The sequence below is a fragment of the Pistacia vera genome, unplaced genomic scaffold (genome assembly GCF_008641045.1).
Source record: "Pistacia vera cultivar Batoury unplaced genomic scaffold, PisVer_v2 Contig180, whole genome shotgun sequence".
Lineage (NCBI taxonomy): Eukaryota > Viridiplantae > Streptophyta > Magnoliopsida > Sapindales > Anacardiaceae > Pistacia > Pistacia vera.
The window spans coordinates 402221-468258 of record NW_022195899.1 but is presented as its reverse complement, the minus strand read 5'-3'; the positions used below and the strand labels follow the sequence as shown (position 1 = coordinate 468258).

Below are 66038 nucleotides of genomic sequence, written 5' to 3'. Positions count from 1 at the left end.
CAAGTTTTGACGCAATAACATTTTGACCTAGTTTCTACAAATTTTCCTTGCCAATCATCTCCCATAGCACACCACCACCACTACTTCCTTAAACTCATGGGTTTAGCTTCTGTACCTTGCTCTATTTATAAATTTACTCAAGTCGATTTCTTCAGGCCCAACCCATTCACATTTCGACTCAATTCCTACAATGAAAAGGGTTTTTGCAACAACATTTCATTAATTTGAAACAATAAATCTATCCTTACAAAGAAGTCTACAAAAAGTTATAAAGTGAAGGAAAAAACAAAGAAAAAACGAAAAAAGAGAAAAAGAGAGAGAGAGAAATGATGAGTGGAGGTTAACTTTGTATGCCTCCTTTGTGGCTTCTTTATAAGACTAGCAATGCTGAATTTGAAAATATGGTCAAGGTTTTCACATTCCAGCCGGCTATTCTAATAAGATCAGTGTAAAACATTAGACATATGAAAATTGTTACGTTTACAAACCAGTCTCACAATTTTCTCTTAAGGCATCTCCAACCCAACACCATTTTGGTTAATTGTGTAGAAATTTTGCTCCAACGCAATACCAAAAACCACACTAAATTGGTGTGAATGATAGTATCAGACCAAATTTAGTGCAACCTTTATCCACACCAATTTGGTGTGACACTATTTATTTACTACAAAACATATTTTATTTTCTATTTTTATTATTTAATTTTTTAATTATATTTATGTTAATTTATTATATTATATCAATATTTATAATAATAAATTCATAATAATTATAAATTGAAAAAATGGTGAAAAATAAAAACAAAACTTCGTTCCATGCAAATATTAAACTTAATAACTCAAAATAAATTAACACTAATTTAAAAACACTAAGATTAAAAGAAAATACAACATAAACTAAATAACAATGTGAAATTTACTTTTGTGTTGTTGTTGTTTTTTTTTTTTTTTTTTTGTGGCATTTTATATTAGATGTAATTTTTTTATATTAAATATAATGTTTATTTATTAAATAAATGTGTTATTTTATTAAATTAGTATAATTTTCAAAGTTATTATTATTTAATAAAAATATCATTCTTAATATTTAATTAATATATAAAAAATAATTAGTAAAATAAATTAATTGTTAATTATTAATAAAAAAAAGAAAGAGAATATTTTTTTTTTTTGTGTGTAATATTTTGTGCAATGGGTTAGAGATACAATGGTGAAACACACCAAAAGTCACACCAATTTGGTGTTTGTGGTTGGAGATGGTCTTATTGTTGAGAATGAAAGGTTAACGATATCTGGTCATTCATTGACAAATATATTGTATTAATTGTATATTTGTTTATTACCTTTATATTAAAATGAGTGTGTCTTTGAATAGACTAGCGTGATTGTAGGAAAACTTTTGTATAAAGCTATGCCTCCTAATTCAATGAAAAATAATTCAAAAGGCAAATATTTTTCTCTTCTTTTCATGGTATCAGAGCAGGGCACGATACCCTAGCTCTGTGCATCTGTCTCCTTTCTTTTGCCTTCCTTTTATCGCTGTTTGTCTGCATCTGCTCCCTTTCTTTTGCCTTCCTTTTATCATTGTTTCTCTTTATCATGACAGAACAGCAACCTTCGAATGGAGGCAAGCTTGATGCTGCAAATCCATATTTTCTTCACCATTTCGATCATCTAGGAATGGTACTTGTTTCCAAGCCCCTCAATGAGGATAATTATTCGACATGGTGTAGAGCCATGACAATTTCTTTGAATGCCAAATCCAAGTTGGGTTTCGTAGACGGGACCACCACAATGCCATCTGCCACAGCCAAACCAGACGACTATGCTTCGTGGAAAAAATGCAATGATATGATACTCTCTTGGATTCTCAATTCACTCACATAGGACCTTGCAGATAGTGTTATTTTTTCTACCACTGCCCAGGAGGTATGAGAAGACCTTCGGGATCGTTTTCCTCAAAGCAATGCCCCTCGTATTTTTCAGATTGAGAGGGACATTGCTTGTCTTGCTCAAGATCAGATGACTGTTGCAGCTTATTACACAAGACTTAAAAAATTATGGGATGAACTGGGATCCTATAATGACACTATTTGCTCTTGTGGGGCAGACCATAAGAGACGCAGATTGATGCAATTTCTCATGGGACTCAATGAGTCCTACAGTGTAATCCGAGGGAAATTTTTTTTTTGATGAATCCACCACTTGATGCTGCCAAGGCTTATTCTTCCATTGTAAAAGAGGAGAAGCAGCGGAGCCCAGGGGCTACACGTGAGACAGCAGAGAACTCAACCATGGTTGTTCGAAGGGCTGAACCAGTGGCTCTAGCTGTTCGACATGGACAAGGTTTTTCTTCTCATTCCAGCTCAACTAATCGAAAACCTCTGCATTGCTCTTATTGTGATCGTGACCATCATGTACGAGAAAAATGTTGGAAGCTGAATGGGTACCCACCAGAACACCCTAAACATGCATCAAATAAGTCTAATCAAAGACACACTCATTTCAAGCGCAACCATAGCCATCGATCCTCAGTCAACAATGTCAAGGAAAGTCCAATAATGCAAGAAGTGCCATCAGTGACAAATGGGCTCTCTGATTTGCAAATCCAGCAAATCTTATCTATCATGCAGGGTAAAAGAACAACACAATCTGCCAATCCTAAAGCTAATGCTGCTTCCTCAGGTTTGTTACAAACATTGTTGCACCTCCATCAATTAATTATCGACAGTGGTGCCACAGATCACATTACTTCATCTCCAACTTTGCTTGTCAACGGCAGTAAGAATACCTTTTTGCCACCAGTTGCTATGCCAAGTGGAGAACAAGCTCCGATTACATCCATTGGGAATTTACCTTTGAATTCTACTATTACTTTAAAAAATGTGCTTGGTGTGCCATCTTTTAAGGTGGATTTAATGTCTGTGAGTCGAGTTACCAGAGATCTCAATTGTTCAGTAACCTTTTTCCCTTATTGGTGTATTTTGCAAGACTTGACGACGAGGACGACGATTGGTTTGGGTGAACAACGAGATGGACTTTATTACTTGGTTGCGTTAGTGTCAGAGAAGCCAAAACCTCAAACTCCATCTGTAGCAGCCACTTCTTGCCGTTCACCCAGTTCTCAGGTCACCTCCTCCACCTCTTTATGGAAACGCCAATTGGGGCATTTGTCTTCCTCTAGATTAGATTTTATGGCAAAACATTTGTTAAATTTCCCTTTTTAGTCTAATAATGCTTGTGATGTTTGTGCACTTGCAAAACAAAATCGACTTCCGTTCTCTGTTACTTCAATTTCGTCTGTTAGACCTTTTGAATTAATTCATTGTGACATTTGGGGCCCCTATAAAATTGCCTCTCTTTCTGGTGTAAAATATTTTTTGACTATTGTGGATGACTATTCTAGATTCGCATGGGTATTTTTTATGCATCACAAAAGTGAAACACAATATTTACTTGTCAATTTTTTCTCATTTGTCCAAACACAATTCCATGTTTCTATAGCCAACATTCGGGTTGATAATGGTGGAGAATTCTACTATATGCGGGAATTTTTTAAACAAAAAGGGACCACTTACCAACATTCTTGTGTTTGTACTCCTAAAAAAAATGGGGTTGTAGAGCGCAAGCATCGCCATATACTTGAGTCCGCTAGAGCTTTTCGTTTTCAAGCCCACCTTCCTTTACATTTTTGGGCAAAATGTGTTTCTACTACTATTCATATAATCAATCGTTTGCCCACACCACTCCTTTCTCGCCAAGCACCTTTTGAATGACTTTATGGTAGACTTCATTCTTATTCACATATTCAAGTTTTTGGGTGCCTTGCCTATGCTACTGATGTGCACGTTCCCCATAAATTCGCTCCTCAAGCCAAACGATGTATTTTTTCTTGGCTATCCAGTTGGTCAGAAAGCTTACAAGCTTTATGACCTTGCCACCCAGCAAATATTCACTAGCCGTGATGTTGTTTTTCATGAAACTATTTTTCCTTATGAGTTCATTCCATCCACTTACTCAAATTCAGCCCAAGTGATTCCTCTTTCTGTACCTGATGCTTCCCCACCAGTCCAACAACCCTCACCACTGGAACCAATTTCTCCTGCCTAACAACCCTCACCGCCAAATGCACCTGCTAGTCCTCCTCCCGAACCTATTTTATGCCGCTCTCAAAGACCTCATCACCCTCTCACAGCTTTACGTGATTATGTTTGCAACCAAGTAACGTCTCCCAACCATTTGCCGTCTTTGTCATCAAGTCCACAAAAAGGTACACGATATCCCATTTGCAATTTTGTCTCTTATCATCGTTACTCACCATAGCATTGCTCTTTTACTGCTACTGTCAGTCAAGATATTGAGCCTACATCTTATACCGAAGCAGCTTCTCATTCACATTGGCAAGAAGCAATGCAATCTGAATTGGCTGCTTTAGAAGCTAATCACACTTGGTCTCTCACTTCTCTTCCTCCTGGTAAGAAGCCTATTGGTTGTCGTTGGGTTTATAAAATCAAACGACACTCGGATGGTACTATTGAGCATTTCAAAGCTCGTTTGGTTGCAAAAGGTTACACACAGTTGGAAGGTATAGATTACCATGACACTTTTTCTCCCACTGCTAAAATGATTACTATTCGTTGTTTATTGGCTTTAGCAGCTGCCCAGAATTGGTCTCTTCACCAACTTGATGTCAACAACGCTTTTCTTCATGACGATCTCCATGAAGAAATTTATATGTCTCCACCTCATGGTCTTCGGCGACAAGGGGAGAATCTAGTGTGTCACCTTCACAAGTTGTTATATGGCTTAAAGCAAGCTTCCCGACAATGGTTTGCCAAGTTCTCTACAGCTATCCAAGCTGCTGGCTTTATTCAATCCAAAGCAGATTACTCATTATTCACATGTCGGAAAGGCAAAACTTTTACAGCTTTGTTGATATATGTTGACGACATTCTTATTACAGGTAATGATGTCAAAGCCATACTAGCTCTCAAGCAATTTCTACATAGTCATTTTCGGATTAAAGATTTGGGTGATTTGAAATATTTTCTGGGCATCGAAGTTTCTTAGTCGAGGAAAGGTATTTCCATCTCGCAACGAAAATATACTTTGGAAATTTTAAAAGATGGAGGATTTTTGGGTGCCAAACTTATGAACTTTCCCATGGAACAAAACATAAAGCTTTCAGATTTAGGTGAATTGCTTAAAGATCCGTCTCAGTATAGGCGACTTGTTGGACACCTAATTTATTTGACAATTACCTGGCCAGATATCACATATTCGGTCCATGTGTTAAGTAGATTCATGCATGCACCACGGAGACCACACATGGAAACTGCCTTGCATGTATTGTGTTATTTGAAAAGCAGTCCAAGGCAAGGTTTGTTTTTCCTTTCTCAAAATGATTTATCTTTGCGAGCTTTTTCTGATTTAGATTGGGCTGGTTGTCCAATATCTCGTAGATCCACTACGGGTTATTGTGTTTTTCTAGGATCTTCTCTTATTTCCTGGCGGACAAAGAGGCAGAAAACTGTATCTCTTACCTCAGTAGAAGCTGAATATAGAATCATGACAGGTACATGTTGTGAATTATCTTGGCTACGCTCATTATTGAAAGATTTGAGAATATTGCATCTGAAGCCAGCATTGTTATATTGTGATAACACAGTCGCCTCACATATAGCTGCCAATCCCATTTTCCATGAAAGAACCAGACATATAGAGATGGATTGCCATTTTATTCGTGACAAAATACAAGATGGTTCAGTTGTAACCAAACATATTGCCTAAACAAATAAACTTGCAAATGTGTTCACCAAGCCATTGGGAAAGGAAGCTTTCTCAACTATGATACGCAAGTTGGGAGTTCTTGACATTCACTCTCCAACTTGAGGGGGAGTGTTGAGAAGGAAAGGTCAATGGTATCTGGTCATTCATTGACAAATATATTGTATTAATTGTATATTTGTTTATTACCTTTTATATTTAGACTACCTAGAATAGACTAGCATGATTGTAAGAAAACTTTTGTATAAAGTTATGCCTCCTAATTCAATAAAAAATAATTCAAAAGGCAAATATTTTTCTTTTCTTTTCACTTATAACCTTAACGTGTTAGCAGATTGACACTGTCACATTAGTTCCCACTACATTCAAGACACCCAAGGCATTATGAGAAACAACAGTCGTTCCCTATGAAAGAACAAACGTTGGTTGTTCCTTAAGGAAAAACCAAGGAAATGAGGAATGACCATTCCTTTCATAAGAAGTGGTTATTCCTAGAACAATCATTCCTTATGAAAGGAATGCCTGTTCTTTCATAAATAATGATCATTCCTTTTTTTCATAAGGAATATTTGTTCCTTTATAAGAAATAATCATTCATTTCTTTTATAAGAATTGACTGTTTCTTCATAAAAAATAGTCATTCATTTTGTAGGGAACGGTCATTCCTTCATAAGGAACTGTCGTTCCCTATGAAAGAACAACTGTTTCTTTGATCTAATCAAAATTATTTTGTACTTTATGTATAGTAAAATTGATGTAATAATACCGATTCAGTTATCATATCGAGATTATAAGAGAAGTTTGTGAGAATACGTTGTGGGCGTATGTTAATCTTATATCATTATTAATTGTCATTTGATTCAGAGTGTATAAAGACAAACGCATACAGCTTTTGTCTTTCTTCATGCTAGACTTTTCAAAACTGAAAGTGCATGCTTTTTACTTTTTAGCAGTCCAAAATTTTGCGTAATTGACGGAACTGCAGCTTGTACTATTTCACTTTACAACTAATTGCATAAATTTAGAAGATTTTCATTGTTTTATTTCCACGAAGGCCGCCATCACAAAAGTCAATTACCCATATTCACTGTCAGAATTTCTGTACTTACACTTGTAAGAGTGGGGACGATTTGTGGTGCCCAGAGAAAATCCATAATTATTTTTATCTAATATTCAAAACACTCAGCTGTGCTCAATCCTCAACATACCAAAACAATTAAGAAGTGCCAACTTAATATAAAAACTAAATGGTTTCCCTTCCCATAGGGAAAAAAAAGAGTCAAAAGTACAGAGAAATGCAACAAATAAAAGCCAAGATAATAAGCTTATACACATGCATTTCTATATTTGAAAGAATCAACAAATATTCTTTTATTATTCTTCCAGTGGTGAGATAACTATTGACCAAAACTGACTGAGATTAAAGAATGAAGAAATGAGATTAAAAGCCAGGAATTTACATTTTTAGAAGCTTGAGCAGAAAAATTAAAAAAAAAAAAAACAAAAATTTAAGCTTGATGGAGGTGGTCTTTTAAGTGAATCTGCTTCAAAACCTCTAGATATATTTTTCTTTAAAACGTGTAGGTTATCTTACCGTATGTATATATCAAAGAGTATTCGCCTCTTCTTCGTATTATTTTATGTAATAATACGTCATAGAGCACTTGACTGCTTCCAATACACAAATGACTTGAGAAACTCCATCACCTGGAAGAAAAAAATAACAAATTATATTCACTTTGTCAATGGCAAACACAACAAAAGCAAATAGCAACATCATAAACCAGCTAAATTCAAAGGTAAACGCGGCATATTATCAAGATACATTAGGTAAAGAATGGAAAAACAAAAAGAAAAAATAAGAAGCCTAACTCTGATTAAGTCTCAAATAAATTCATTCAAACAACAATCTTGGCAACATGACTATTCTATAACTTCTTCAAATGAAACAAAGTATTTCATGATTATAAATGGGTTTAACATAAAAATGCTTCAGAAGGAGAATATTATGTACCTCTAATGGATCCCTTAGAGAGTAAAATGCTTTGCTTTCCTTGGGCACAGCTGAAACCAATATGCCATAACCACGATTTCCCTCTCTTAAAACCTGTTACACGCCATTAAGTTGACTTGTTAGATAATCAGGAAACCTATATGGAGTTTTTTCGGAAATTAACACGACGGTGAGTCGTATATTACCGCAAATGCATCTTCATCTGTGCGGTCATCTCCAACATAAATCGGAAGCACATCATCACAATTACTTAACCCTGAAATATTTTTTCCATTAATATAAAATACAGCTTTTCTAGTGATACTAGAAATGATCAGAGCACATGTAAGAATAAGAAGGAAATATATGTACTCACCAAGAGATTTAAGTAGAAACATGACGGCTTTCCCTTTGTCCCAGTTGATCACAGGTCGGACCTCTAAAACCTAAACATGGTGCCCATGGAACACACAAATTAGAGAAGTAATAGCCTAAGAAGAACAAGCAGTAAATAGTGAAATTCATGAAAAACAATGTGGTCACCACACGTTGGCTTAAAAAAAATTACCTTCCGCCCATGAGTCAATCGCAGACGTGGATAGTGTTTTATGATTTCATGGACACAATTTGCAACTGTATCCCAACTCTACAAAAAGTCCACAACGTTTCAAAAAAAATTAACAACATAAGGCAAAAAATATTGCCACTGTTAGCATCAAGTTGTCAAAACTTCAGTGCTTAGCAGAAACCTTTACCTTCTCTTCTACATTACGGTAATGAACAGAGATGCAGAATTTGTTGTTCTCAATTTTTACTCCCTTAATCTCCTTGGTATTCTCCATAAGGGAACTAAAAATCTGTTCATACACAATTAATATGAAATTGTATATTACATCAAAGAGAAAAACAAAGCAAAACTTCTGATCTGACCGTAGAGGAAAGATGTTTACACACCTCATCAATCATAGGCAAAAATTCCCTAGCAGGCTGAAAAATATTAACTTCCTTCCCCTATATCCAAAAGGAAAGCATATCAAAAATCAGTTCACAAAAAGAATTAACATGATGGGGAACATAAGTAGTAGAGGAACATTAGCATCACACTACCTGCTTGCTGGTGGACATTATATTGTTTGGGTGATCACCAGATGTAAATTGTTCAACAGGACCCATGATGTCCATTCCATGACTTCCAGCGTAATACAGCTCTTTCAGTCCTACAAACTCGTAAACCTGAATAAGTGGGAACAAACAATTGTCAATACTATAAGGACAGTGGAATTATAAACAAACAGAAAACTGCCATGGAAGAATTTAGACTGATATCAATGTCATTTTAAAGAAGAAGATCAGCAAGTAACCTTGTCACGGCTTCTTCCACTGATTATTGCAGTAGGGATATGTTTTGCCACCTTTTTAACAACAGCACGCATCTGAAATTTACAGAGTGTCAATGTGAATATGGAGGAAATAAAATATAATTAAGTTTTAGCTGGAAATTTCACATGTTGTTCATCTGAGAATCTGTACTTACAGCATCAGACATGAAGGCACAGTCAGGGTTGTCCACAATTGGTGAAAGAGTTCCATCATAATCTAGAAACAAAGCTATCCTCTTGCCTTTTGCACAATTCGTTATTTGTTCAAAAGACGTAAGTGCTGATGGATAATGGAGCTGCAAAAATCAAAGAAAGGTACAAGAACAAAGAACCACATTATATAACTTATCAAAAGTTTGTCAGACAAAATCCCATATAAACTTAAACGCGACAACATACCAGCCAAGTACGGTAAGCAACATCAGCATCAGTTGATGCAAGGTCATTGTTAGAATCCTTGATTATCTTCCTATGAGGAGGAGATGAAGCTTTCATGGCATCCAGCCAAGAATTAGCACGAACATCATCAAGTATTCCAGTTTTCTTCCGAGGAATGTTTAGGAATAAATCTGAGGAAAAGGCTGCTGAAGAGTATGGCAACATACTGGAATGCACACCCATTCTTGACTTGTTTAGGGGCACAGGATCAGCGAGAACAGGAGCAGTATGATTAGATTTCAGGTCCATTCAATCAAGATTTGTAGCACAATCTATAACGTGGAAACTTTGTAAAACTTAATCCCCCACAAAAATGCAAAGCAATATGCTTCAATCTTCAACTCAAATATCCTTCTTACCCAACCCTTTTATCAATGAAGAACCACCTCTTCAATGTTTTCTTGTCACAGCTATTTAGCGAGCAGTCCATCAAGCAGCAGGCTCCTGAACACTAAATCATCAAAGAATGTGTTAAGTGAAGAACCCATAGAGTCTAATGCCCAGAAGTTTTTTTAAAATAGAGAGAGAAAAAATTTGTAACTATACCTTCTCATCTCCATAGCCACGGTGTCTGTGAGTGTGGTGACAGAAGCTTATCTGTAGAAGATTAATTTATAAGAGTAAAAAATGATTAGCTTTCTGAACCAGATGAAAAATTCCTGCCTCCCACTTGATGTCAAGAAACAAGAGGCAAAAAAAGAAACTGATGTTGTAGTATACTGAATAACAGAATAGAATTAGAATTAGGTAATTTGGATGAACAAAGATAACATATTCAGAAATATTCTAATAAAACTAACTCTTAAAATAAAACAATCCCATTCCAAAAATGAAAAAAAAAATACAATTTAATATCACTGCATCACCAATAACTACTTATATACTTTGTAAATAGAACTTGTAGGTTAAAAAAAGGATTTTGGCAGAGTTGGTAAAGGAGGAAAACATATTTTTCCACTGTCAATAAACTTACACACTCCACTTTTCTTTTTCCATTACAATGTAATTCTTCACCAGAACAATTTCTTTTACAATGAGAACGAGGGCTTAGGTATAACAGTCTCCTGTTTCAATTTAAATAATAACTTATATTACACATAAAGTGCTTCCTTGGCCATCTTCACTTTAGGATATTTCATCAAAGTAGAGACAATGAAATGTTTTCTTGTTTAGTCCTTTCCCATGATAACATTAATGCAAAAGTTACTAATACATTTTTTTATTTAACCCGCTAAACTCCCAACTTTTTATGCCTTAAAATGGCAGAAAGATGGGCGACCTAAAATTTTATCATTCCTACATCAATGTCAAACACAGAGATTGCAAACAGAACAATAAAATATGTAACATACTAAAAAGACAAACCAAAGAATCTGCAAAAATCATGGACAAAATTAGAATTGAAGGGAGAGTTTTATCGAGATTAGACAACAAATTACAGAAAAGTAGCTGTTTTGACAACAATAAAGATAAATTGCAAACAGTCCACAGAATCTGTTTTGTGTTTAACGTGGAAGGCCCCCCATGTGATTTCAAGCAAGTTCAAACATTGTTGGGTTACCTGAATCCTAAGCTCCTATATGAAATATGTAAGGTATCACATATAAAAATAAAATATATAAAAAATCTCACTCAGCTGACAGAAACCTGGTAACTTATGTCCTCCTTGTGGTTAAATAATTTCACACAGCAATGACAGAAAGACAAGTTAAACATAAAAAATACGGTCTTAAAAATCATCATTGAACCAGCTACATCACACTCAAATTTAAAAGCATAAGCAGAAAACAAACCACAAACAATAAACATGTACACAAGATAATGACAAATTATAAACAGTGTTGGACATTAAAAAGTGGCCCACAGAAATAATATCTGGTAGAGAAAATACCAGCCATAGGTGGTTGTATACAATAAAAAGCTCTGTTACCCCACATAGTGGAAAGCAAACAATACCATATGCAACCACACGGGATGGTCCTACAGCTACACAAGCAGCATTAAACATGAAGGACCCAATTCACAATCAATGATGTTAATTCATTATATTTATGCAAAGAAAATCAAAGTTTCATTTCATGTATCACTGTTACTTGGGTTGTTGCTATCAAACATTCCACCAAAAATAAAAAACCCCTCTTGTGGAATTGTCAAATGTAAGGTGAAGATTCAACCTTGGCAAAATTGGCATTTGACCATTCATTTATGATTTGTAGTGAACAGACGCCAACAAAACACATCAAAACTTGAGAAATCGAAGACCAAAACAAAAACAAAATCGCATCAAACGTTTTCAAGCACAGCTTCAAGATACACAAATCTTGTTCAATCTCAAACAGTATTGCGGTTGGAAAACATTGGAAAAACTGAATTAACCAACCATCTGAATGAAAATACCATATTTACCCTCCTAAAAAAGAAACAAGTGCGTGCATTTCTCTGTATTCTTTCCAAGAAATGAACGACTAAAACGTGTAAACGCATTGCGTACGGATACGAGAACTGTAAAAGATTAAAATAAACCGCGGAGTACCTGTCGTACGAGGTCGAACGAAATGGAGAAATGAAACACGAAACAATCTTCAAATGCCGAAAACCGGTATTAGCTAATGTTATTATTCTCTCTACAAGAACAGAACAAAGAAACAATACGTCATTGCTTACACAAGCGAAACAAAAGATTGAGTGTTCGATAAAACGTTATTCATTGAGCCGAACCTTTCGTCCGATTCTAAAGCTCTGCCGAAATATGAAGGAGCGAGAGAGAGGGATTAAGAAATGAAAATAATATGATAATAAGTAATGAACAAATTTAGCAAAGAAATCGCAGAGAACAAGAACGAGAATCAAGCCAGATATCGTATACGAAACCCGAGAGATAAAGAAAAAATATAAAAGAGAAGGGCTCTAGCACAGCGTTCCGATATTTATAGAGTTTCGGGTTTGACGAAACGTGGTTTACAGGGTAAACTCTCGGTTGTTGAATCGGGAACACACCACCTAAATTAATTTATTCGCGTTTACTCACGCCTTCTGTGACAGCGTATAAGTTACCAGCCACGGGATGGGCGAGTGGAAGGGTGAAAATGGAGGGAGCGCGTGATGATGTGGGTTTTGTGAATTTAATTTGTCAATAACAGAAAGAACCGGAAAGGGAGAAGCTTCTGATTAGTTTAATAAAAACGGTCTAACGTCGAAGGGGTCCACAGGAATCTTGGGGAGGAAGGACACGTGGCTTAAAGACTTTGCGGCCAAAGCGCGTGACGACACCTGTGACTGAGTAGGAGCTGATGTGGCCACGTTTGGAGCGGGGCCCGCCACGTAAGTGCTGGACATGTTTAGAGACGTGTCGTCGCTTTCAATCACAGCTGGGTGGTCGTCGGTCGGTGACGGACCTTGTGTTTAAATTATAGCAGCCAAATACGTGGACCCACGTGCCAGGTTATGGGACCGTAGGGACCTACTTGTTTTAAGAAATAACAGCCACAATGGTTCCCACGTGTGATTGACATTGTTATTCTACCCACATCACAGAACAAAAATACTTTATAAAATTGTTTGAAAAATATACAATAAAATAATAAATAATTTTTATTTCATTTCTAAGTATCACTTGGTCGAGGCATTATCAAAAACATTTATTGGTGATGTAATGTTGCCTCTTGGACCCTTGGTGAAATCTTAAAGCCAATTTCATTTATAAATAATTAGCATCATATTATTTACAATACTTCCCATGTGCATATAATATTTTTCAATTACATTATGAATTTAAATCTTATATTATTAGGAATATTAATATTTTGATTAAAGGGCCAAAAATAAAATTGTAGGGTTAGGTCGGGGCGGGGTGATATGCACTTTGCAGGACAGCAGGAGTAAGTAAACTCGTGTGGGTTGGCGGGAGGGAGGGGCCCAGTCCGAGCTGGCGACAGAAGCTTTATAAATATATAATTTTACTTGGTCAAAGATGGATTCCGACAAGAGAAGTAAGAAATTAAACTGAGATTTGATTGAATGGGGCTGGGGGTTAGGTGAAGTTATGTAGTAGTGTAAGTGTGTATATTTTGGAACTCAAAATGGAATCTTCTAATTCAACGCCGCGGTTTTTGGTATACTGATTTTGAATACAAGGAGAAAAGTAACCATATATATATATATTTTTTTTTGATAATCACAGGTATACAAATAGATCTCTTTTAAGTCTATTAAATACCCTATAAGCTCAAATGACTAAGTAAATTACAATATCATTGTGGTAGATGACCATAAAGTTTGAATTCAATAACTCAAGGTAGGGAGCAAACCTCCTTAACCACCAAATTGACCCCTTGGAGTTTGTTTTTTAATTTTCTATCTTCATATATCCTAAGCTTAATATTATCAGTAGACAAGTCTGACATTAATATTGTTGTTACGTAAAAACGCAACAGTCGGAGATACCCAATCGACCACAATGGGATTGGGTAGGATGCGTGTTTGATTAAGAGTAACCAGCTTGAAATAAATTTTATTGAAAAGGTGATAAGAGAACATAGACGATTTTTAAAATGGTTCGGTTCAAGCCTACATCCATTGCTATGTTATTGTTTTGTATTTACTTTACACAAAAAGCGATTACAGAGAAAAAAAAAAAAACACGTAAAAGTGAGGTTAAACCCTTTCTAAGTGGATTTCCTGTTCTTGTGTGAATAATCACTCCTCCAAAACTAAGGTGGTTTCTCCTTTTTATACACTCCTTCTGGCAGTGGTTGGGACTGGTTATAACGGAGTGAATTACAGATATAATCCCCCATAATTCGGATCTGAGTCAAGTCTCGTCATACTTAAGTGTGAATACGTACTCATGCTTAATATTGATGAACTTGCTGGTGAAGTCATTTGATGTGAGGACAACACGTGAGGCTACTTTGTCTGTCATACTCTAGCATGGTATAGAGGATAAGTGACATGAATCTAGTCGTCCAAAATAATTATACAACAAATATCATGTACAAGCATAAATTAAATAAATTTTTAATTTTAATTATCAATCTCTTTTGACTATCTAATAATAATGGTAATATAAGCTCTTCTAGATACATCATAAAAAGAAAAGATAGTTAAACCCACCTAAAAAGTTAGAAGTAATCTAATTTGTGGGTTTGTAGAAATGGTTTGATTGATAATTAATTAAGCATAGAAAATATTAAAGAGCAGCCAATAGGGTTTTAGAATTCAGAGCTTTTAGTTTAAGAAAGTTAGGAAAACGTGGCCACCAACCTGGCAACCTTAACTATATTATTAAGAAAAGAATCTCTAGTGGGATCTTAATTCTCAACCTTATTAGCCATTAAGTTTGACTTAGACCAAGTTGTTTATACATCTATGTGACGTCATTAGAATCTAATTTATATTCTTAATTAATTAAATAAACAAAAGAGAAAAATGCATTTTCACACTTGAACTATAAAGATTTTGGCTTAATTAAATCTTTATGTATAATAAACTAAATAAAAAATAATAAGAATCAAGCTGGCGTCTACATCAAACAATAAATTATAACCCAACGTGAATCAACTCAATTTTATAGACACAAAAATTATATATTTGCTTTTAAACATTGAATCAAAGCCCACCAACAGACGCAAACGCAATTAGGAAAAAAAGTTGTTTGATTAAATATTTAATAAATAAATAGCAAAATATTTGAAGATTTTATTTGAAGGAACAAAAGTCTTGATTTTGCCTTTAATTTTGGAAGGTGATGCATGGGACATTAAAATATGACATGAGCAAGCATGGCTGAGTCACATTCATATAACGTTTTGACTTTGATTTTTAATTACCCCAATACTCACGGTGGTTATTTTCTTGGATTGCTTGCCGACTACTAGTGAATTGTATGGCAATTGTCAAATTAAAAACTTTATGATTACGTATTTGGTATAATAATTGTTTGAAAAATTCATTACATTTTAATTTTAATAATAGCCTAAAGACAAGTTATAAAGCTCCGTTTGGTTCATTATTTGATATTTTTTAGAATAATCTTTTGAAAAAAGTTAAATTGGGTGGGTATTATGATGTAGGATTTAGAAATTAACAAAAATATCCCCTATATTTGTTTATTGACTAAACACTCCTACAATAAAATATTAAAAGTTAACAAAAATACCCCCAATCCACCCATTAAATATAGACAGCCGGAGGGTAGCCGGAGTGTTTTTGTAATTTCTAAAAAAAATATTTGGGGGTGTTTCATTAAATTAATAAATTTAGGATGTTTAAAAAAAATTAAAAAATATAGAATAATATTTTAGGAATAATGACATTTTATTGTTTAACTTTTTTAGAAATACTAATAATAGTATTCCCAAAAGCGAAACAAACGAAGCCTAAATCTAAAGGATTGATATTCAAGCCAAATAAATTTGACTGGGCTAGCTGATTCATCCTTTCTTGTTGAACAAGGCCCATTTAAAATGATCGGCCCAACACCCAAATAGTTAGTAATCTTTCAACTTTGATTACAGTGGCTTTATTTATTGTTCTCTAAAGAAAATTTTATTAATTTTGATATTCATTGCAATATAATTATGATTTATAATATCATATAGTCATAGAGACAAATATGATTGTTAAAAATTACAGTGGCTTTATTTATTGTTCTCTGAAGAAAATTTTATTAATTTTGATATTCACTGCAATATAATTATGATTTATAATATCATATAGTCATAGAGACAAATATGATTGTTAAAAATTAGTGGATCCAAAACTTTTTACTGCACGCAAATTAGAAACTGGAAGATGGCAAGCTAGTGTTGGAGAGAAAATGGGTGAACAGAGAAAGTGACCAATCTCGTGCCGACAATACAGCTTGGTGCCCTCCACCGCATATGGTGGTCAAGGTGAGTCCTTTATCATAAGTCTCCACCCACCCAGCTACTTGACGCTTGTAAAACCACGGTCTCCATTCTTCCATAACTGGTAACCCTAATTTGTTTACACTATATCTTGTAGATGTCACCGGTACTCTTGCATCCTCGTCACCACTGTAGTATTAATCATTTATTAATTTTATGATAAACCAATCGACGAGGTTGAATAATTACTTAAAAAAAAATTACTATAAGAGTATTAATGTTTGAAAATGTGGTACCTATAGGTCTAGATGTGCATTCTTGCGTCTAAGAGCTTCGAAATGGACGGCAACACAGTCGCCGGAGAGTTAGTCCATTTAGTAAGCTGAGAACTGAATAATTACATGAAAAACAATATGAGAAAAATAAAAAAATTGATACCATTTGGGTCTTGTATTTATCTTACAAATTAAATGTCCCTGCATAGAGTGTAAGGATAGGGCAAATTGGTCACGTTGGCATGAAGTGCCCTTTGAACCTCTTTTTGGTTGAAATACTTTCTTACATAATTGTTTACACATGGATCAAACGTTGATGGTATCTCAAATTGATAGTCCTAAAATCAAAATATTAAATTAAATTAAATTAAGTTAAACATGTTTATGTATATATTATATTGCAAATTTATGATTCTCTTAAAGTGTAGTTCACTTAATTACTTCAAGGTTTGAAGAATTGGTGGTGGCAGAAAAGTTAAGGACGCAAACAGGAGAGTAGATGTTGAATATATCAATGCCGGAAAAAGCATCGAAGAAAGCTTTGAGTTGATCGTTGCATCGACTACTTGTATGAGGAAGCTTAAAATCTTCACAGTCTGCCTTTAAGCTTTGGTAGAGTTTGTCTGATATGATTCCGTGACTCCATGCATAATCCACAATCCCAAGGGTATCTGTTTGATCGTTAATCACAGCATTTCCCATCTGATTTTTTTTTTTCAATCAACATTAAATTTCAATTATTAGTAATTTATGTATAAATTAACTAATTTATGTGGAGTGTAGAAAACAATTTTAAGTAGGTTGAAGAGAAGATAAATGTTAATAATGTAATAATTAGGTAATAAGTAGTTTCTTTCATGGCAAGCCACCCTCAATTTTAAAAAAAAAAAAAATATAATAATTACAATTTTTGGATTTGACCCAACCTAACAGAAAATTAATGGACAAAAATATTAATGTGCAATTAGTTTTTATTTTAGCTCACCCTAACAGAAATTTCTAGATCCGCCCCTGGTTTTTTTGTGTAAATATAATAGCAAGGGTTACTTACCATGAATCCTTTGAGATTGATAAACGAGTCTTGGGTAGCTCTTGTTTGCTTCATAAATAAGATCAGCAAGTTGAGGAGCATAGTGTCCTAAATAATATAGAAAGAAAAGCAAAAATCATTTCTACATGATTAAGATATTATAACGAAATTAACATGTCAAATTTTTTTTTTTTTTTTTTACATTATATATTCCAAAAACAAAGGAGAATTACACATGGGCTATACAATTTAATGAAATTTTTTTTTTTTTAGTAATATTATTATTTCAAAATATCTTGTGATAATGAAAATATAAATATAAAAAAGATTATGCAATAAAACCATACCACCATAACTCTCTCCAGATCTAAAAATCATTGGATTTGAAGTCGGGAAACCTTTTGAACCATCCAAGTAAAATGCAAGAGTGTCATTGGCTACAACTTGATCACCGGTCTCAAGTAAATCATTAGAGTTGTTGGTGTATGAAAAGCCTACGCTCACCGGTGACTCAGGAGTAGAACATTTGCAACTAATTCAATTTTAACAATAAGAAGTGAAGGTTAGAATTGAAAAAAAAAAAAAAAGGGTAATGATAAATATGGAGGAAGATGGCAAATTCGAGATCGTCATTACCTTGATTCCAAGAGTATTTATTGAATGTGAGTCGATTTATAATATAGCTCGACCTTCGTACCAAAAATGGTCCGATTTCTTGTGCAGCTCCAAAGGCCACTGATGAGCAGCCATGTCCCCCATTTAGCCAAATTACAAGAGGCTTAAGAGCAGGTTCAGTTTGAGCTTCAAAGAACCAGTAGAACATTGCCTTTTCATTTTGAGTTTGAAGTTGAATATAGCCAGAATAGCTCGAATCTCCCCAGTGGTTGTCCCGGCAAGTTTGTGACTTTGTCGGCGGCCCTTTGTTGAGCTTCTTCATCGGCAGCCATGGTGGAAGCCACCAAAGTGGTTATTAGAAGGCAAAGTAGCAAATGCCTCTCCATTGCGTCTTACACTTAAGTGATGAAGTTTTGGATGCCCTACATGAGAGTAAAGAGTGCATTTATATAGAGAAGAAAGGAGATTATACTGCCCTCTAATTATGGAAGAGATTTTGTTAGGTTGGATAAAATATAAAAAGTGGTTTTAACTTATTCTTATACTAGAAAATTCTACCCATCTTATTCTTTTAATAGAATATACAGGAATAAGGTAGGTTTTAAGGTACAACTCTTTCCTTGTAGAGTTAACGCACCTTTTGTTGGGATTTTTTTACATCTCACATGAATCACAGTGAAAGATACTTGATTTTAGGTTGGGCTTACTAGAACTTGTGGTGTTAGGTTGGAAACTTTATAACTCCAATTATATTTTTAATTTAGGAATTAAAATAGAGTTACGCAAGAAATTAACTAATATGAACATATTTAATTAAAACTCCGATGAACAAGTTTATTATCTATTTATCTCTTAAATACAATGAGCGTTGATATATTAATTCTAGGCTATTCAACTGAAAACCCAAAATTGAACTCTTTAATTTAATACTCTATCAAGAAAGCTTCGTTAAATCAGTTTGATTAATTGTACATTAAAATCCTATCTATACGGCAATTAATAGCATGTGTGTCCTCATTGAATATCAATTGTTGAGGTTGGGAGAATTCACCGTTTACCCTTTCATTTACATCTTAATCCGTTGAGACCATTTTTCATCTAATGGACGATTAAGATTGTCACAGTTCATACAAATATAAACACAGTCTCAGTTTGATGAATCTAATCATCTAATACTTGGCCAAAATTATTATCCGAAAGTCCTTAAAAAATCCTCAAGGTGATATTTTATCTCTCTTAGGTGTCATGAATTCAACATTTTTGGATTAGAGTTCCCAATGCTTATAAGTGCATTCTTCCAACTAATCAAGGTACTACCTATATAGATGTGGTCTCACCTTTTACTCTAATAAAATAAAACGTACTATAAACAAGAGCTATTCTATTCACTTAGGATTTAGATAGACAGGTCTTTAATTACCAGAGTGTGAAATTTATGTTTAGTTATGGTATTTATACTAAACATAAAATTCATGTGATCTATTCAGTGCATTCTAAATGTGCAAGTATCTTTGGCCTAAAGTCTTCCACTTTAACAACGTGAGACTGGTGGTGAACAAGTTTTGGACTTATAAAAAAATATATTTCCTATATATGAACACTTCATATAAATAGTTCTTTACAACGATCTAAGTTTATGAGCCTTACACGTTATGTTGATTAAGTTATCAAACAATGTAATACAAGGTATGATTTATCATGAGTAAAAAACATGTTTGTCATTGAAAAAAAAAAAAAAAAACATATTGCATTTAAGACATATTCCTAAAACCTCTGAAATCAAGCATATTAAGATTAATTTTAGTCGTTCAAAATGTATTAGTAATTTAGTTTATAACTTACAAATTTACGCTAATTTCTTCGTAAAAGATGAGATATTAATGAACATGCTCTAACTTTTTATTATTTCTTATTTTTCTAATTTTAGCATTGGATTGAATTAAAAAATGGGTATACGCCCATTGGCCTTAAAACCTAAAGATCATAAAATCCAATAAGAATTGTAAACATCGATTTGATACTATTAAACTTCTCGGGAGAGCTTGTGAGTTATAAGATTTCGAACCCATAAAATCCAAGGAGAAAATGGGCTTGTTAATGCGTGATTCTAACACCAACTAATCGACACGTGTGTAACGTTGATTGATCAAGAGACACACATGATTATGGATGGAAAATGTGAAATGAATGCAATGAGAGCTTTTTAAAGTGGTTCAGATGCTAAGGTAGCAAGTCCTACGTCCACTGATTTGTATTAGTAATGTGGGTCAGGTCGCAACAGCGGACTGACTTACAAAATGATTATGAAAAGTAAATACAAAGCTTTCAAGAGAGAGAGAGTGTTCCAGTGTCAAAATGGCCGAATCCCCCTTAATGAAGGGGTCTTCTCCTTTTTATAACTAGATGAGGGCGTGTAATCATCATTAAATCCTTGGGTTGGTGTGAATGTCAAGACATAATCTGGCTTTACGTCCCATTGCCCACTTCCCAAGCTGATTTCACGCGATTTGGAGCAGGGAAATGGACACGTAGGAGCTCCATGGCGCTTGGCAGGCCTGACGTGCGCTTACCGTTCTGACGGGAGTAGTCACACTTCATCACATGACTTTTCACGTCAGCCCTTGTTTTCCCAGGCATAACCGCTGGCATGGGACCGATAAGGTCGATCCCCCACATGGAAAATGGCCAGGGGCTAGATATCGTTATCAGCTCGTGCGAGGGGGCTCGCGGAATGTTCGCGAACTGCTGGCACTTATCACATTTCTTGACAAAATTGTGCGTATCTTCTTGGATCCGGGGCCAATAATATCCCTGACGAACAACCTTGTTCGCAAGAGATCGAGCAGCTGTGTGATTTCCGTAGATCCCTTCGTGAATTTCCCTCATGACGTAGTCTGCTTCTTCACTAGTTACACATCGGAGGAAAGGGGCACTGAATCCTCTCATGTACAGCTGGTCTCCGATGAGTGTGCAACGAGCAGATCTTGCTCACAGGATCCTTGCCTCGACCTTGTCGCCTGGCAAGGTCCCATCCTTGAGGTATTGGATAATGGGAGTCATCCAGGAATCCGGTTGAGTCACATTTACGGCCTGTTTGGTTGAGCTAATAGTTGGAGCATCGACGAAACGAACAGGAATGTTATATGGAGCCTTTGAATCCAACGACGAGGCTATCTTTGCTAGGGCATCCGCTATAGAATTGCTATCTCTGGGGATCTAAGTGATTTCAAAGTGCTTGAACGACCCGAGAGCGGTCTTAGCTTCTTTCAGGTAGCGGACCATGTTCTCTTTCTTGGCTTGGTATTCCCTTAAAATTTGTTTGACGACCAACATGGAGTCGCTGTAAATGCTGATCGCGGTTGCACCCATTTCTTTGGCAAGTCGCAACCTGGCAGAGAATACCATGAATTTGAGCCCCCTCGGGGCTTTCAAGGAGAAGACCCGTACTGGCTCTTTTCCTGTTCGATGACCCGTCGACGTAGAGGTTCCAGGTCGAGAGGTTTTGAATACTTTTCTGCATGACTTCGTTAGGCTGTTGCTCGCTTGGGAGATAGGAAAATTCTAAGATGAAGTCTGCAACAGCTTGCCCTTTAATGGTCGATCTGGGCTTGTACTTCAGGTCGAACTGGCTCAATTCCATGGCCCATTTGAGCAGTTTACCCGAGGCTTCTGGTTTCTGGAGGACCTGCCTGAGGGGATAATTAGTTATTACGTTGATTGTATGGGCGTGGAAGTAAGGTCGCAGCTTTCTGGATGCGATCAGCAGAGCAAAGGCTAGTCGCTCCATTTCTGGATACCGCATCTCGGTATCCGATAGACGCTTGCTTGCATAGTATATTAGCCACTGCGCCGTTTCCTCTTCCCGTACTAGAGCTGCACTGACCGCGAACTGAGAGACGGACAGGTAGATGAGCAGGATTTTCTGTGAAAGAGGCTTAGAGAGGAGAGGTGGCTTCCCTAAGTGTTCTTTTATACTCTAGAATGCCTGTTCGCATTCGGGAGTTCATTCGAATTTCTTGTTGGCCTTCAGAACATTGAAGAATGGTAAGCAGCGGTCTATTAATCTTAATATGAAGCGACTAAGTGCCGCTATTCGCCCATTTAGACTCATGACCTACTTTTTGCTGGTCGGGCTCTCCATATCGAGCAGAGCTTGGATCTTCTCGGGGTTTATTTCTATGCCCCGCTGATTAACCATATACCCCAAGAACTTTCCTGACGATACCCCGAACGAACACTTGAGAGGGTTCAGCTTCATTCTGTACAGTCGGAGGATGTCAAACATCTCAGCGAGATGTGCAATGTGTTCTGAGGCGACTTGGGATTTGACCAGCATGTCGTCCACATAGACCTCCATTGTCTTTCCGATCTGGTCAGAGAACATTCGGTTAACCAACCTCTGATAGGTCGCGCCCGCATTCTTGAGGCCGAAAGGCATAACTTTGTAACAGTACAGCCCCCGGTCCGTAATGAAGGACGTATGCTCCTCGTCTGGCCCATACATCGGGATTTGATTGTATCCCGAGTATGCATCTATGAAGCTTAGCAGCTCGTGCCCCGAGGTGGCATCAACGAGCTGGTCGATTCTCGGTAGAGGGAAGCTGTCTTTCGGGCAAGCCTTGTTGAGGTCGCTGAAGTCAACGCAGGTCCGCCACTTGCTACTTGGCTTCTTTACTAGGACCGGGTTGGCAACCCAGGTCGGGTAGAGAGCCTCTCGGATGGACCCATTTCGGAGGAGGTTTTCCACTTCTAATTTCAGTGCAGCATACCGCTCCGGATCCATCGCTCTTCTTTTCTGGTGAACCGATTTGGCCTCACTGTTGACGTTTAATGCATGACAAATGATGTCCGGGCTGATCCCGACCATGTCTGCATGCGACCAGGCAAACACATCAATATTTTCCCTTAAGAAGCTTATCAGTTCGGAAGCGAGCTGAGAGTTGAGACAGCTTCCAATCCTTAATACTCGGCTCGGCTCTTTTGGATCAACCAAAATCTCGGACAGATCTTTAACCGGGCCGCTGGGAGGGAATTCCTGGATTCGCGGATCTATGTTATCCTCCGCTGGACCAGGCTGTGGCTCGATCCGGCTAATCCCATAGCCTGGCAAGGCACACATCGCAAAATGCCCTTGCCTGCCATCTGCACCGCTTTTACGTAGCATTCGCGAGATGCGCTCTGCGATCCGCTCACTTCCCCTATCCCCGTTGGAGTGGGGAACTTCACCTTGAGGTGATATATGGAAGTGACTGCCTTGAAGCTTCTCAACAGAGGTTGCCCCAAGATTCCATTAAAGGCCGATGGGCAGTCCACGACCAAAAATTCGGTTACCCTAGTCACCTCGTCGTAGTCGTCGAGCGTGACTAGTAGCTGGATCGTTCCTTTGGGGATCAGGTGATCCCCTATAAAACCGTAAAGAGGCATCAAGGCGGGCTTCAAGTCGGCCTCGTCTAGGTTCATTCTATCGAAAGCGGTCTTGAACAGGATGTTCACAGCGCTTCCGTTGTCCACAAGCATTCTGCATACATTATGGCACCCTATCAGGGGCGTGATTACCAGGGCGTCGTCGTGAGGATAGTGCAAGCGAGCTGCTTCCTTCTCGTAGAAGGTGATCGGCTCCTCCTTTCGAGTCTTTTGCAATCGCTGCGAAGTGTTCATTACCCTGATCGGGTCGTGATATGCTTCGCGAGTGTACCTTTCCTACGCACTTCGCATGTTTCCTGCGAGGTGCAGGCCTCCGAAGATTATGTTAACACTACTATATCCGCTGCGATCACGACTCTTTTTCTTTTGCTCCCCTTGGTTCTCTTTTGGAGAGTCATCAATATACTCTTTGAAGTGCCCTTTCTTGATGAGCTCCTTGATTGCCTGCTTTAGAGCTCGGCATTCATCAGTGTGATGCCCGTTATCCTGATGGAAACGGTAGTATTTTTTGCTGTTTCTGGCCGTAGCAGGGGTTTTCATAGGTTCCGGTTCACCGAGCAGGCTGGCCTCCTTGGATTTTCAAGGATTGCAGATATGGACACGTTCAACGAAGTGTATTGAGATCTGTCCCGATCGCGATGAGGAACAGGAGCATAGGACTTCTTGTGTTCGTAGCGGGGTTTCTTCCCTTTTCGCTGATCATCAATGTCTCCTTTGCGATCAGTTCTCCTATTTTCTCCCCGACCAGACATACTACTTGAAGTGCTGTGATCGTGACGGCGGAGTGCCGCCAATGAATTCTCTATTCGGAGATATTTTTCTGCAAGGTTGTAAAATCTGGTGAGGGAAACATCGTCCTCAGCCTGTAGTTCTTTCCACATGTCGGTTTGAGGGCGAACTCCAGCTATTATAAGTGTTCGGATGGACTCTTTTGGGGCATGAGCCACCTTGTTGAGTTCCCTGTGGAAACAGTCTATATAAGATTGCAGGGATTCGTCTCTTTCTTGCCTTATGTTGCTGAGGTAGCTCAAAGGCATCGAAAACTTCCGATTAGCTTGGAAATGCCATAGGAACGTCGTGCTCATCTGAGGCCACGAACTGATCGATCCCGCTGGGAGCGACCTTAACCACCGCTTGGCGTGAGAAGTCAGCGTCACGTCTAAACAACGGCATTTTGCAAGGTCCGAAACCTGGTGGAGCTCCATCAGGTCGTTGAACTCATACAAATGATCATGTGGGTCATGGTTCCCGTCAAATGGTCACATGTCGGGCATTCTGAACCCCGGTGGGAGTGGAGCAGCTAGCACTTTGGGAGAGAAAGGGGATGCAGAGGCGACCTAGGCCTGTTCGTTTTGCTACTCCCTTAACCTGTCTAGAGCTCGCTGTAGCTCCTCAATTTGTGGTAACGGAACTAATTGGGGATTGCTTTCACCCATGCGACTCTGGCCTTCATGATTACGGTTCAGGAAAGTCTGGAGGTCGGACTCCTCTTCGCCTCGGTCGGCATTTTCGACCGCACTTGACACACGCTGACTAGAGGCTTGTGAAGGTGATGGATTGCGCGGGGCATTTTCACGACCCTCGCGGTGGTACAAACCGCCCTGCGAGGTGTGGGGCCCACCCGCATGATAGCAATCGGGATCGTTTTGCTGGCGGTGATAGGAATCGTCGCGCCCGACACTTTTGTTTGGGCTCACCTGCGACGTGGCATGGGATAGCTTGGGATTCACTTTTTCGCCGAGTCTCAGCTTTGCCGACACCCTGCTCGGGGCACGGTTTGTGTTTGCTGGTCCTTGGGAGCTCGTAGGCTTACTTTTTGCTACTTCCTTACCCTTACGTCTACGCACTGCAGTGCTTACGGCATGGATTATTTCCCTTTGCCGCACTTTCGCGCGACCTGTAGGCGTTTTTGGCAGTTGCACCGCCCCAACTGTTGTAGATGACATGCCTTGGTCCAAACGGTCCAGCCTCTGGTTGACCGTCTGGAGAGTATTTTCGAACCTCTCCAGGTAGCTTCTGATGGCGGGGTCAAGCTGCGAAGCTGTCGGGATATCCCCCGTAGCATTTTGTGAAACTGGAATTATCCTGGAAGGGGTATCCCCCTGGGTTAGGGGGACTCCCTCAAGACGCTAGTTGGCTTGCTCAGGTTCAGATTGGCAGGCCATTTGTTGCTGTAGGACCAGTAGGTTGAAGATTCTCTTGATGAAGGATGAACACTAAATCAGGCCCTCCTTTTAGCGCCAAACTGTTGATGCGTGATTCTAACACCAACTAATCGACACGTGTGTAACGTTGATTGGTCAAGAGACACACGTGATTATGGATAGAAAATGTGAAATGAATGCAATGAGAGCTTTTTAAAGTGGTTCGGATGCTAAGGTAGCAAGTCCTACGTCCACTGATTTGTATTAGTAATGTGGGTCAGGTCACAACAGCGGACTGACTTACAAAATGATTATGAAAAGTAAATACAAAGCTTTCAAGAGAGAGAGAGTGTTCCAGTGTCAAAATGGCCGAATCCCCTTAATGAAGGGGTCTTCTCCTTTTTATAACCAGATGAGGGCGTGTAATTATCATTAAATCCTTGGGTTGGTGTGAATGTCAGGACATAATCCGGCTTTACGTCCCATTGCCCACTTCCCAAGCTGATTTCACGCGATTTGGAGTAGGGAAATGGACACGTGGGAGCTCCATGGCGCTTGGCAGGCCTGACGTGCGCTTATCGTTCTAACGGGAGCAGGTCACACTTCATCACGTGACTTTCCACGTCAGCCCTTGTTTTCCTAGGCATAACAGGGCTCAACAACATTCACCAACAAAAATTTACCAAAAAATGAGATGACAAACTGGAGTTCACTCGGGTTGCAAAAATAAATAGCCAAGTTCTAGTTAAAACAGCACAAATACAAGTCTACGCACATCAAGTACAATCCTCAGCCTCAGGCAATGTAAAGACCAATTGTAAACACTTAAATAACAACATATAAAAACATTGACCCCAAAAGGGAGGTGATTTATTAATTACACAACGTTATACTATATGCATGCCTCAAAAGTGCCGGCAGCTAAAGGTGGGCAGGGACCACTCCCAAATGGGACCAGTCGGTCCCAGGCCCATGAGCAAAATGAGGACCCGGACTGGTCCTATGGGCCTGGACAATTTTATCCCCCTTGATCTTTTTTTATATTTTGGGGGCGAAATGAAATTTTGTAGGGGGTTTTTAGTATTTTTTAGGGATAGATTAGTAAGTTTCTAAAAATTTAATTAATTTTAAAAAATAATAAATAAATTAATAGTTAATTTTAATTTTTAACATAAATTCACGTTTCACACATTCACGCTTCACAAATAAACAATTAAATAATTTTTTTAATTAAATTATTCATTTTCATCGTCAACAATATTTACATCATTCAAATATGTATTCCTAAAGAGTTCGAGTAGTTCGGGATCTTTAGGGTGCTGTTGTAGTCTTCTTTCTGCATGAGTCCAGTCTTGTAAACATGTTATCACTTCAATCATCTCATCGGTTAAAGAACTGACCACTGGTTGAAAATGTTGACTCGGATGCAATTGTAGAAACCGGCACAGATAAAATGTCACGTGCCATTTGAGCTATAATAGGGAATCGACTTTCATGTTAGTTCCACCACTGAAAAATATCCATATCATGTTGCTCCTTCATCGTCATAAAAGACAAGTCCACTTGTAGGTAACGATTTAGCTCATTTGGTCCATGTATGTATGAGCTGGAGCTGCTACTTCCGCCACATTCCACATACATCCACTTGCTCGATCCTTGACGGAGGGCTGCATTAAGGTCCGGATCCTCTCTCCTGAACGTTCCACTTCCACTTCCATTGTACCTGTTCTCATATAAAGAAAAAAGGCTATTCAATTTTTGTTTAAAGTCAGTCAAATAAGACGTATAATCATATCCTAAATGCTGGCCTATCTCAGTAATTATATAGTTAACTACGTGTAATTTAAACCTAGGATCTAGAAAAATGCCTAATCCATATAAGAATGGAATATCTAACCAATATCTCTTATATTTTTCTTCCATATTTAAAGCAATTTCACTTAAAATGTTATTATATCTATATTGAGCAAAAGTTTTAGCAATTTGAAGTAAAATATCTAACACTAAATTAGTAGTTGGATAATAAATACCACTTAATGTATTAGTAGCATCATAAAAAATTTGAAGAAATGAATAAAAAAGTTCACAAACTGCCCAATCATCATAGCTGACAACTTCCTCTGGACGGTTCTTTCGGTTGATGAAATCTGTAATTTGTTTCGCGGTTGGCAAAGCTTTTTCCAACATCAAGTAGGTAGAGTTCCAACGAATAGGCATGTCTATACATAACTTCAAAGGTCGAACCGGTAGGTCCTCTAGCTTACAATATTTGACGTACTCCTGCCATCTTTTATTGCTACCGCTGACGATAAATCCGATAGTTTTGCGCACCCTCTCCATCTTCGAATGTATAGCATCTAAACCTGCTTTAACTATCAAATTGATGATGTGGCAAGCACATCTCTGGTGAAAAAATTTGCCTTCACCATGCGGATCCAATCTCTTTTCAAATAAAGAGATTGCCGTGGTGTTAGCAGCTGCATTATCAAGCGTTAGAGCTACAACTCTATCAGTTAATAAATATTCTTGCAAAACTTCAAGAATTGTAAAATAAATAGTTTCAGCACTATGTTTTTCATATAATGGTTTAAAACCTATCAATTTTTGTTGTAAACCCCAATTATGATTTAAGAAATGTACTGTGACAGTTAAAAAATCGGTTTTTGATTTACAAGCCCATATGTCTAATGTAAGTGCAATAGATATATTCCTAAAATTTTGAAATTCGTTTTTAAGTTTATTATTTATTTTGTTATAAAGTTTTAATATATCTCTTCTACTTGTAGTTCTACTAACAGGGGTATATGTTGGAAAAAAATGCAGTTTTAACCATATGGATAAAAAAAGGATTTTCAGATAAACAAATGGGAGAGTCCGTAGCAACTATATATCTTGCTATTTCCTCTCGTGCAACATGTGCATTGTATTGCCATGTTGAGAGAGTTGAGGATTGTGGATTAAAATTAAGTTGAGTTTGAATTTGTCTACCTGATCCGCTTGAAGATGCATCAGGCAACTGCATTATTTGGGGGTGCTTCTTCTCCACGTGTCATCGCGTCGTCGAAGTCCCCTCCTCAACGCCAATAATGGTTCCACATAAATTACATATCCCACACGATTCTTCCCCCTCCTCATTTGTCTTTGGCCGTTTTGATTTGGTGAAGTATCGCCATACATCGAACACGACCCTCTTTGACGGTCGAGGGGGTTGGGCTATGCCCGTGGCCGTTGACTCGCAGCTCGCATGTGTTTGGCTACACCTTGTCCTGATCGAATGTGGTTGTGGAATTGCAGCTGCTTCCTCTAGAGGAAATGGTGAAAATGGATTGAAGCCTTCCATTTCTTCGGTGGATGAAACATAAAACTCATTTGGGGAAGCCATTATAAATTTATGATAAAATAATAAATAATTAAAATGAAAAGAAATTAAATAATAATATGAAATTATGAAGATATTGAAAAATAGAAAAAAAGTGAATAATATAAATAAATAATATCAATAAATTATAAATTATAAATATAAATAAATTGAATGAGAAATTGATTGGAGATTTGGAGTAGGGAGATTGATTGGTGTGGAAAAAATGAAAGATTTTTGGGTTATTTATAGTGTAGTTCCGGGGGGGGGGGGGGGATTGAAAAAAACAAAAAGGTTATAATTTATATTATAACCGTTGACTAGCATGTGACCGTTGCCAGCTAACGGTTAAAAAATAAAATATAATTGTTGGGTGCTGCACTTTTTTTTTTTTATATATAAATTTTGTAAAATTTTATTTAGCCCTCGTAATTTATGTTCATTTTAAAATTGGTAGGGGGTTTTATGTAATTTGGTAGGGACTACATTTAAAAAAACCCAAAAATTTTAGGATCGATCCCAGGCTCAAGCCTGGGAGGAGGGCCTAATGGAGGGCTCGGGCCCTCCTCCTTAGGTTTGGTCCCGTTTTGGGACCAGGCCTCTAGGACCAGGTTTTGGGGCTGGGATTTTGGGCCCAGTCCCAAATGCCCACCTCTACCGGCAGCCTTCTCTTCGACGATCATTTGTACAACCTGTGCAACGCCTGCTGCAATTTCTTTCTGAATAACACCATCAATGTAACGCCCACATCGAAGTACGTAGCTTTACTTATGCCCTAATACCCTTAGTTGAATTGTGTTAAAGTTATCTTGAACAAGTGTGAAGAAAATGCCTTAAAATTCCATTAGGGGTAAAATGGTCTTTTCACTCATAATTAGTTGAAAAAGTGGGGAGTGAAAAGAACTAGAATAACATGGAGAAGTTAATAAAAATAAGGGCATTTTGGTAATTGACTAAGGGATATAGATGAAATTTCATAAAAAGTGCAAGGGTAAAATGAGAAACTATAAGTAATATTTTGTTATATCAAGAGTTGACGAATGAAACTCTAGCCATTTCTTCTCCTCCATTCACGTCACCTTCCACCAAAGCTCTCTCAAATTTTTTCAATCATTTTTCAAGGAAATTCATAGATCTTGGTTTATTTTTAGTGGATATTCAAACTCAATCACCTTAGGTAAGATCCTTACACTAAGATATGAGATTTAATTTTTAAAGTGTTGAATTCTTATGATTTGTGTTCTTAGGATTTAAGAGAAAGAGAGTTGGATCAAGGAAGACTGCTAAAGTGTTGGATTGCTCACATCTAAGATAAGTAAATCCAACCCTAGTTATGATTGGAGTAATATGGTATAGAGAATTTCTTTTATGCATGTATGTGTTTATATATGAAGTATTTTTGATGGAATGGATGTTGAATGATGGTTATAATTTATTCATGAGAAGTAGCGTTTGTGTACTTGATGTTTGATGAGAATTTGGATGAATTATGGAAGAATTGGAGTAGAATTTATGGAGTGTGAATCCTGGACAGGTTTGACGTTAATTTTGGTGGCTTAGAAGAGAGGTAAAAGTGTAGCCATATTAGAGTTGAGGTGTGCACATAAATTGTTTAATGAAATGTCAAAGAGAAGTGCATGTATGAGTATGATTATTTGTTAGCTTGAGATGAGTTTGTAGATGGTAGAGAGTGACATGTTCACATTCCATATTGCATTATTGCATCCAAACATGTGAATTTAGAAAGAATAATAAGCATGAGCTCATCTACATGCATACATACTCATAAAAGCATTAAAGAACAATAATGAACATTAAAGTTAAAGAACAAATAGAAAGAAATAAGAGATATTAAAGAAGTTCAAATCTCAAATTTTATTTAAAGAAATGTAAAAAGATAAAAGAAGAGAAAGTTGTTGCGATGGGGGAACCTGTGAGTGACATAGGCTCGAATGCATGCCATCTTTAGTGACCGGCCTCAGAATCAGAAAGAAGAATTGTATAGTCCGTTAGAAGTGCATGTGGATGAGGATTATACCCAGAATTAGAGAATACACTCACACGGTTAGGGTTTCAAATCCATGCCTCAACCGAGTCCGATCGGCAAGAAAGAAAGAATAGAAAGAAAAGAAAGAAAGAATAGAATAGAAAGAAAGAAAGTACAGAAAGAAAGAAAGCATAGAAAGAAATACAGAGAAAAGAAACAGAAAATAGAATAAGAAAATAGAAAAACAAAAAAGGAAATGCACAACCTATGCATTTGTGCATTTACATCATACCTATGCATGATACCATGCCTACTATCATGAGTAGTGAGAAATTGAGAAAGAATAGAGAAAGAACAGAGAAGAATAGAAAAATGTGATGTAAGGAAAGAAATTCAGAATATAAGCAATGGAGAGAGAAGAGTAGCATAGCGGATTTACTTACTGAGCAATTAGTACTCTCCCCGTTGTTTTCAATATTTTTACAGGTAGTAGGTGAGACGAGGTCGCATGGAATATCAAGAAGCGGAAGGGTTCGGCAACACTGTCGAGTGATGTTTTGTGACTTTATTATATTAGGTAAAGATTTGTATATAAGAAAAAATTAGTTATGGGCCCATTATTTTATACTCATCTACATGTATATTTTCTTATATATATTTAGTGAGTTTTACTGTTATTTTACTAGTATACTAGCTAGAGAGAGAAAGTGTTACAATCAGGCATGTCAAAGGTCCTTCTCCTCATAGAAAGAGATCTTCCCGCTGGCTGAGGATCCACCACATCGAGCATTGCTTCAAGCTCGTCCACCATTGACCTCTTTGCAGCTTGCACCATCAGATCAGCTCCCTAACATGAATATCAGATGGAGAAGCAATATAGACTAATGCTTCATTTCAATAATGTAGAAAACAGTGTTAAAAACCGCACCTGCAATGGGCAAATGATATGCCACTAAGATTGTGTTTGATAGTTAGGGTTAGTGTAGGTTTTACTTCTCCAGATTGAAATAAACTGAACTATGTTATATTTGGCATAACATGGAACTGGATAAAACGTATATATCAAAAAATTAATTAAAAATCTTTAAAACTAATTTAATATTTTATTTTTCAATTATTAAAATTCTCTGTAACATTCTATTTATAATATGAGTAAATAATTTCTCAGTTATAATTATATATTAAATTAAATAAACATTACTAGTTAACAATATTTATATTTATGTTATGACTTAAAATTAAAAATTCTACTTTAGAATATTAATAAAATAAAGTAATGAATATATAATTTTATTCAAATAATAATAATAATTCTATTATATTGGTATTAATCATCTCAATTCTATCATCTGACTTTTAATAATAATTATCTTAAGTAATTTATACTAACAATTATTATATTTTTTAATAAGCTTAAATGGAAAATATATTAATTAACAATTTATCATTTTAGATAATTATTTCCATCGCATGAATATAATTTTTAGTATTATTGAATATAGGATTTGTATTTTTGGATAATAAAGTTAAATTAAGTATTCAAAATTTATTAAAACATTTCTACTGATATTATTCTTTTAAATATATAAATTATTTAAGAATAGATCATTATATAAGAACAATATGATATTATTAATAATGACATTAATAACATTTTAGCAATAAAATAAAACATTAACATTAATTTATTTAATATACATTACATATAACTAGATATGGGGGCCGTGCGTTGCACAAGTATGTTTATTTAATATTGGAATAGGCTGTAAACAAATTTATTCGAATAGAATAAAGTAATTAGATTAAGAGATGATAATTATTAGATTACACAAGTTTTAGAGTAAATATAACTTTTATATATGTACAGAGTTGCGTTAACATAAAATTAATATTTATACCTTTATAATTATTAATATCAATTAATATTATGAAGAACAATTATTTGAAGTTAAAATTTATATTGAGTTCATTTTCAGGTTTGATATTGACTATTTTTCTCATAGTATAGGATTCTTTCTAGCCAAGGTTTGAAAACAGACTAATTTCCATATTTATACGTTTTTCTTGAAAATAGTTAGATTTTTGGAATGTCTATGTAATGTATTTATATAATTATTGTTAGTACTCATCCAATGTGTGAAGATGAAGGAATTAAATCAAAACTAAAGTGTTATGATGGAGAACAATTTTCAATCAATTAATAAGCAACACCAAAATCAAGATAAAATTGAATATAGAGAATAATACTTTTATTATAAAAGAAATAAGTACATCGCTTTTTTATACAGTGAAGTGGATTTGGATGATATAGACTTTATTTTCTATTTTTCTTATAGTTGTTCAGTTCCTCTAGTGCATATGCATACTTTCTTTTGTTTAGGTTATAAATAATAACCATGGCAGATTCCATGATTTGTAACATCTGGTCAATTACTTCTATGAATTTGTCTCTTGTAATATGTAGATCATCCAGATTGCTCTCAACTTTTTTGAAAATCTCCCTCAATTCAGGCATTCCCTAAAAAATGTCTAAACCAATTGCAAAAACAATATACAATCAATTTTATAAATATATGGAAACGATAACATGAATGTGTAAATATAATTATCAGATGAACTCTCGACATATCAAATTTTATTTTAATGGTTTTTATTTTGCCGCAAATATGTATCATCGTTTTGTTTGCGATTTTGCAATTTAGGATACAAAAGATGTGGAACATTTATACCTTCTGGTTCCCTCAGTGGAGAATTATTGTTGTTGAGGTCATTGCTAGTATTCGTTGCAGATTCTTTTGGTTGTAATGTTTTGTCAACCATTTTCAAATTAAGTTTTGGAGAAGAAATGAACAATTATAGTGTATAGCATATGAAGAAAGTTAAACAAGTGATTGATGTCAAAGCAATATTTATAGGAGAATAGGATACGAAAAGCTGGAATATGAACAAACATTTGGTAATAAATAAACGTGTCGATAAAAAAAAAGTGTTAATAATTATTTGGATAAGTTAATACGAAATGTTAGTTGACTATCTGTACAATATTAAAGAAAATCGTAATAAATATTTTGTTAAGTGTGCAACATATTAGTTAGGTAGTTAATAATGGTTTGGTAAGATGTTGAGTTGTTATGATAAAAAAAACAATGTGATTTACTAATAATAAAATCTTATTGATACATTTTTAAAGGATGGACAATAAATATTTTGTCAAGTATTAAAGTAATATTTATAGGAGAATAGGATACAAAAATGTGGAATATGAACATACATCTAATAATAAATAAACGTGTCGATCGAAAAAGTGTTAATAATTATTTGGATAAGGTAATACGAAACGTTAGTAGATTATCTGTACAATATTAAAGAAAATCGTAATAAGTATTTTGTTAAGTGTGCATCATATTATTTAGGTAGTTAATAATAGAGGTGGAAATTTTGGGCCGAGTTAGGCAGGTCAACCCTAACCTGGCCCGGAAAAATGCGGGTTAAACCCGGACCGAGTTGACCCTAACCTGGCAACAACCCCCGGGCGGGCCGGGTTGCACAATGGCAACCCGCAACCCGACGGGTTGCTGTTTTCTCTCTTTTACAAGAAACCCGGCAACCCGCTGGGTTGGCTATGTGTAACCCAACCCGCCAACCCGCCGGGTTGGTCGAAAAAAAAAAAAATTTATTTTATTTTTCAAATTACCCTTTTACCCTTGAAATATAGCCGTTTTATATAGGGCTGCAAAAATCCGGTTAACCGAACCGGATTCATGCATTTTGTAACCGAACCGGTTTTTCGGTTCAAGCCATATGGCAAACCAAAATCGGTCCGATTTTTTGCATTAACCGATTTGCAAACCGAACCGAATTTTCGGTTTGTAATCCAGTTAACCGGTTTGCAAACCGGTTTTATTAATAAATTTTTTTTGTCTTTTTTTTTATATGTTATGATAAAAAAATTCCTATTTTTGGATGACAATTTCAAGAAACCAAAAAACCAAAAGATCCACAACAATTTAACCAATTAATCACCAATTAATGCTACTGAATTCTTCTCATCTAAGCATAATAACTAATAATCACCAATTACATTATCATAAAATACAAACTGTTCCTTTAAATTTTAATGGTCAAGTACAAAAGTGATTAAGAAATAACAAGTGAAAGTTGTAAACATGCATCTCCCCTCAACTTTAAGGCTCAAGCATTCTTCAATTGGCCAAGTGCATCACGAATCACCTACAAGAGGAATGAAATCAGCTTAATATTTCTAAATAAAGAGAATGCATTTTTTTCAGCAAATGTCACTGCAGAAAAATAAAATAAATACATAAATTATGATATCAGCTTTAATATTTTCTAATAAAGAGAATGATTCCATAGGATTCTTGTTTATGTATCTTAAAGTTTAACTAATTTGTACCAACCATTTAACTTTTATTGTTATAGCCTCTAGGTAGCCAGCGAGGTGACTTAATTTCCACCTAATTTTATTCCTTATTAACTTAAATATTCCCTTTAAAAAAAGAGAGCAAAACAAAGACAATTTCATTTAAATACAGGATATGCAAGTGCTAACTCCTCTTATGCATCTGGGCACTGCCGCTCTCATCCAACCCACGCTGCACTAAAATTAAAGGCAACCACACAAGCTTGACCATCGCCTACTAAACTTATAAATGCTCACTCACAAATTTAAAATTGTTGATGTCGAGTTGAACTAGAGTCACAAAAGATGATAGGCCACCACTAGAAAGACATAAACAACATACCCCTGATAATCACACACATTCACAGAAGCCATTGTTATTTCTTGAGTTCAATCACCCTCAACAGTCTAGTCAAATAGTTGTATCCATATTAAATATTATAAGTTTGAATTATACATGGTGGATTACTCTATTACAAATGATACTCATCGGAAAGAAATGTAATAAAATCAAAGTGCTAATATTGCATTTTTCAAAAAAGAAATTCTATCTAGCTCCGCCTTAATTGTCTTAAAACCCGATAATAATTTTAATTTTATTTTGGAAATAAGATTTCCAAATAAAATTATTAAAAGTTGAGGACATAAAAAATAATTGGCTTATATATTGCCAAATAAAGAAACCTTCAATCTCTCTTGAAAAAATAATTGGCCTATAAACCAGCATGTAACATCAACAACTCCTTTGAGGAAAGAATGAAGAAGATAAGAGATACTGTCTCTTGTTTTATCTTTCGTGCTCCTCTTTTTTCATTTTCTAGTCTCATATTAATATGTTAATCACATTGCATACTAAGCTTCAAGCCAACTGAGTCTCATTTAGTAACAATATTAAAGCTGCTAATTCAAACTCATTTAGTATGAATTTCCTTAAGGTAAATATGATATTTATTGTTGGAGACTGATATTTGACACCTAAAAGTATTTGTATGGGAGACATAAAATTAATTAAGAATGGTTTAAACAAATAGCAGATTAGGAGCAAATAGACAAGTAAATCTTTACTGATATTTCATATATCAAGAGTAGCAAGAAATTATCATACCCAACAACAACAATAAGAAAGATCCCAAGGATGGTGTCCCTGACTGCGTTTAAAGAGCAGCTTGCTGTTCAGGTGTTCCAACTTCCAACATCTCCAGACTCCAGAGACAATGTCTATTATTTTCCCACCAATTTTGGCTGCACAATTGATTCAAAGTTTGAAAAAAACTCAATGATAATATATGTTGCAGTTCAGTTGAGTTCAATTTGTCTTCTTGAACTGAGGTCCATGACATGTAAAAAAAATAAGCAAAGAATTCAGACTTCTCTTTTTACGCAGTTTCATAAGTTTCTTATAAATATTCTTAATATCTAACTTAATGCAAATATATGTCCTTACCAATAACTGCAAGACAAATATAAATTATACATATTCTAAATTTACTATAATAGCGAAACCACCGCCTCCTGTCGAGGCTACCAAGTTGCAGATGGTAGCAGAACTACAGCTGAAGAACCATCAATTGCTGCAGCTACCACTACTGTGTATTTTGAGTGGATCCAGATCTATGTGCCCTTCAAATACTGCACGTTCTCTTGCTCATACCCCTGACAAACTTTACTCTTCTCTGTTATTACAAAAGCCAGTAGCTTAAATGCAACTCCATTTCCTTTCCACATGCTACTTCAACTAGTGCATTACACGCACCAATCTGTCAACCTTGGGGCCCCAAATCAAAGCCTCTCCAATTGGTATGTATAATTATATTCTAAATGATAATATATGCTCGAAATGCATTTCCATTCAGCTAAATAAGATTCAAGAGAAGGAATGAGTACCAACCTGTGGAAAGAGCATAAGTTGCTGTAAAGCCAAAACAACTTCCCCGGCTGCTAAGGTTACACCATGGCGCGTGCATAAAGAAGAAGATAGAGAAAACAAGCGAGTTTGAAAGGAGAGGACGGGAGGGGACTGGAGGAGAGACGAGTAAATCTGTAAATGTAATGAAGAAGAGATGAGTATGAGTGTAATGTGTAAACTGTGAAGTTAGGGATTCCAAGTTTCAAACTAATAAAGAATAAAAAATATAAAAGATTTTTAAATTAAATAATATTATTATATTAGGAAAGCCGTTTCGGTTAACCGGTATATAAATAATACAAACCGAAACCGAACTGAAAAACCGGTTTCAATTTTTTGAAACCGAAACCGGTTACAGTTTTTTCAGACTGGTTTCGGTCCAGTTTCTCGGTTCGGTTTCGGTTTCTCTCTGGTTTTTTTTTTGCAGCCCTAGTTTTATAGCTGTTAGAGGGGTCTTTTTCGTCATTTTTCTTTCGCATTTTTTCCTATAAATTGGCCCTAAACTCTCACATTTTTCTCACAATTCAAATTCTCTCATTCTCTCATATTCTCTAATCTCTCAAGTCTCAATTATTCATTTATTAGTTTTTGCAATTTGCTCATATTTTAATTTTTATTAGTTTTTGTAATTTTTAATTCATATTTCTAATTTTCCAAATTCCAATTTCCATACTCCAATTAATTATCAATTATTGCACTCTTTTTTCCTTACCAAGTTTTTGTCCTATTGGGTTTTTCTTGGTGAGGTTTTTAACAAGGCAATAATTATTGTAATTTCTTATTTTATTTTTTAATAAATGAATAAATTTAATTACATTAAAATTGAATTAATATTTGGAATGTTAAAAAAAAAAAAATTTAATTTAATTATTGATATTTGAAAAGAAATTAACAATTAACTAAAAACAATTACATTTATAAATTGTTAATTATTCATTTGAAAAGTTAATTAAACATTTAAACTTAAATAAAATAAAACAAAACAAATAACATCTAACAACAGATAGACATGTTGATTGAAAAAGTCTTGACAACTTGTAGCAAAACAGTTTGTGGTGTATTAAAGGAGAGCGTAATAAATAGTTAACAATGGTTCGGCAGGCGGGTTTCCAAAATATGTTGTGGTTCGGCGTAGAATTCAATCTAATGAATAATGGAATGAAAATTTATTTTTATATGTTATAGGAGCAGTATTTAGATAGCTATTTGTTGAACATGTTTAATTATTTGAAATTGTCATAATCATTGGTGTTTAATATTGTTTACGTTTTACTGATCATTGCAATCTTGTGATGAATTATTCTTTATAAGTTATTAAATATTTGGATCAATCGTTGACAATTGAGTGAGTTTTAACTTCTATTTTCAGATTAAACTAAAAAGCATTTAAATTTGTACATGTGCAAGAAATTACATACGAAAGTTACTAAAAATTAAATTTCATATAGACTATTTGGTAATCCACGTTACATCTATGACATGTGATATTTTTTGGTGACGTTGATCTGTCCTAGTGTATATGATTTTGATTCTCCTTGTTGCAAGTCCCAAATATTCGTCTTTTAATGAGAATTGTTGCAGTTGGAGTCAGGGACTTGAATTTTTTCCTACAATATTCCAATTTGCAGAAATGATTAGATAGTTTTACTAATTTCATTAGAATTTCTATACCTCTGTTGTCATGTATAGTAAGCAGAGCAATGGCAGTGTGATATATTGCTTGCATGTTATATTTTTGGCAAACTGCAATAAGTAGTTTTAATCCCATATATGTATCATGTTCGATAAAGAACAAATGTGTTCCTAGCAGTTGCAAAGCTTTTTTATTTTCTACTTCTGCAAGTGTCTTCGGAATTGAAAGTCCTGTTGTTGTTATTGTTGGTAATTTGTGTAGTTGTTTCGAAATGTCCATTCTTTGTAATATTTGTTTTATGTTTGCTTGTTTGTTCAGAGATTTGCACCTGTAAATTGTACGGTAAGTAATGGTTTTGAAGCACAAGATTCATAATAGTTTAAAAAAAAAATCCACAGTTGGGAATCATAATACCATTACCTTATGATTAAGCAATAAAAGAATAAATAAGTGTACCAAATATGACTCACTTAAATATGGATCTTAAAATGCATTTTGTTTTTTGTTTATTAGAAAACTATTAACAACTAAAGATGCACATGGTTCGGCATAGTCATTTGTATGGTTAACTGTTATTGTTATAAGACTGTTGCGAAACAAACTACTATCTTATTGTTATTAGTTGTATATATAACCATTTTGTATAATATCATTTTCTATGTGAGTAAGAAAATAATGAAATCAATAGATTAATGAAATACGATGGTTTTAGTAAAAATTATGTTAACCGTATTGCTTGTAAAGCGGTGTGATCTTTGTCGATTACTTTTACAATGATTTGTTGTAGAATTTCTAATGCTAATTGTAATAGACTTGTGGTTTGTTTGTTTGTTTGTTTTTTTTTTGTTAATTTGGAAGGAATCATGATGTCTTGGTGTTGTTTTTTGGGTGCAAGTATATGGAAATTATGTTGTCTATATTGTATATGTGGTTTATATAGTTTGCGTGTGGGTAGTGAACAATTTTTCTTTCTTTCTTTGGTATTTCAATTGCTTAGATAATGTTTTGTTTATTATTAATAAGAGTTAGCATTCTTATCTGAATCTAGTTTTTAATAGTTTTGTAAATTAATGATGGTTGTATTAATCATTTAATTTCATCTTACTTATATTTAAATGTAAACGGTCCGCATTCATGTTAATTTCTATATAGGTATATTAAATATTTGAGATATTTGATTAGTATGCACACGGTACAACACGAGATATCATCAAAATATCAATCACATCAATCAAAAAGTGTAATGAGAAGGGTATTGATGTTATTGATAGATGTGTTCTGTTTAATTAGGAATACAAAAGAAATAGATGGAACATGAATAAAGATGTTATAATAAATAAACATGGTTGTTTAAGAAGAATAAGATCTAATTGGCATGAGTTTAATAGAAAGGATGAGAAGAATAAATTGGAAAAATAACATCGATTGTACGATTAGACCACATAATATTCAGGTAGTATTCTCAACTTGCATCAGTGATTTAAGTTCGTATCACTTTAATGTTATGTAAATTATTTATTTAAAATTTAAAAGTATTTATTTGTTTTTTGAGAATACAAAATGTGCTTTGGAAAAACAAATAAATGTCTAGTAATAAGTAAACATATTGATTAAAAAAACGTTAATAGCTTTTTGGATAAGAGGATATGAAACGGTACTAAATGTAATATATATTTTGTTAAGTATTCAAGTAAGAAACGTGATGATATTATAATATATTGCTTGGATCGTGAATAATAGTCTAGGGTTTACGGTATTGATGTTATCACATACATAATCAAATTTAATTTGGTTGATAAAAAAAAAAATGATTTATCTTAACATGTTACTTGAGGTTGTAAACAAATTATTTTAATAGAATAAAATAATTAGATTAAGAGATGATAATTGTTAGATTATACAAGTTTTAGAGTAAATATAACTTCTATATATGTACGGAGTTGTGTTAACATAAAATTAAGAATTGTACCTTTACTATTATTAACATCAGTTAATATTATGAAGATCAATTATTTGAACTTAAAATTTCTATTGAGTTCATTTTCAAGTTTGACATTGACTGGTAATTTTTTTTCTCACAATATAGGATTCTTACCAGTCAAGATGATTTATCTATGTAATGTACTTATATAATTATTATTAGTACTCATCCAATGTGTGAAGATGGAACAATTAAATCAAAACTAAGGTATTATCATGGAGAACAATTTTCAATCAATTAATGAGTAACACTAAAATGAAGATAAAATTGAATATAGAGAATAACACTTTTATTATAAAAGAAATAAGTACATCGCTTTTTCATACTGTGAAGTGGGTTTGGACGATATAGACTTTATTTTCTATTTTTCTTATAGTTGTTCAATTCCTCTAGTGCATATGCATATTCTCTTTTGTTTAGGTTGTAAATAATATCCATGGCAGATTTCATGATTTGTAACATCTGGTCAATGACTTCTTTGAATTTGTCTCGTGCTGTATGTAGATCATCCAGATTGTTCTCAACTTTTTTGAAAATCTCCCTCAATTCCGACATTCCTTGAAAAATGTCTAAAACAATTGCAGAAATAATATACAATCAAATTTTATAAATATATGGAAATGGTAACATGAATGTGTTAATATAATTATGAGATGAATTCTCGACATATAAAAAAAAAAAAAAAATTTAATGGTTTATATATTGCCGCAAATATGTATTATTGTTTTGTTTGCGATTTTGTAATTTAGCATACAAAAGATGTGGAACATTTATACTTTCTAGTTCGCTCGATGGAGAATTATTGTTTTTGAGGTTGTTGCTGGAATTCGTTGTAGATTCTTTTGGTTGTGATGTTTTGTCAGCCATTTTCAAATCAAGTTTTGGAGAAGAAATGAACAATTAAAGTTTATAGTATCTGAAGAAAGTTAAATGGGTGATTGATGTCAGAGTAATATTTATAGGAGAATAGGATACGAAAAAGTGGAATATGAACAGACAACTGGTAATAAATAAACATGTCGATAAAAAAAGTGTTAATAATTATTTGGATAAGGTAATACAAAATGTTAGTAGACTATCTGTACAATATTAAAGAAAATCATAATAAATATTTTGTTAAGTGTGCAACATATTAGTTAGGTAGTTAATAATGGTTAGGCAAGATGTTGAGTTATTATGATAAACAAACAATGTGATCAAACTCAGAGATGATATGATGATGTCACAATATATTTATTAATTTTGTAATTGTGGTTCAGTACTATGGTTATGAAACATGCATATAGTTCGGCTTTGATCTTGTTTGATCAATAATGGTACAAAAGTTTTTTTAAATGTGTAATAGAAATGGTTATTTCTAGTTTTTTTTTTTTTTCAATTAAGATTATAATATATTTAGATTGATGTTTATTATTAATAGGAGTCAGTATTGTTATCTGAATCTGGTTTTGAGAATACCAAAGGTTCTTTGGGAAGACAAATACATGCTAAGAATAAGTAAACACGTTGATCGAAGAAACGTTAATGAGTTTTTGCATAAGAGGATACGAAACGGTAGCAAATGTAATAATTATTTTATTAAGTATTCAAGTCAGAAATGCCATAATGATATTATATTATATCGTTTGGATAGTCAATAATGGTTCGGCAGTCGTGATTCAAATGGATGTTATCATTCAGTGTGAGATTTAATATGGTTCGTAATAGAATCAAAGGTTTTTTTTTTTTTTTTTTTTTTATGTGCGATAGGAATGTTTATTTATAGATTTTTTTAATTTACATTATTATATATTTAGATCAATGTTTGTCAAGCATGGTAGACAATCCAATGATAAAATTGAATATAGAGAGCAACACTTTTATTGAGATATTTTTACATGTGTATTAAATCATATAAAGAGCTCACTAAAAATTATATTTCATACATACTATTTGATAATCTACGTTACATCTTGGACATGTGATATTTTCTAGTGACGTTGATTTATTCCAATGTATACAATTTTGATTCTCTTAGTCGCAAATCCAAAATATTCTCCTTTTAATGAAAATTGTCATAGTTGGAGTCATGGACTTGAACACTTCCCTATAATTTTTCAATTTGTGGAAATGATTGGTTACTTTCACTAATTTCATTAGAATTTTTGCACCTCTACTGTCATGTATAGTGATTAGAGCAACGGCGGTCTGATACATTGCTTGCTGGTTATTTTGTTTGCAAGATGCAATAGGTAGTTGTAATCCTCTATTTCTATCATGTTCCACGAAGAACAAATGTGTTCCAAGCAGTAGTGAAGCATGCTTATTTTTTGCTTCTACAAGAATCTTTAGAATTGAAAGCCCTACAGTTGTTATTGCTGGTAGTTTATGTCGTTGTTTGAAGATGTTTCTTCTATGTAAGACTTACTTTATGTTTGACTGTTGGTTTAGAGATTTGCACCTGTAAATTGTAAGTTAAATAATGGTTTTCAAACACAAGATCCACAATAAAAAAAGAAAGTGTTTTCCAAACACAAGATCCACAACAACAACAACAACAACAAAAAGAAGGTGTAAATAATAGTTTCAAACAGTTGGTAATCATAATATCATTACATGTATGATGAAGAAGTTAACAATAAAAAAGTGTGAAAAATATGATTCAGTTAAATATCCATTCTAACATGTATTTTGGTTTTTATGTATTAGAAAGCTGTTAAGAATTAAAGACATAAGTGATTCGGCATAATCTGTTTCAATCGTTGGGAGTCAACATATGGTTTTCTATGTGACAAACAAAACAATGAAATCAACAGATTAACAAAACTTGATGATATTAGTAAAATTTACGTTAATTGTATTGCTTGAAGAGTGTTGTTGTTATTCTGAATTGCTTTTGCAATGATTCGTTGCAATATTTGTGATGGTAATTGTTGTTGGAGTTGTCCCCTGAGCCCGTAGCTGGTTTTGGGCTTTTCCATGTATAACCGATGTAGGATTTCTTTTAAGTTACTAATTCCTTATTGGTTTGGGTTAGGAATAGGAATCCTTGTAAAACTAGGTTTAGTCTCTTAAACCTAGTATATAAACATACTTTTCTCTTGTTATGTGTGTGAGAGCAATTCATTCATTTTAAATGAGAGAGGTGAGGCATATTGCAATAATATTGACTCAGCTGGACGTAGCCCACATTGGGTGAACCAGGGTAAATCACGCGTGTTATTTTCTTTATTTACTGTTTGATTTGTTTACTATTATATTTTGTTCATGGATGAGTGTTCTGATAAGGCATTGACTCATTTGTTGAAAATTTTGTTGAGTCTCAGTCCAGGACAGATAAGAACCTTGATTTTTCACTTCAATTTGTATGCAGGGGATGAACAATTTACTTATATTGCTGAAAGGTAATTTTTTTATGTTTCTGTTTAAAACCTTGTTGAAAGGTAATTTTGTTTTTTTATTCTTGCTGTTTATTGACCGGGTCTTTGGCATTGCCTTTGGTACCAGTGATCATCACCTTTAATTTTCATTTTGGTATAGTGAATTAGGAAGTAATGCACCACATATTGTTGTCTACAGGTGCCCTCATCTAAGGCGTCTCATTATCCTAGCTTGGAATAGAATAAAGAAGGATGTAATTTGCAAAGCAATTCGTATATGGAGATCTCTTGAATCCCTGACAATACCTAGTATAGTAAATCTGCCTTATCTTATAGAGGAAATAGCCCTAAATTGCAAGAACTTCAGTGAACTCAAGGTCATGGGTCCTTTTGATGTTCTCTTTGCTTCTAGATAGTCAAATTTCTTCCCAATTTGAATATTTTGAGCTTGAGATGCTCAGTGATAGTTAAGGATGCCTTATTGCTTATATTGGATGACCTACCAAATCTGGAAGTCCTTAACATATCACATAGTCTTCTTATAGAAGGTCCACTTCTTTCTCCACTGATGCCCAAAAAAATTATTAAGAAGCTAGATAAAATTATCTTGGTGAAGGCTGCTCGATTACATGAGTTCTTAACATGTACTGAGCACTCGTGCATCATGTGCCAGCGTACTCCAAGTGATGAAGGCTTTATGAGGTGGTACAAGTATGAGGAAGGTCTATGAAAAATGGATGAGGCTAGGTCTCTTGCTCTTTGATTAAGACACTGTAGAGACTGTGATTTTAACATTTTGTTTTGCTTGTATGTAATATATATAGATAATATGTTGTTGAATAAGCATATATAGAATTGGTCCGTTGTGTTTTAGGTTGTCATCCTCCTAAGGCTTTCGTTTTAGGTCGTCAACATTGTAATACTTGCATGATAATCTTCTCCCATGGGAAAAGTATTATCTGTCTGCATAATTATGTACACATGTTAAAATTTCACTTTCTGTTGTTTCAATTTGATCTTTTGTTATTCATTAATGTTATTTCAAAATGAAGCGGTTTCAAACTAATACGCAATTGAGTATTTTATATATTTCAATTCATGTTATTTATTTTGTAATTGTTATTGTGAAATCATTTCTATTGCCAGGCTTAGTATTTGATAGTGAGATTTTGAAGGAATCTTTGATTTTTGCTTCCTTTATACTTTGATGATAAGTTATAGTGACATTGTTTGGCTGAAGTGGTAATATTAAAGTTTTACTGTGCGCTATCGTTTTGGCTTTGTAAAATTCATAAATGATGAAAAACGCTGTCGTTTAAAATGTTGTTGATACTTAAAAGAAAACATGCGGATTTAATATTTAGTATTTTACGTGAAGTAAATTTGGGGATTTAGGGTTTTCTCTATCAGTTTTGGCTTTAAAGGCATTTGTCCCGGTCCGTTTGTCATGTTTTCCACGTCCCTGTTTTCTTGTTGACTGAAGTTGAGATAAGTAAAGTAAATTTTCTTCAGTTATAGTGACAATGTTGTTTTTTAGTTTACATTGGTCTAATTAATTTGTCATCAATTTTAACTTTGATTAAAGTGCATGTTATTGTTACAGAGTTATGAGATTTGTTATTATTGTCATAAGAAGTTGTTGTTAGATGGTTGTGCTGATAATTTTTTATGCTTAGGTTGTTTATTGGTTTCTCTAGTAGTCATGTTGCAATTTACTTTCTCGATAAGTTTACTACTGAAATTGATGTCTTTCTTACAATGATTTTGTTTATTTAGGTCAGGTTGTTTATTTGTTGTCCTGGTAGCTGCATTGGACCCTACTTTCTCAGTAAATCTACTGTTGGAATTGGTGTTTTTCTCGTTACGATTTTGTTTATTATCTTGTTGTATTTAGTGTATATAGTAATATTGTCGTTGATTTATGAATTGATGTTATGAAATGCCAATGGTACAAATGCTTCAGAAGTTACCATCATTGTTATCATGTAAATATCTATTTATTTTTTGGAACAGTTGTCAAGGTTTTGATATTCTTTGTAGCACGTCTAAGATATTGTTGTTTTAATTTGTGTCTCTAATGTTGGTCCACTTAATGCCATTTCTTTAAATTTTTAAACTGTTTGTTAAATATTTTGATAGTATTTGCCAATATTTTGACAATATTTGCCACGCAAGTTTTTATAGTTGTGTTATTATTATGGAAGTGGAAGCATTCAGTTGATGCTAATTTTTGTGTATACATTGTTTCTGTTTTTTGGATCTCTCATCTGGGTTTTAAAATAATAATATTAGAATTAATACTATACCATGCAACAAATTATATAATAGAAGAGCTTAACCAAAAGGCAAAAACAGTAATGAAATATCTCATTTATATTTATATAAGGATTTAAACAAATTGTTATGACATTTGTTACCTCTTTTTGTTGAGCGAGATTTTGAACTTCTATTTGTCTCTGATAAAGATTTCTTTTGTTTTTTTAAATATCTGAGCTGGGAATGGAAATAATAAAAAAAAAGGTCATTACAATATTCAACAACACTTGCAATGATAAAAATGGTTCGACAAAGGTCGACACCTGTATTTTTACAATGTAATGAAATAACATTATGTTTTTTAAATATAACAAAGTGAATGTTTGAATGTATGTTCTCAGATTCAAAACTCATGATTGTGTTGTTCTACATTAGTAATTGGAATATTAGAATCAAGATCTATAGACGGAGAAGCACCTGAAAAACATAGATTTAGTTAGCCAATTTAACTTGTCATAATCTAAAAAACATAGGCAACCACTAACACGATATTTTTTACCTCTCTTTCTTTTTAATTTAGACATCCTCTCCATTCTATTTTCCTCGCGTATCTCATTTACATTTATAGAAACATTCGAAGAACTTATTGAACCCTTCTCTGTGTTTGATACACGTTGTTTTTGTTTTTTAGGTCTCTCATCTGGATTTCAAAATAATAATAATAATAGAATTGATACTATACCATGCAACAAATTATATAATAGAAAAGCTTACGCAAAAGACAAAAACAATAATTAAATACCTCATTTATATTTGTAGAACTATTTAAAGAAATTATTTGATTTTTCTTTGTCTTTGATACGAATTGTTTTTGCTTTTCAAATTTGTTACCTCGAATTCAAAATAATAATAATAATATGAATGAGACTATATTACACATGCAACAAATTATATCATTAAACAAAACAGAAATTAATTCGCTCAACAATTATTTCATATCTATCAAAAAAGTATTCACAACCATGTAATATATAAAATAATTGTATGACTATATCAAAACAAATAAGCTAGTTATTTTTTTTCGAAAGTTTATTATGGATCATTTTGCTATGAAATTCATAAGTCAAAATAAAACAACAAAGATATAGACTGAACTTGTTTACTCTCTAGATAATAATTATATGGAGTTATAATATTAAATACCTTTTTTTCTTTTTGGAGATTGACTTTCTGATTCGCCTTGAAAATTTAGGCCTTTTTTTGTTCCATATAAACATTCTCAATTTTCTATTCTCCTTGCATACTTTTGTTCTCAAATCAACGATATTTTTTTTTCCACAATCATATTCTAATCTGTAGTTTTTCAATCGCTTGTGAATATAATTCCTGGATATATGACTGTATAGCTGCTACATCTTGATCCGTAAGAACCATCTTACAATCTTGTACCTGACCAAAACAAAAAATATAATATGTTAATTGCATTCTTTTTTTCAACTATGTTTAGTCCAAATTATTATAATTATATGCAAAAATTGATAACAAACGATTTACTGTAGTTTTTTATGTAAATTTATGGATCGACAAATGTTTTATTAAAACTTTATAGCATAGAATATTATAATTTTCCAGCAAGATTTGAACTGAAATAGAGCTTCATCTGTTATAGCCACGCATTAAAATGGTTTGGCAACAAGAAGATTTCCAAACAAAGGAGACATTTATTATTATAAGTATGAATAAATTGTTGGTTCGGCAATGATCTATCAAAAGCATATCATGCATTTGTTGATTTGACAACTGAGAATAACTTCAACTCTAACATTATAACCAAAAAGATACTTGCAGCTATTACAGTTATACTTATATTATGGCATTCTAATTAACTCGTCACAATTCTATAAGCTCATTATATATAAATAAATGCTTTATCAATTAAATTTTGATCTTATAGAAATCTTAATCGATTACAGTTCTAATGAAAAATTATGATGAACAATGAAGTTTTCAATTTGTACTTTATTGCTTTTCCAAGAATTTATATAAATATTTTCAAAAATTAAAATCATCAAATTCACCTGTATATCACAATCAATATACAATTTAACAATTGTACAAAAATAGTTCACAAAAAGAATATATTCATCACCTTTAATAGGAACTTCACTCTAACTATAAGGAGTAATTGTTTCATCCAACTGTATATATCTACATTAATGAACAATAAAATAAAGACGTAAAAGAAATACATCAGTAAGAAGCATATAAATACTATTATGCATAAATTATATAAGAAACGAAAATAGCACGATATCAAGCAAAAAGAAAATATAAACCTTAAGGTAGATCAAATACATAATACACAAGATAACAACAGTCTAATGTTCAAATAAATAATTCTCTCTCTCTCTCTCTCTCTCTCTCTCTCTCTATATATATAATCTATATTATATATAATATATATATATATATATATATATTATATAATTTTAATATCAGTCCACAATTTCTATAACATATACAATGTATGAGTCCTTGAAATTCACATAACTATATATTTATATATTATAAATGCCATGCATTAAACTCCCATTATTTATAGGGTCAGATTCATCTCACTTGCAATTTGTTAAGAGGAATACATTAATAAGCAAATTAAATTTTACAAAATAAATCACTAGCAAATTAATAGTTCGACACATTTTTATATTGTGAAATCTTAATATATTTTTTTTTTTTTTTTGTTTAAGCAATAATTATATTCGCACTTGAATATCTTCTGCTTGTTTAAAACGTTGCCTTTTAACATATTCATCGTCCTTAAAAGCAAATTGGGGATTAAGGGCATTTTCTGCGTTGATTCTATAATCACAGTTGCACTTCAAAACCTTTCGTATGTATCAACAAATTGAATTACATTACTTTACTAACTAAATTTATTGTTTTTATTGTCTCACATAACTGTTCAACTCTGTTTTTACTTGCATTAACCAACAATTTGTGAGCAATTTCAGTTTTTCTTACTGGGTTTTATTTGCATCTCATTTTTCTATCTGACTGTGTCGCTTATAGAATTTCCTAGCACAATTACCTGTGTTGATCTTTTTCAATTTCGAAAGCATTACAATATTGTCATGATTTTGATTTATTACCATGCGATGGTTTTAAGTTTTTTGTAGATTCGGATCCCCCACCTAGGTTTTTCACTTTTTTGAAATTTTTCTCTAGTGTGGTCTTGCTCCTCCTTTCTCTTCGTTTGTTGAAGAAGTTATGATTTCTTACAACGTTACACCTACTTAACTCCATCCTAATGCCTGGAGAATAGTTTTGGGTTTTAAGGCACTGTGTTTGATACATGATATTCTACCCATGTTTTACATTTTTAACTACTTCTACGCATTGAAAAGAGGTTGAATAGTCCACTCTATTTTATTGAGGATAGAAAAGGTTGAGTATTGTTAACTGGATTATCAAACAAAGTGCGTGGATTGAATGATAGGTATTTTATGTTGGGTTGCAAAAAAGGTTGGGCTGGATTACCCACACAATGGACAAAAGCTAACATACTGCACCACAATCTCGGTAAAATACATGTGAATGAATCTGGCATCCAGACATTGGAAAAGTTTATTCGCAATCAACAAACATGTGATGTTTTCAAATTGTTGGAGAAGTACTCCATTATTCAATTCAAAAGAGGTATTGTAATTTTATATATGATCAGTTTATATTTATTTATTAATTGTTTCTCATGTAGCTTTTTTTTTCCTGGTTATAGTGGATATCGAAAAAGCTTCTCCAAATTCAACAGCTTCAATATCAACTTCTATGCCCAAATTGATGGGCCCCATTTCTGTGGCACCAAATACATCTGAAATTGAACATAAAGATGAAGATATAGAAGAGCTACCACTGATTAGGCAAAGCAAGCGCAAAAAGGTGTGTGATGAGGAAGCTCAAGTTTCAATTCCTCCCAAAAGTTTAAAGACAATGTCTAAAAAAGATCTTGAAGAACTTACATTAGAAGAGGTGAATTCTGTGATTTAAAATTGATGAAATTGGTTTAGTTTTAGTTTATTAAAAATTATTTACATTATAGTTGTTGTTCTTGACATGTTTGTAGAATAGAGAATTATGGCTTATTTGGAAATCAGGAGGTGATGGCTGACCTTCGATAAAGTCATTGCAAATTTGGAAATAGAGAAAAAAAAAATTGTTGCTCATAAGACCAAAATCACAGAGGAAATAATGGATTTAGAGAAACAGATGGCAGAAGCTATGAATGAATCTGAGTTTCATAAGAAGAAATTATCAGTTATTGAACAATCATGTTCAAATGCAAGTTAGAAAATGATGTTCTAGAAAGAAAGGAGAAAGAATTGTTGGATTGCACCAACAAACTGAAATCTACACTTGTTGCAATTGAAAAGGAAAGAGATAGAGCTTTTGATGTTGTCTCACACATGTTCTTGAACACTCGAGAAGTGTGTTGTGATGCATTTAAGTCTAGATTTCAGTTTCTTGGAGGGTTTGATTCTGCAAGACGAAGAGAAAGATCTGGTAAAAGAGGATTGAAATGGCAACGTTTGTTAATACAGCGGAAACTCAGTTTAGAGTTTGACGTTTCCTGTCACTTATGGTATCTTTTGAGAGATGTGGAATTACGTATAATTACATAGCCATGGATACTGAGTTTCTTGGTGTTGTTCTGTGTCTGGTTGGGACTTTCAAGAATATAAACAATCATAACTACCAGACGTTGAAAGATAATGTCGATACGTTGAAATTTATTCAATTGGATTTGGTGGAGTTGTAGCACCAATGCGGGATTCACTTTAAGAAGAATAATGAGAAGGGTACTGATGTGAATAGAATTGCTGAGTTTTTGATTTCGACAGGGATTGTGTTGAACGATGGTGATGGTGTTCATTGGATTATGTTTCATAGTGGTTTATGTTTGTATTTGTTAAAAAAATCCCTGATATATTATTAATGAACTGTGTGTGGACCTATTGTAACTGATATACTTGGTTAATGACTGGTTTGGATTGTATCAGCAAATATTGAAATATTGGTATTACAATATTACGAATCTATTGTTTAACCAATACAAAGTAATTTCAAACAATAAAAAAAAAAAAATTATATGAGAACAGAGACTTGTTTAATATATTTTAATATCAAAATACATGCGTGCACTGCTTTATATATTTATTTAGGTTCAGCACATGGTGTATGTCTAGGTTCTGTAGTCATCTGATTAGAACATTCCGATTTGAGATCAATCGAATACTCATGTGTCTTAACATCAACAACAATAAGTTTAACATCGTCCACAATTTCAAATAAAGCATCAATCATATCGTTGCATTTTTCTCTTGCATCATTTAGATTTTCCATATTGTTGCGAAGATTGGGTAGTATTTGTTTAAACTCCTTCTGTCTGACACCCATTGTCGCACCAACAAGTTTAAAAAAAGAATAAATTTCAATAAATATTTAAACATGCTAGGAATACAAATTGCATTATAGTTGTATATATATAAATAATAGCATATATAAAGTTGAATTCCAAATAAATAAGTCAACTAATAATACAAAATTTATAATATTTTTTGTTTAGTTTTATATTACACAAAATTTGTATTACTTTCTCTCTTGACGCCTTCCCATTCCAAGTCGCTCCTCATTTGCAGAAAGCAAAGTATCCTTTCCTTTCAAATCCGAAACAATAGCGACTATAGAATTCATCACCTCGACCAGCAAATGCATGCCTTCTTTGATTTTTGTTTTCGCAGTATTTATATTAGTAACATTGTGGTCGATGTCACTCACAATCTGTTTCAAGTCTCCTCTTTCTTTAGCCATTATGGAACCAATTAAAGGTAAAAGAGATAAAGAAGGTCCACAAACATATAAAAGTTATATGAAAAAAAGTTAAGATTGATAGTTATATACAAACAGTTTCGAGAAGAGTTTAAATAAGAAGACAAAACGAACATATGGAAAGAAAACAAACATGTTGTATTAAATGAATGCAACAATTGAAGAATCCAAAAATATCAAAAACCCAACCGAGGTGATATGGACTAACTTGAAATGTTTCATTGATTTAATAAATAATTACATCGGTAAAACCAACAAAGAAATAGTAATAAATAAGTATAAACATTAAAAAAAAAAAAATTGTTCGGATAGTTTCAAAAGAAACAATAATATATATTTAGTTAAAGTCCAATGTTTCATACAGTGGTTACAGCTTGATATTAGCATAACAATTTGGTCAGTAGACCAATGGTAAGAATGTTATAGTTCAATGAATGATATAATGTTTATAAACATTATCAAACTTAACTAATATGAAATTGTATGTCAAATTAATTTGTCATTTTAACCTGGTTGATGGTTTTATATTAACCAGGTAAATAGTTTGGTAAATTACTGATGACATTTTAGTTTTATGTTTCATTTATGTTACAATGCACCTATATAATTATAGATAGCAATCCTAGACAAATGTGATTAAACCACAATTAGTAATAGCAATCCAATACGCATGTATACTTGTTATTAATGCACATCTTTGGAATGCCAATGCAATGCACCTGTATACTTGTTATTAATGCACATCTTTGGAATGTCAATGCAATGCACCTGTATTATTATTAAATATTAATACAAATCCCATTTTTTTAATTAATTAATGATTATAAAATCGAAACATTATGTTATTTATTTATAATTGTGATACAATGACGTTCACTTTAGTTGTAAAATCTCGGTTGGGAATCTTTATTGCTTTTAGGTAGCGTTTGGTTCGGGGTGATATAAGATTAATCCAGTAATTTTTGTTTAATTTTCAAGATTCCCTCGTTTGATTGTCAAGTAATAAAATATTACGTAATATTTTATTGCAAATAGTGTTTACTGTTGGTAATATTGGGGGTAATCAGATTACCTTCCCAAGGGGTGTTAATATAAGATTACCGAGGTAATCTTAGTTTTGACCATATTTTGCCCTTAATCTTTTATCATTTCGGACACATTTACCCTCATATGTCTACCAAATAAAAATTCCCCAGACCCCTTACATTTTAGAATTTAGCTAAAACACCCCTGCCACAAAAAAGTTTAAAAGTTAACAAAATAACCCCAACCACCCAAGACCACCGTCGGCCGCTAGCCACCACCGCTAGCTACCGGCGAAAGTCATCATATCGGCACAAGACTGGTAGGATTTTGCCGGTCGTATGCTGGTAAGGACGTTTTCGGCCATGGATTTGTGATCCATGGTCGGAAATGACCAGATCTAGCCGTTTCATGGCCACGGCCAGATCTGACCGGAATAGGCTTTACCTATGCACGATCAGCCAGATCCGGCCAGTTGTGCGCCATTACAGTGGCTGTCGACGGTGGTGGCTGGCTGTCAACGGTGGCTGGAGGTGATTTTGCTACAAATTAAAATTGTATATGGTTGGGGTGTTTTAGCAAAATTTCAAATATACGGGGGTTAAAAGAAATAATTTAAAAAATAATAGAATAAAATAATATTATTTAAAAAGGAGGGCAATTTAGTAATCTACATAACATACCTACTCATTTATCCTCTCAACCAAACATATTATTATAATTTATTCCAACCGACCAAACACATTTCTCTAATGATTCCCTAGTAATCTATCTTTCCAGTAATACAACATTCCTCAATAATATAACGTTCCCTGAACCAAACGCACCCTTAGTGAATTGTATTAAGAATGAATTTCATTTTGCAGGCAAGTCATAACAATGTCTAATACTTTTCTTAAAGATATTGATGAATCAAGAGATGATTGGATAGTCACTGTTAGAGTGTCTAAAAAATTAAATATTATTTGAATTAAATATATTTCACCAAATTTTTGCAATATTTAACAATAATGTTGGGTCGTTCCAGGTATTCCTAAAAAATTAAATATTATTTTATTAAAAAGTACACCTGCTATTTCAAACACATTGGTCCAATTTCTACAATCGGTAGATTAACAATCATTTATGTTTCATTAATATATTCATTTATCTAGGTTTTTTTTATTTAACACATATTCTATTTCTTTAAGCTGTGTTCATGCCCATTCTCTATCCAACACGCTGTCAGTGTAATCATTTTGGCTTTCTCTTGTGTCGGTGCCGATTTTCTTTCGAAGTGTTTGAAGCTTTCGTGTCAACATCTTCTACATTGCCAATCAGTTATTGTGTATCTCATCCCTTTTTTCAATTATGTTCTTTATTTTTTGTAATAGTTTCATCTATTTTGTTTGTGTATTCTATTGTTAAAATTTGTTTAATATTATAGTATACAATTGTATTTGATGGGCATTCCTACGAATTGAAATCATTTCTATGCAATTATAACACCTGTAAAAAAACTTGGATGAAGCGTTATTAAAAACGAAAACCTAGGTTTACTATTCATAAGAAATTAATAGTTGAAGGGTCACAAAAAGGGAAGAAAATAAAAAAAATTGTTACAGCTACTTTTACAGAGAAATTTCTTATTTCAGAATTTACATGTTTGAGATAACGATTTTTTTTCCATTTGTTTTTCTTGTTAATATATTTCAGTTTCACATTTGGTCTGCTTTGTTGTGTAATCCTGGTAGAATGGAAAAGATGAAACAATCAGCAAACATGGTAGAATCACAAAATGAGAGGAAAGAAAATGCAAAGAATTTATATGCGAGAACTAAACAGAAGAAAGTTGGTAGGGGTCTTGGTAGACACTCTATAAGACTCCAAGGAATAGTTGTGCATACTCACAATGACGATGTTCAGTGTGTGATAGAATCAGTGATTTTCACTGACAACGACCAAGAAGTCGAACTGCAATCACCTCAGCAGATGAAACAGGCTTAACCAAGTAATACGATTGAAAATTTGAAAGGAAAGGTTGACCATTTAATACATGTATTAAAAAATCAGTAATCCAGATATAGAGACTTGTACTTCGAATCCCAAAATAAGGTAAAGAGACTCTGGTAGACTATGATTCGCTTCTCTAGATGATTTCAAATCCTATTTCTATTTAAGTACTGTTAATGATTTTAATAATTTTCTTTTCACTCCAACTCAGGTTGAAACCTTAATAGAAGAAAATCATCAGTTGGATTTGAAGTTACAAAATTCATATGGAAAACTTGAAGCAGTATGATTTCTACAGACTTTTATAAACTCAACATACTTTTATAGCAAAATAATATGTCTTTTCCACAAACTATACTTTATATATGAAATTGGTGAAATGAATTTGAATACTTGAGAAGATCAGAAAAATTGTGTTTATTTTGTTTGCTTACAGACAGAGAAGTACATTGGATTATGTCTGGAATTGGTGAACAAACAGAAGAACATGGTCTTGCCAGCAAATTCAACAGAAGTTCAAGATACAATCAATCTATCCTCTCAACCAGCGCAAGAGCATCAACCTCGTCGCAGGGGTAGACCCTCATTGAGCTACAGAAAAAATATCCAAAAGTGAAGACCCTTTATTCAATATGAAAGGAACACTTTATGAAAATTTCTATATTGTTTCTCTTGGATTGTTTTTATACTTTTTATGTGAACTTAAAAAACATTTGGTTAGCTTATTTACATGAATATTGCAATGTTACGTTGTTCTTGTTGGATCGCTTTTATAGTTCTTTTCCTCTTTTGTGATGCCCCTAATATGTTTGTCTAAAAATGGTCTAATTATATTTTCAACATCATCCACTTGTACAATTAATATTATATTTGCAGACATCTTTTTGTTAGAGTAGGTGCCCTAGAGCCAATTTATTATTGTAAAATTGACTCTGTAATAAATGTTTATTTATCAATAAAAGGCTTATTCTTCTATATTGTGTAAATCATAGTTATATGTAATGATATATGTCCTTAGGATGGTAAAACCGTGACGAGGGTATCAAGTGTTTCAAATCTTGATAGTGAGAACCCTATGATCACATATGGTGGCCATTCTATAAACGATTATAGCCCCAGTATTATTCTGACCAAGGATACATATAATACGGTAAGGCTATCACAGTGTTGAACGACCCTGTCAAAAGGCAGTGACTGATCTTCCTTGTCAAGGTTGTTTGCCGACAACCTGGTGCAACGCATGGGTGCTTGCTAGAGGCAAGTTCACTGGACAGACCCACCAAAGGATTCCATATGGATGGTAACCCCAGTGTCCATGGAATAAATCCTCTAACGGATGGTAGTGCATATGGTCCTTAGACTTGAGATCACAGAAGCGCCTTGTGAACCAATTGATGTAGTTTGACACTAGCCCAACGTAGTTCTATTTAGAGCTATCAATACGGTAGTGATTGGCTACATTGAGAAGTGTATCGAGACTATGGTGGATCGACAAAGGATTCAATACTCCTGAGTACGGGAGAAGTTATCTCACTGGGTAATTCAGTAAATGACAATGACACTAAATCTGTGGCCACAGTGGGATTGAGTTGATGCTTAATCCAATTTATTACTCCGGTCATTGGTCCATTAAATGAATACAAACATGTCGAGGATATCTGAGGTTGACACTATTTCTGTACCTTAGTCTCAATGAGATAACAGATGATGAAAGGATTGGATTGCACAGTAATCATACCTTTGACAGGCTGCAGTTTCACTGAATCCGAATCTATCGGGTGGCAATGATGCCTTGCTAGGGGCCAATCTTGGTCTGTATGTAGTGAGAAGATTAATTGGTGTTAATTGCAATACTACACATTGCCGATATGATGAGGAGCCTACGGGTCACACACTTAGAAGATAATTTAAGAATCAATTTGTGAGAAGGGTATTTTGATAATCTCACAGTGCAATTAAATTTGCTGAGGTTGTTGCCTGTATTTAATTTTAATATTAAAATTAAATTAGTGAGATTATATTTAAATATATCTATGTATATATTTAAATGAATTATTATTATTAATTAAATGTTAATATATTATTATATATTAATTGATTTTAATTATAATAATAATTAATGTTGAAAAAGTAACCTGCTCGGCCCGACCCACGGCGGGTTGGTGTTTTTGGCAGGTCGGGCCAAACCCGACCTGCCAACAAACCCGGCCGGCCACTTGTTAGGGTTGGCTGGCCCAACCCACCAGCCCTAACCCGACGGGTTATGCTACGGACCGGGCCGAGCAGGGTTAGCACCCCCCCCCCCCCCCCCCCCCCCCTTCTTTCTTTAATTTAATTTTTTTGTTTGTTTTATGTAATTTTTTAGTTAACTTTCAAATATCAATAATTTTCAATTCAATTTTTTTTGGTTAACATTTCAAAATATAATTCAATTTTAATAGAATAAAATGTAATATAAGAAAAATTAGATTTATTCATTTATCAAAAAATAAAATAAGAAATTACAACAATTATTGCCTCGTTAAAAACCTCACCAAGAAAAACTCAATGGGCAAAAACTTGGTAAGAAAAAAGAGTGCAATAATTGAAAATTAATTTACAAGTTACAATTTACAAAACAACTAATTTGGGGGTTGACTAGGACCTCCCTATCCGTCGTCTATAGTACAAAATTGAAATGATTCTATTAAAGTATCGTCAACAACCTCGTATTGATCTTGATGGGTGATCGTTCCTATCTCGAAGACATGTGAGGACTTCAATATTTTTTGTGAAAGTTTAGTCTGCCTTATTTAAAATTCTCCACTTGCACTAAATGTTTTTCGGAGAGACGGTTGAGACAGGAACAGCGAAAACATCCAAGGCAAGTCTTGATAATACCAGAAAATAACATTTTCTGGTTTTCCAATACTAAGACATCAAAGTTGGCTCTTTGTTGTGGATTTGTTGGTAACATTTCGAGGGTTCCCAAATATGTTGAATCTCATTACTCTGTACTGCATGGGGACAGTATATTCATTGTTGGTGTTTCTGAAGAGGAGGTTGTGCTTCGGGTTGGTCTCTTTGGCCTATTAAATGCACTCTAGGAGTAGAAGTCTTCATTTGTTCTTCTGATGCACTTCCTAGGTATTTCGCACTTTTGCGGGTTCCCATACTTGTTTTCATATTGGAAAATACCTCTGCAAGACAATCTCTTACCTCTCCTAGTTATTGGCAAATGCTTCGTTTTGTAAATTTTCAGTTAATGTGTTAAACCATTTACAAACTCTTGTTTAATTCTAGGATCAAATATAGCACCTAAACATAAAGAAAAGGAATGGGTTTCCAATATTTAAAAAAAAAAAATTCCATTGCCTTTATTGGTTCCCTTAAAATTTCATTTTTTTTTTTTTTTTTTGTAAATAACTCTGAAATTTTTATAATTGTATGTATTACCAATGGACTAGTAGGATAATACACACAAAAAAGTTGTAAAGTGGATTGGTAAAATATTTTAAGAAAAGAATGAAATATTTTAGCTATATGCCAATCATTTTCTACCAAATAATGATGACCTCTATTATTTGCTACAAAATAACTCATTAAATTTGCATAAGGTAAACATGAATCAAGCATTAAATAAGTACTATTCCATCTAACAGGCATGTCTAATGCAAAAGTTCTAGGAGACATATTTGATTTTATACAAGCATCTTGAAATTCAGCATTTCTTTTACTACTACTAGTAATCCAAGCTAAAGAATCTCTGATTCTATCAATATTAGCTTTAATTGTTTTCATACCACTTTTCACAATTAAATTAATAATGTGACATGCACAACGTTGGTGAAAAAACTTCAAATTGTTATAAAAAGGATAATTAATTTTTAAAAAAATCTATAGTTGTACTATTAGCACTTGCATTATCTAAAGTTAAACTTATCACTTTATTAATAACATCATAATCTTCTAAAACTTCAATATTATAAATTTGTTGACCACTATGATCCACATCCATTAATCTAAATCCTAATAAAGATTTATTTAATTTACATTCGTTATCAAAATAATGACTAGTCACACAAATATAATCTTGTTTCACTTTACCACTCCAAATATCGGAAGTTAGACCCACACTAACATGACAACTATGTATTTTATTTTTTAATTCTAAATTCATTTTCCTAAACAATTTTATTAAATCATTTCTAGTTGTAGTTTTTGAATAACTTTTAAATCCTGGAAAAAATGAATTTTTAATAAATCTTTCAAAATATTTATTTTCAGCCATATTAATAGGTTGATCAGTTGTAGCAATATAAAGCTAATTGTTTCCTATATACATCAGAATTATAGCGCCAAGTAGTACCCATATTAGTTATTTGAGTTTGATTGGTTTCTGTATTTCCATGTTGATTAATATGTTTATTAACATGCCTTTTTAAAGTACTAGTACCATTACCTGAATCAGCTTTATAAATATTTCCACGATACTTGCATCTTGCTTTCTTCACTTGAACTCCATTTTCTGTCTCGTAAAACTTATCGAAATGCACCCAAATATCTTATGTGTGTCTGTCATTGGTTTCGACAACAGTTGATGAACCTGCTTCTACTCAAGATGAAGTTGGACGAGGACGACTTCTAGAACCACCGGGAGCTGTAGCAGCATGGGGAGGAATCGGGGGCATATTTTGAGGTGTATCGGATTCTGAGACTGGGAAAGTGGGACTATTTGAATCTGTTGCATTTATGTTAGTAAATTCAGCGGGACTAGGATAGTAGTTTCCTTCATCATCGAAATTGATGGGAGAGAAATATCTATCCATTGTAGTTTAAAAAAAAAAAAAAAAAAATTGATATAGAAGAAATAAAAAATTAAATAAGGAGAATTGGAATATGGAATAATGGAAATATGAATTGAAAATTGCAAAAACTAATAAAAATTAAAATAAGAGCAAATTGACAACAAAGAGAATAATTGAGAGATTTCAATAGAGATTAGAGATTAGAGAAAATGAGAAAATGAGAGAATTTGGGATGTGAGAAAATATGAGAGTTTAGGGCCAATTTATAGAAAAAAAATGGGAAAAGAAAATGATGAAAAAGACCCCTCCAACTTCTATAAAACGGCTATATTTCAAGGGTAAAAGGGGTATTTGAAAAAAATAATTAATTTTTTTTTTCGGCCAACCTGCTGGTCAACCTAGCGGGTTGGTGTAATGTTCCGAAAATCGGACCGGACTATGACTCGTTCAAGGGTCTAGTTTTTCGTTTGATCCGTTGGATCAGTCGGTTGGATCGTATTCTGTAAACTTATATTTTAGTCTCTAAAGGTTTGAAATTCATCAAAAACATCCCTATAATACTCCCTTAAGGTTTGAAATCTGTCTAAAACACCCCTGTCGCGCGAAGAAACTGGTAAGTGGTGGCGGCAGCAACGATCGACGGCCAATCGAAGTTGGAATCATTGGGCTTTTGATGTATAGGTTCCGACGAATCTGATGGTGGTGCTAGGGAGTTCCATCGGCCCTGGAACTCGCCGGAATCAACAAAAGAAGCCCAACGGTCGTGTGAACTTTAGGTGGATGGCAAGTGACGAAGGCTGGACGACGGCAACTGAAAATGGCTGGGCTTTGTCATGGAGATGACGTCACGTCGAATGGTGGTGTTTTCTTCGTCGAATGATGCCAGAATCCGGCGGGATTGAGCGGCGATTGGACCACGACTCGGCAATATTCCGCTGGTCCAACCGCGGCTCAATCCGGTTTAACGGGAAATGGCGGTTTTTATAATATACTGGACTGGAAATACCGCCGGCTCCCGGTCGAACCGGTCTGATTTTTAGAACACTAGTTGCAAGTGGGTCGGGTTCAATTCGACCCGCTTGCTAAGCGGCCCGAGTTAGGGTTGACCCGCCTAACTCGGCCCATTTGTTCCACCTTTAATAATAATTAATTAATTAAAATACCATAAAGGGTGTGTTTGGTTGCAAGGGTGAACTAGGGTTGGAGCCCATGGCTATTCCTAAGTGGAATAAGGTTTTAATTGTTGCACTATATAAGTGCAACTTAAAATTAAAACAAGATGATATATTTATTCAATCAAAAAACCCTAGCCACCATATATATATATATCTCACATTACACTCTTGTGTGAAGAAGAAAATTTTTCTTGTTCTTCTCTCTTGATTCTTGAAGCCCTTGATTGTTCTAGCAAAATAATCAAGGGTTCTGTGGATTATCTTTGTGTGGACTTCCGTCTGTGAACAGTAGCAGGTAAACAGTAGCCGGTGAACAGTGTTCGTGTCCAAAGTCAGAGATATTCGGAGGAGCCTTCAAACGTTGGTATGAACTAAATCCTTGTATGGATTTGTTTTTAATACAGTTTTATTTTATGTTTTAGTTTATGCATGAAAAAATTATAATCTGTACTCGGATCTTAGTTCATGTAATTGATCGATTCGTTTTAAATATTATGTTTTTCCGCTGCGTGAATCCAGTCAGTTACTAACAGTTTTTGACATTCGATGTCAGTACTTCGTAGCAAATTGTGCATGATATTTAATATTACATGAATAATATTGAGATCAACTATTTAAACTTAAAATTTGTACTGACATTTCGTAATTTCTGTAACTTATAATAATTTTCAAGTTTCACATTGTCAACTAAAACTTTTCTCACAATATAGGATTCATATATTTCTTTAAAATCAGTAACCTTCAATCCACTTCTCAAAACAAACATATGTTCACACAGTCCATTCAAAAACTTTGTTTTTTTAATAATTGAGAACATGATAATCCAATTAATATCAGGATTACTATATCAAACAACATAAAAGTTATCTTGGCGATTCCATCAGACATACTCACATCTACATTTTTCTTGTTATAAAATTAACAAAAATTTTACTAAAATTAAATGGAGAATAGTCCTATTACTGGACCAAACATAAACATATGTTATACTTATTTTATTCATTTAAAACAGTAATAAAAATTCTAATAGTTTGAAAACTATAATTGATTTGAAATTTCATAGTTTCATTATTTTTTTTTTAAATAAAAATTTTCAGATATAAAAGTATATCAAACTATTAATGTTACACGTTATATAATTTCATCATATTTCATATGCCAACCGTTCAACTTGATTGTTCATAGACTCAATGGTTCAATTTTTTTATTCCTGAGTTAATCGTGCAATATATTTTTTTTTAACACGAAATAGTTTGTTCATTGCTTTGTATTAATTGTTGTTTAATATTATATTTATTTGTGTTGGCATTCATCAATAAAGATAAAGCATTTTCACAAAAGAAGTCCCAATTACATTATATACTTAATCTATCAAATGTGACATGATCACTTTATCAAGACCTCAATTTTTTTCTTGGATTGCTTTTGTAACTCCTACTACTGATTTTAAAATTCTCATTGTCACTTTCTTTCTACTCATTTCCTCTTTCCCTCTCATTCAATCTCTCTAACATGTTTGTACAAGAATTGTTTATCCTGTTTTCAGCATCATCAGGTTTAACTCTTGCCACCGTTTTTCCAGACACATCGTTGATTTTTGGTGTCAGTATTTCGTATTCACTCATGTCTGACATCGACGATTGTGATCCTTGTTCTCCAGTACTTGCCTTCTGTTTTTTACAAAACATTGATACCACTTCAATATTAAGAAAATTAACTATCTAAGAATAGAGATTATACTGACCTTTTGCAATTCTCATAAGTTATATTCATCCTCAAGATTCTCATCAATTGGAAAAAGTTTTGTGATAGTATAAGATTCATATCCTTCCTTCAAATCCATAATTCTCAACTTGATTTTGAAAACGAACATCTGTCCAGACAAGTCATTCAAAACTTTTGGGATATTCTTCTGATCATTACCTTGTTTGTTCAACGGTTGAGAACATGATAACCCAACCAATCTATGGCTTACAGTATCAAACAATATAAAGTTGCTTCAGCAGTTCCATCTGACACTCTCATTTCCCCCTTGTATGTTATAACATTAACAAAACATTGTTACAAATAAATGTCTGAAATTGAATATACTTCTTATTGCATTGACAATACATAATTAGAAACAGTAAAAAATAAACAATGATATACCTCATTTGAGGATTTTTTGATTCTTTGTTGCATTTCTCACAATATAAATAGGTATTAATATCAAGGATTTTCTTCTTACAATAGGTGCAGGAATTGTAACACCAACAATATCTATCATCAACTTCAATTATCTTGGCCTTAATTGTATACTCCATCACCTATACAATTGTAATTTCTATTCACAAACTATGTTACAATAATCAGTTTAATGTTTTAGTGGATACTGTACCTCATCAACATCATGCCACACAAGATTGGTAACATGTTTGAGTGATGTTCTATTCTCCAACATTTCCTTCTCAATCAAAACTTGATTCAGAATATTTTTCTATAATTGAATTACTAGCAGAATTCTCATTCTAAAATAACAAAGAGTAGATAAAAATTTAAATACAATTTTATTCGTGAAATTACTTTAAAAAACTATTTCTCAAACACATACTCTTTCTGTAGAGAATGCACCTCCCCAATATCTAAATTTATATAAATTCTAGATGCCGAAGTTGTATTGAGATATAATCTTCCTATATGGTAAAGAACATAAGTTAGTAATCGAAAATATATTAACTTCATGTAATATATTTTATTACCTTGAAAATCTCTAACATTTGTTGAAGTAGCTATTATGACAATTAGGTTGGTACTTGCTGATAGCAAATCTTCACCTATTTCTTCATAAAATTTCCCCATAACGTAATGTCAACTGCTTCTCTGAAATCAGTATTAGTGTAAATTATTTAAAGTGGAAGAAGAACGTAAAAACATTAACAAAGGAATTTACTCAGCCATTTGCAATCTGATGTCTCTTTTTTTAGTCTTTGTCGACTTGATCTCTTCAATTTCTCCTATTGCATTCAAAACTACAATGACATTTGCATATAATTTATCACATTTGATGTACAAATATATTTCTCACACATTTAAAACACAAATATTCAAGTTAACTATACCTGATAATAACGTATCATTTGTTCTATTTTGAAAATCATGAAGACCAACAAATTCAAATTTATATCCTGGAGACCTGGAATAACAACTCTCAACTCTTTTATTTCTTGTACAATCGTGATCATGAGAAATTGTATATGGTATATACCATCAACGGGGTTTGTAAGAGGGAGTAGATGGTATGACTTTTATATGTTTGATCAAATATATTGAACCTTCATGAAGCTGATTTTTAAACTTTGCAATCATATTCTTTGGTATCAAGGCATGAATAACTTGATTCTAAAAAACCAGTGAAAATCACAAATTTAAGCAAACATGTATAAATCGGAAATAAAAGTCTTAACATTATTTTCAGACTATATTTTATACCTTTTCATCAATCAAAATCATGTCAAGGCTCATAAGTTCGTCACCCATTCTGAAATTCCTACATTCCCACAATCTAGAACTCTGACAGTGACTATCCAATCATCCCTTGATTCATCAATATCTTTAAGAAAAGTATTAGACATTGTTATGACTTGCCTGCAAAAAGAAATTCATTCTTAATACAATTTAGTAAAAGCAATAAAGATTCCGAACCAAGAGTTTAAAACTAAAGCAAATGTCATTGTACCACAATTATAAATAAATAACATAATGTTTCAATTTTATAATCTAATTCATACTATAAATATTTCTTATCACAATTTAATAGTATGCTGAATTTTTTGTTCGGCACTGAAATTTTAAACTCCATATTATTATACGCAAATTAATAGCTTTTATAAACGAATTCATAATCCAATATATACAACATTACAATGGAAAGATAAAAACAATTGAACGTATCACATTACCTGTAACAGAAACTATATCTCAATTATGCCAACAATTTGTTTTTTTGTTTGTTTGTTTTTTTTTTTTTTTTTGGAACAATGATCTAACGATATACTTTCAAATACCTTTACTTATTTCTCTTAATTGTGTACAACAACATAAACAACTACGTGTATATAACAAACACATTAATTGCAAGAGTTATATATAAAACCTCTCACATCCACAGAAATACTCCTCACACTTTACATTAATTTCGCATTAAACATAATACATAGCAAATACAATGTATTGATCTCTTTCAGATAAACATATATCCATAAAACTGCATCAACTTCAATAACACTTAATAAACAGCATAAGAATAATAACAAAGTTAAATAACCACTGGGATTTTTCTATTTTTGTAATTTTTTTACGTGGAT

At 33.6% G+C, this 66038-nt stretch overlaps 1 protein-coding gene and 1 pseudogene across 1 annotated transcript; both read right to left on the bottom strand.

Moving 5' to 3' along the window:
• Positions 1-7299: 7299 nt before the first annotated feature.
• LOC116126566 (trehalose-phosphate phosphatase A-like) lies at positions 7300-12493 on the bottom strand. Its single transcript, XM_031412241.1, has 14 exons — positions 12315-12493; positions 12130-12220; positions 10143-10193; positions 9558-10047; positions 9314-9454; positions 9141-9212; positions 8887-9012; positions 8734-8790; positions 8535-8636; positions 8348-8425; positions 8156-8225; positions 7986-8056; positions 7801-7893; positions 7300-7493 (listed from the first exon to the last, which is right to left on the bottom strand). The coding sequence occupies exons 4-14, from the start codon at positions 9843-9845 to the stop codon at positions 7440-7442; spliced, it is 1152 nt and encodes a 383-aa protein (XP_031268101.1). The 5' UTR covers positions 9846-10047; positions 10143-10193; positions 12130-12220; positions 12315-12493; the 3' UTR covers positions 7300-7439.
• Positions 12494-16370: 3877 nt separating this feature from the next.
• LOC116126538 lies at positions 16371-18750 on the bottom strand (annotated as a pseudogene).
• Between the last annotated feature and the right edge of the window lie 47288 nt (positions 18751-66038).

What these genes read in the sequence shown, in the direction of transcription:
- LOC116126566 (XM_031412241.1), bottom strand. Translation starts at nt 9,845, where the DNA reads ATGGACCTGAAATCTAATCATACTGCTCCTGTTCTCGCTGATCCTGTG. An exon ending in TTTTGCCTATGATTGATGAG is followed by an intron (nt 8,637 to 8,733) that starts GTGTGTAAACAT and finishes GTGTATGAACAG; the next exon opens with ATTTTTAGTTCCCTTATGGA. An exon ending in GTTTCTACTTAAATCTCTTG is followed by an intron (nt 8,057 to 8,155) that starts GTGAGTACATAT and finishes AAAATATTTCAG; the next exon opens with GGTTAAGTAATTGTGATGAT.